At 37.0% G+C, this 54,003-nt stretch overlaps 1 protein-coding gene and 3 long non-coding RNA genes across 4 annotated transcripts; 3 read left to right on the forward strand and 1 right to left on the reverse strand.

The window, feature by feature from the left end:
• Positions 1-7,551: 7,551 nt before the first annotated feature.
• LOC121243269 (pentatricopeptide repeat-containing protein At2g26790, mitochondrial-like) lies at positions 7,552-11,560 on the forward strand. The gene is given in 3 exon segments (XM_041141366.1): positions 7,552-8,893; positions 8,896-10,617; positions 10,876-11,560. Coding segments are annotated over 2 exon segments (2,481 nt in total). The 5' UTR covers positions 7,552-8,088; the 3' UTR covers positions 10,572-10,617; positions 10,876-11,560.
• Positions 11,561-14,601: 3,041 nt separating this feature from the next.
• LOC121243270 lies at positions 14,602-16,519 on the forward strand. Its single transcript, XR_005936091.1, has 2 exons — positions 14,602-14,877; positions 15,862-16,519. It is a non-coding gene; the product is annotated as an uncharacterized LOC121243270 (long non-coding RNA).
• Positions 16,520-16,679: 160 nt separating this feature from the next.
• On the reverse strand, positions 16,680-17,699 carry LOC121243271. Its single transcript, XR_005936092.1, has 2 exons — positions 17,516-17,699; positions 16,680-17,059 (listed from the first exon to the last, which is right to left on the reverse strand). It is a non-coding gene; the product is annotated as an uncharacterized LOC121243271 (long non-coding RNA).
• A 19,409-nt stretch (positions 17,700-37,108) lies between these two features.
• On the forward strand, positions 37,109-41,236 carry LOC121243272. Its single transcript, XR_005936093.1, has 3 exons — positions 37,109-37,121; positions 37,221-37,225; positions 41,010-41,236. It is a non-coding gene; the product is annotated as an uncharacterized LOC121243272 (long non-coding RNA).
• Positions 41,237-54,003: the final 12,767 nt, after the last annotated feature.

Genomic DNA, 54,003 nt, shown 5'->3' on the forward strand with positions numbered 1-54,003 from the left:
TACAAAATCGCTATTACAATGGTAAATCCAGACCAATAAGAAGAAAACACAGTACTATTAGGGTCTTAAATACATCGAGGGGAATGAGAATAAAGTTCATATAATCCTAAACCACATATGAGGATACCCCAATTCAGAGATCAAAGATCCTGAGAACTGAGTACAATGGAAAGAACAAATCCTTTGGTGGTCGTAAAAAATGTAATATTTACTTTATTTGAGAGTTTTTTCATTCCTATGGTGTAAGTGCATTCATCCTGTAATGATTGAGAAGATAAGTTTTTTTTTTTTTTAAATACTCTTAATGAAAGTTTGTAACTCTTATGAGTAGGGTGTCAGAGTTATAGAAGCACCATTGACAAATTTCACCTATGTGATTGTGGGAGTTGGGCTGCTCTATATGAGAATTGGGCTTATTTTCAAATACACTCATGAAACCGAGAATAGCACAAGGTCGTAACATGCTGGCTAATAAAGCTCATGTCAACACTTGGACTGTTTTGCGTGGGCAGTAATTTTTTATTTCCCTTTAGAAGTTATGGTTCAAGTCTAAGACTACTATTAACTCTGGAGTAAAAATTATTGTTTTAGTAAGTAAGGGTTCAATGCAAAGCATACGTTCATAATGCATAATAATCATTATTTCTCTGGAAGTATTTCTCTTATTTTTTTTATCATTAAAAAGTAGTGGAGGAATGTTGGTACTTTTTAATAGATTGTATTTGTTAGTAAGATTTTTTTTATATGATGGTTGCATTCCTTCAAATCTTTTTTTGCTGAGGAAGGATTACACGGAATCATTTTCTTCCGTTGATGAAGGTTTATTCATTTATTTTCGAAATCCAAAATTTCAAAGTGAATAACCGACTAACAAAAAAATCTTCAACATTTGCTTTTAACGGTTATGGAGAAAGCTGACTGTTTGTATCTTTTTTGATTCCTAGAGTCTAGGAGGAGGAGAGCACATGGGATCTAAAAAATTAAACTAACGTATAGTGTTGATGTCGAGTTTCACAGCCCAAGTAACTCCGTGATGGGCCTATCTGTTCTTGTGAATATGGAGAAATGAGAGCTCGAGGTGGTGAGAAATATCTCCGATGCCTAAGTCAGCTTGAGTTCTCAATTTATGATTTAACGGAGCTCAAAGGAAAGTGCTTAGAGAGTTTTTTGTCCCCTCGATGGGGGTATATATCAGTGGTGGGGGTAGTCCCTTGACTAGCCGATTGTGGTGATGTTGCTCTTTACTCAAGTTGTGCCTTCCTCCAACGTTCTACCATGCGACAAGCCATCCATACCTGATTGTGGCGATTGCTGATAGTCCAAGGTTCATGTTGTGGCATGTCCGTCCCCGTCCTTCATTAAAGGCAGTGTCTGGCGTGCCCACCTTCCAGGTCTGTCCAGCCATCGATGCCTAGGGATTAGGATTGTCCCTGACTCTGTTCGTGATGTGCTTAATTTTTATACAAGTTTTGTCATACTTTTACTCCTAATTTTATGCTAGTTAGTGTTTAATTTTCTTATTTATTTTGTTTAGGAATAAATAAATTGAAGGAATCATGGGAATTGAGGAGGAAACTTTCCTTTTCGAATGAACAAAAATTCCTTTCATCAAGAGAATAAAAAACTTTTCTTTCTCGAATTTTTTGAAATACCCTTTAGTATTTAGAGCATACCTTTGCCAGAGAACTCCACTAAGGGCGATCTTAGTATTTTCGGAAAGCTAAGAGAAAACACTACAACTTTTATGTTGAAGACTTTCCCAAAAAATGAACATCTTAATAGAAAAATTTGAGCATCAAGTTAGAGGTCCAAAGCCTATTTTAGAGTCATGTTTTGGGAAACAAGTGAGAGGTGGTTTTAAGGAGAAGAAAAAACATAATTGGAAAAAAAATAGAGAAATTTGGAGGACAACCAGAGCCTTGTGAAAATGAGTTTTCACCATTGGAGAGGAATTCGAAACTTGGAAAAAGAAGAAGAAGATGAAGGCAAAATTTGAGTTTGTTGATGATTGAGATTCTTGATCTACATATAGTTTCATTCTTAACTCTTTCATCTAGTTTCATTCTTAACTCTTTCATCTAATTTTTGTACAATTTTCATTATGAATTTCAGAGTTATTATGGTTTGTATTGATTATATTATGAGCTAATTTCTGTTGTTAAGGCTATGATGTAGCCTCTACATAACAATTCCAAATCTTATTTCTATGTGATCATAATTTTATCATTCCTTTTGAGTATACATCATTGAGTTTAATACTTTCAATTATCTAGTTAATAGTTGAGTATTTTTTGTACATGTTAATTCGAGAGATGTGCATGTAGTTTAGTTTCGTATGATGTATGCCAGGAATTGAACGAAAGACAGGAATGTGTCAACGTGATTTATGTAGCTTTTATGTGAAATATTATTAGCCTTAATGTACTCAAATGCTTTCAAATTCACATAGACATATCGCGGATTATCATATGTTGGGTAATTTTAATTCTACTCGAGAGAGGGTCTTGAAAGTTAGAATATTTCGCCATCAAATAAGATGATAATTGATTGATTGTATGGTTAGGATTTGGGATTGGATTGGTTAGGTGAGTCGGATGCCTTAGTGTTTGGTCAATTCTTCATTTTTTGATTTAATTTAATTTGTTTTTATTTTTTAAATTCAAAATCTACAACTTTTCTTGATTTTCAAATAATTTAGAATTAGAACAATTTTAATAGTTAATAGATAAATAGTCATCGTGGGTTCAACATCATTCTTTATCACTATATTATTTGTTACGATTTCATGCACTTACGAAATGAAAAATGCTTAATACAGTCGTCTGCCTCAAGCGCCATGTAAACGGCTGCTGAGTTGGCAAAAAACAAAACGTTGTGTTTTATTTTTGCCAACTTTTCATTTGTCCCGCTACAAGACCCCTCCCTCTCCTCCATCCCAAATCACGCTGCAAGACTTTCCCTCTCTCTCCTTAGACCCACGCTGCAAGATGGCAAGACCCTTCCTGTGGTGGGGCAAGGCGCGATGGGGCTGGGCTGGATGAACCGTGGTGGCGCGGCTGAAGTTGGTTGAGGGCGTGCGGCTGGACACTGGTTAAGAGAGGAAGAGAGGGTGATGAGCGAGAGAGTGAGCAGAGAAAAGAAGTAAGCTGAGAGAGGGACTCACCGAGAGGAGTAGTGACGGGCTGGGGTGGCTTGGGGTGTTCGGCGATGATCTCTGTGAAGGTGGTAGTGGCCTGGAGGAGCTGGCTGTTTGCGGAGGAGTCGTACCAAACGAAAGAGCTGGGCTCTGCTTTCCAGGGTCAAAACAGAGATATTTCGGTGATGTGGTTCTTTGTCGGGTGGGGTGGAGGTGCAGTGGCGCGGGTCATGCACGTGGTGGTTGGCTACGGGTGCTATGGGGGTGGCGGTGGTTCACGACTGGGCAGCTTGCGAAGGGAAGAGCTGTGCTCTATTTTGGGTGCAGGAAAACAGAGTATTCCAAGGCATTAGGGATGAAGACGAGCTGAGGTGCGACGGCAGCCGGGGAAAACAAAGCCGTGCTTGCTATGTGGCAGCCAGGTTCTTCAGTGACTGCAGATCTAGAGAGGAACAAGGAACTAGGGAAATGACGATCTGGCAGCAAAAGAAATCGAAAGAAGATAATCACATTAACAGCGCACTTAATTTGCTCCCCTTCCCATTCCCAATCTCTGTTTTTGGAACAGCTTCCAAGAGTTTTGAACAAGTAAATTTGATGGAAATGAAAATAAACTACAGTCACTACATATGGGTTTGCAAACTGAGGGAAGGAGAGAGGAGATATCCTTGGGTTCACTGTAGATTGGTTTGCGAACTACGGGAGGGAGAGAGGAGATATAATTCGTTTCACTGCATATTGGTTTGGGAGAGTTGCTCAGGTATTGAAATTGGAACTTTTTTGAAGTGATTCAGTGAAACAAAACAGTAGTAAAACGCTGCCTTTTTTTTATTTTTTATTTCACTAACATGCCACGTCAGAGGCCGATTGCACGGCGACTCCCACCAACGACTGTACGTAGCAGTTCTGCTTGCGAAATTTCACAACAGTGCGTATGGGTTGTCAGCCAGTAGAAGTGTCAGCCCTCCTGACTCAAGTCCACATTTCACGTGTGCTACTTTGATACTTCTTTCTCGGCTTCCTGGGCTAATCTCGCCCTTCTTGGCCTGGCCCTGCCTATCCTATTCTTCCATACTGATTTCTTCATACTGGGTTGTCTTTAGACCCATCAATGCCTCGTGGTTTGGGCCCGTGTGGTTTGGCCCGACACTGAGAACGACCTCCCTCACATGTATAGTATTTTGAAAACAAAAAGTGGCTTTAAGAGATAGCGTGTTGAGGTGTACGTAGGATAAGAAAAAAGTTAGAAGTTGTTTTTGTCTATGGTGAGAAGTTTTACAAAAGAAAATAAGGTAGTGTTTAGAGATTATTGAGAATTTTCCAAACAAAAGAGAGGTGTTATTTTCAGAGGAGCTTTGTCTCAATCATTTGTGCAAAATTAGTTCAAGCTATATGACGATTAGTTGGACTATTATATCTTAGATGAGACAAGTCAAGAGGAGGTCTGCTACACCCGTTCTCATTTGAAACTTTACATATAGAAGACAACTTGAATCTTTTTAAAAAAAGCGAGATTTTCGTGCCTCAATCCAAGCTGATTTCGATTGAATTTTTTTATTTCATTATAATTTTTATTTTTATTTTTCTACTGTGTATTTCCTAACACAACACATATATTTTGAGTTTAGAATTAGGGATTTGCATTTCACACGGAAGGGGAAAAGAATGGGATGGGAGAAAATAAATCATTAAATTACAAGTTTTTCCCTTACTTTTCAAAACTTTTAAGAAAATGCCATTCATATAGAATTTGGACCCAAATCCAACCAGAATGGACAGGAAAAATCAAAATGGCTGGAATTTAATCTAAAATGAATAATCCAAATAAGGCTTGGTTTAGATAGAAAGATACTTCCATCTTATTTTATTTTATTTTATCTCATTCTATCTCATCTCAATATCTAGATATTACAAACACAAACACTTTTTAATTTTGAATATTCAACCTTTTTTTTTTTATCTAATTATTACCTAATTATTACAACTTTTTTAAATTTTCAAACAAAACACAAAAAACAATCAAATCTTTTTAAATCTCAAAACAAAAATAATATTAAAAAAAATATTCTAACAATATCTAATTTAACTTTCAACTTTTATTTTAACTCATCTCATCTCATCTGCAAAAACAAACGAGGCCTACCATCGACAATGGTCTAGTCAAAGCCAAAGCCAAAATTTGCCTAAAACTACATGTTTTACCTAAAGCCAAAATTGTTCAACACATAACCCCACATTAGATTATTCATATATTAGACAAAATATTAATATAATATTAGTTTTTAAATAATAATATTTTAATTTTTTTTTCATATTTTGTAACTACACTATCCATATGTTAATTAATAATTAGAGATAACAATATTAATAATCATGCACAAAATCAGTTAATTAATATTATTATTGACAATGTTAATTAGTAATTGGAGATAGCAATATTTTGAAATAAAATATGTGTTTTGACTATGAACAGTGTCTAATCCAAGATGGAGAAAAGTTTGGATTTACAGTAGCTCATATGTGGAGCTCCCAAATTTTGCCTATTCGAATGTAAGGGTTTCATTAATATAAAGCCAAAATTCTTGGATGCACTGGCTTAGCCAAATGTCAGTGTTCTAAGGAAGTAGGACTGTAACAGGCATTAAGTGGCCGACACCACCAAAATCTCCCTCTACCAGCATTGAGTGGCTCATCTCCTTTACCACTCTTAGATCCTCATTTTCTATTTCCTCCATCATCTCTCTCTCTCTCCCCTCCACCACGCTTGGTGAGATTCGGCCTCAGATCAACCAGTCATTCCCCACTCCTCAACCATACCATCTGGACCAAGATTGACTACTCTCTGCCCCTTAGCTTCGTCATGAGATCGAGCAAAAGCCAAAAGCTCGTTGGCCATAAGCGATATATTAGCAGAGCCCAAACATAGAAAGAAAAATGAGGCCATCATACAAATGAGCATACCAAAATAAATCCTTCTTTTCTTTCACTAATAACTCTTCAATCGAAATGTCAGCAAAGTCAACAATTTGTGATTTCCATCATCTCACTAGATTTGGCCTTCAACTCCATAGAAGCACTAAATTTAGGCATCTTATTAAATAAAAAGAACGTTAAAAACATCAACATAATCTACCACAATGGGTGTGACGAAAGTCATTACAAACTTCATCTGGTTTGGAGACAATTAAGAGAAAAGTTTGAGAATTTTCGGCATGCAAAGAAAATGTTATTTCTGTGAAAAAATTAAGGCATTCGAAATGAAGTTAGATAAAAAAGACAGTGAAGGGGAACAAAACGCAGCTAAAATCTCCTTTTGCCCAAAACGCATCTAGAACGCCATGGTTCATTAATCAATGTGTTGGTAACGTTGGGTCGTGCGCAAGGAGTTTGCAAATGGTGCTGCAGTCCTTTTCTTTATAACATAATTAAAACATTTTTCTTAATTTGTTCATCTTAACATCGGTCGAACTGTTTTTCTCCAATCAACAGCCTTCTAATAGGTGACTTCCACTTAGACAACTCACCAACATCACCATGTGCCCCAACCTCATAGTATTACATAGACTTCTCTCTCTCCATTCTTTCCCCATGGACTCAGCTCAAAATCAATTCCATTCTCTCCCACGGAACCATCTCTGCCACAACGACCGCCCTTATTGCCACGACAACGGCCCCTCTCCCTGTTGTCGCACGAGGAATGCCCCCCCTCTCCATTCTCTCCCATGAAACCCATACAACGGCCCTCTCCATTTTAGAGTTTTTTCGTATACAACCATTGGTCATGTTCTTCAGGTTTTAACGACCATTAGTTTTGGCTAATATTTTCTTTTCTAGCCCATGACTTGTATTTTGAAAATCAGAGGTTAATTTTGTTTTTTTCCTGCTGGAGTTCGAATCGGTTTGTGTTGGCTTCAGTTTTGTTTGGTTGCTAAGAAAATATTGGAAGCAATAAGGGCGTCGCTGAAATGTGCATGATTTCGATTTTTCTATTCTTTTCTTCTTGAGTTTTCTTGGCAACCAAGTAGAGATGAGTTTCATTATGATTTTGAATGGATTGTGGGTTGATTTTTGAGAGAGGAGATGGAGATGATCGATGGAGACGGAGGAAATCAGCGACAATGGGCGACGGTGGGGATGATGGGTGATGGAGATGCTTGGTGATGCTGACAGGAGAAGACGAAAGGACTGAGAACATGAAATGTGAGAGGTTTGGGGTCATACAGATGAATAATCTAGTGTGATGCACTTTATTGACTTAATGTGAAATAAGTGATGTGTCAAAATTTAATTGGGGGCTATTTATGGGTCAATAGCAACCGACCGCTTCAAAGCAGTTCTGTTTCTTAATTAATTGCACATACACCCGACCAAACGGTCCAAACCAACCTAATTGGATCGGGCGGGTTGGGACATGAATCCGAAATGGTGGGGTTTTACCGTTTTATACCGAGAGGCTCTGCTACACGGTAGGGTTTTAGGCTTTTAGCAATTAAACATTGCCTCTTGGAAGATTTCTTGCAAGGCGCCAGCCGAGAATAAATTGGCAATGGACGCTGAAAGCAGCTGGAAATCGACACCGCCATCGTAGCCCTGGACGGGTTGAAACTGAATAATGCTTCGATTGAGAGGCGGCCCCGAGCAGCAAGTTTGCTGTGCCGGAACCGGCGAGCTTGTTTTACACGCTATTTTTTTGAACCGGGTTTGAGGGCGTATGCTATACCTTTGTGAACTGTGGCTTCCTAACTGGGTCTGATCGGAAGAAGAAGATAAACGGGAAGAAATGAAGTTAAGCGAAATTTGGTGGGAGAGGTAGGCAAAGAAGGACTCTCAGGCTCCAAAGAAAGACGGACTGGGACCAAATTGCAAACAAGGAACAGGATGGGTTTTAAGAAGAGCTTCGAAACGTAAGCTATTCGTTCTTTCTGCTCCGATGAGTCTTTTTCTATATCTCCATGTGGTTTCTTTCGTCAGTTCGAGTATTTAGTTTACCCAGAAAATTCATTTATGCTACTTGTAATCATATTCGTTTCAAGTCAATCTCTCCGGTGCTTGCCCTCTTGAACTCCACCGAGCCCTCAGATTTATCCACGGATGATGAATATTCTTATGCGACCTCTTCTTCTCCCGCTTCTACTGTCACGTGCATGTCTGGCTATATCCCGAACAGCACAAATCTGGCTGAGTTGGACTCGTCGAGGGTTGTTCATATTTTGAATACGCTAAGAAGGGATCCCAATTCTGCAATGTCCTTCTTTTACCAGTTAAAGGAACAAGGCTTTCTACATGATGTCTCCACGTATGCAGCTCTTGTTGGGATCTTATGCTGTTGGAGGTTGTATAGGGAGTTGGATGCTGTCTTTTTGGAGCTCATCGTTAAGGGGAACTTGCGATTTGAAATTCCCCATTTGTTTGAAACACTTGCATTGGAGGGGCTCCAGGCCAATGAGACATTGGTTAGAGCATACAATGTGCTGGTTAAATCGTATGTTAGTATTGGTATGTTCGATGAGGCAATTGATATTTTGTTCAAAACAAAGAGGCGTGGGGTTGTTCCCCATATCTTCACCTGTAATTTTCTCATGAATCGGTTAGTTCATCATGAGAAAATGGACATGGCTATAGCCATTTACAAGCAGCTTAAGAGGTTAGGTCTGAGCCCTAATGATTACACCTATGCAATCATGATTAAAGCACTATGCAAGAAGGGTGATTTAGAAGAAGCTGTCCATGCATTTCAGGAGATGGAGGAAGCTGGGGTGACCCCAATGCTTTTGCATATACAGCATATATTGAAGGGCTTTGCACCCACCGGAGGTCAGACTTGGGATATCAAGTACTCCAAGCATGGAAAGAGGCAAATGCCCCTATTGATGCATATGCTTATAGTGCTGTCATTCGTGGGTTCTGTGGTGAGATGAGATTGGATGAAGCAGAGAATGTCTTTCTTGACATGGAAAAACAAGGGGTGGTCCCTGATACACAATGCTATCATGCATTGATCCATGGATACTGCAAGGGTTGGAATCCGCTAAAGGCTTTGGCTCTCCACAATGATATGGTATCAAAGGGTCTAAAAAGTAACTGCGTAATTGTTAGCTTGATTCTTCAATGCTTGTGTGACATGGATATGCTTCTTGAAACAGTGGATCTATTCAATGAATTCAAGGGGTCTGGGATTTTTCTTGATGAGGTTTCATACAATATTGGGGTGGATGCCTTGTGCAAACAGGGGAAAGTGGATGAAGCCATAGATCTGCTTGAAGACATGAAAAGTCAGCATATGGTATTAGATATTATGCACTATACAACCTTGATTAAAGGCTACTGCTTCCAAGGAAAATTTCTTGATGCTATGAATCTATTTGAAGAAATGAAGGAAAAGGGTTTCAAGCCTGACATTGTTGTTTATAATGTACTTGCTGATGGGTTTTCAAGAAATGGCCTTGCATCTGAGGCACTTGAATTTTTGGTTTATATGGAGTCACAGGGTTTAAAGCCAAACTCGATTACACACAACATCATTATTGAAGGTTTATGTATAGGAGGAAAGGTGAAGGAAGCTGAGGAATTTCTGAGCAGCTTAAAGGATAAGAGTGTGGATAACTATTCTGCTATTGTTAGTGGGTACTGTGAAGCCAACTGTACAAGCAAGGCCTATAAACTTTTTGTTAAGCTAACAAAGCAAGGAGTTCTGATTAGAAAAGGCTCTTGCTTTAAACTACTCAGTAACCTTTGTTCTGAAGGTGATAATGATGAAGCTCTTGCATTGCTTGAGACAATGTCGTCGTTGAATGTAGAACCTAGCAAAATAATGTACAGTAAAGTCATAGCTGCACTTTGTCAGGCTGGAGATATGAAAAAGGCCCGGTGGTTTTTCAATATTCTAGTCGAAAGGGGGTTAACTCCTGATGTCATTTCCTACACAATGATGATACATGGGTACTGCAAACTGAACTACCTACAGGAAGCCTGTGATCTCTTCCAGGATATGAAGGCAAGGGGGATTAGACCTGATGTTATCACATACACAGTTTTGCTTGATGCTCATTCCAAAATAAGAAGGGTTTGTTCTCGTCTAGACATGAGGGAAAATAAGGAAATGAAAATTGATGCTTCAGCCATTTGGACAGAAATGGAGGATAAGGGTATAAGACCCGATGTCATTTGTTACACTGTTTTAATTGACGGACACTGCAAGACAGACAGCCTTCAGGATGCTGTTGCCCTCTTTGATGAAATGATCGATAGAGGATTAGAACCTGATACAGTGACTTACACAGCTCTTTTATCTGGCTCTTGTAATATGGGAGATGTGGATAGGGCTGTGACCCTTTTTAATGAGATGTCTTCTAAGGGAATACTGCCTGATACCCAAACCATCTCGGTTCTTCACCGTGGTATTATAAAAGCCAAGAAAGTGCAATTTTGCAAATAAGCATTCTGTCGGCAATAAGTGTTTGGATGAACCCAAAATCAATGAGGTAGTTCAGTCAAGCATTTAAAAGAATGAATATAAAAAATGATGCTATTTCTTTTCTTTTTTTTCATTTTATATAGTGACTTAAAAAAAATGATCTATATACAGTGACTTAAAAAATAAGCATTCTGTCGGCAAAAGTAATGCTATTTCATTACTTATAAAAAAAAAAAAAGTGATGCTATTTCTTGATTTTCAATTATTTACACAGTGAACACATTTTGTTGTATTGTTCTATTGAAGGTGGCTCTTAATTTTTCAGGCAGAGAAGAAGGAAGCTGTTTAGTAGGCCACTTGGAAGTCAAGTCATTGCAGGTATCAAACAGATGTGTACATGAGCATAAATGGAATTGCCAGAAGGGTGATTTACTTGGGAGATAAATTATTGGTAGATTGAGGTTTTGAAACTTCATGTGTGTTCTATAAAATCTAAATTAAAACTTACTTCATTAGAGAATTCCTTGTGGAAGGATGGACATGTATGTACCCAGATCAAATAGATATGGGGGATGAAGATTGAGATCATAAAAGGGATGATGGGGTTAAAAATAGACACTGAAAGCTGAGAAAGGGTGAGGTGGCAAAAGTGTTGCCTGTGCATTTTGAAAATTAATTAATGGATGATGTGAAGTCGACTAACTTTTGACATTAACTTATACATATTTCATCATCCATTAGCTTTTCACTTGTTACTTGTTGCTACTTTGATATGTATGTTTTCTAATGGTTAATGCTTCAGTTTTTGTCACACATCATTGATTTTGTATAACTTGCGCTTGAAAAAATGATTTTATAAAAAGGTGAGCTTTTGATCACGTGAATTGGGACTTCCTTTTCTACATGCTTGGGAAATGTGGTTTTGGGGAAAGGTGGTGTTTGTTTTCTACTGTCGATTCTCAGTGTTGGTTAATGTAACCTTGCTGGTTTTTTCCATAGCTCACGTGGTTTGAGACAAGGGAACCCTTTGTTATGGCGACATTGGGTCAGATGGTGGGGGCTGCCCTTTTTTTTGGGGAGGGGGGAGGGTTCTTTCATGTTTCTCTGTTGGTGCTATTAATGATTACACTTTCGCATCTTATTTTTGCAAATGACACAACTCATTTTTTTGTGATGCGGATTGTGGTCAGATTAAGCCTCAAGGGCTGTATTATTATGTTTTGAAGCTATATGGGCCTCAAGGTGAATCTTGGAAAGTCGGAGATGGTTCTGGTGGGGGTGGTGCGTAACATCAATAGTTTGCCAAGTTTGTTGGGCTGTAAAATTGTTTCTTTACCTTTGAAATATTTGGGCCTTCCGTTGAGGGCGCCATTTAAGGCTAGTGTTATTTGGGATGGGGTTGTGGAGAAAGTTGAGATAGGGCTGGCTGGTTGGCTAGTGTTATTTGGGATGGGGTTGTGGAGAAAGTTGAGACAAGGTTGGCTGGTTGGAAGCGGCTATATTTTTATCTAAAGGGGGCACACTTATTCTTATCGAGAGTACTCTTTCCAATCTCCCCACTTACTTTCTATCGTTGTTTCCATTGCTTGCAAGGGTGGCCAACCGGATTGAGAAGTTTTTCGTTCTTTTTTATGGGATGGTATGGGAGAGGAAACTAAATTCCATCTTGTTATTTGGAATAAAGTTTGTTCTCCTATTTCTGTTGGAGGGTTGGGGGTTCGTAATTTGAAGATCTTTAATAAAACTTTATTGGGGAAGTGGCTATTGACATATCAATCGGAAGGAGAGTCGCTTTGGAGGGAGGTCATTGATCAAAAGTATGGAAGTACTTGGGGGGGTTGGTGTTCTAATGAAGTTCGGGAGGTTTATGGTGTGGGTCTTTGGAAGTTCATTCGAAAGGGCTGAGAGGAGTTTTTAGTCATGTTAGTTATGATATTGGAGAGCGATCTAGGATCCGTTTCTGGTTTGACATTTCGAGCCCTCAATAGTGTGTTTTCGGCTATCATTCGATTGGCTTCGGATCGGTTTGCTGCTGTATCTGACTTGCTTTGTCGTTCTAATGGCTCGATTTAGTGGGATATTTGCTTAACTAGAGCTGTTCAGGATTGAGAGATTGATGAAGTTCCAACTTTCTTCAGCTTTTTATACTCTTTGAGGCTTAGTGGTAATGATGAGGATAGGATGTTGTGGAAGTCCAAGGATCGTAAAAAGCTCACTGTTCGCTCGTACTATAAGCTGTTGACTTTTCAGACTTTTCAGAATAGTCCTCATTTTCCTTGGAAATGTATTTGGAGGTCTCACATGCCTTCCAAAGTTGTTTTTTTCATTTGGATTACCTCTCTTAGGAAAATTTTGATGTTGGATAATTTAAGGAAGCGGGGTATTATATTTATGGATTGGTGTTTCATGTGTGAAAAGAATGGAGAAACCGTGGATCATTTACTCTTGTATTGTGAGGTGGCAAGGCCTTTGTGGGAAGGCATTTTTGTAGATCGGCTTGGCTTGGGTGATGCCTTTGAGAGTGGTTGATCTTCTTGCGTGTTGGAATGGGTTCCATGGTTGTTCTCAAGTGGATTTGAATGGAAAGGATTGTGCGGTGTTTTAATGACAATGAGTGTACTTTGGAGCAACTCGGAATTCCTTTGTGTGGTATTTGTTGTTTTGTTTTCTGCTTTAGTGATTAACCAAGTTTCTGTTCATGATTTTCTAGTGTCGCTTTCTGTTCCCTAGAATTTATTTAGGTGCTTTTTGTTGTATACTTCTTGTGTACATGGGCTTCACCTATTGTCTCGGACCAAGATTGCAGGCATCTGCTTAGTCATGATCGTGCAGCCACTTAGGCAGTTTCCTCCCCGAAAAGGCTCAAGTCAGCCTACGCCCGAAACTTCCAACCCCTCTTGGCCACACGCCTTGGTGTATTGACACTAGCGCCTTGCCCACTCTCGGAGGAAAGTCACACACACACATAAGCACAAAGGCACACAAGAGAATATGGGAATGAATTCCACTATACAAGAATTGTATGCAAGGTGTTTGTACAAAGCTCTCACCCAAGCACACCCAAGCTTGCTCACCCTTTCAAGACTCTCTTGAAAGTACTCTCACTCTATCCCTCTTAGACAAGATGAGATATGAGATGCCTCACAAATGAGACCCCTTCCCCTTTTATAGCCAACCACCTCCTCAATAGACAGTGGAGATCAATTTGATCCAATGACTCACATGAATTCTCTAGGCCCTTCCAGAGAAGTCCACCAATATTCTAGAACCTGTAAAATATTCTAGAGCATCTCTACACCATTTTAGAGACTCCACTCTCTAGAACTCTCTTAAGAACACCAGAACACTAGCTTTCTGGAGCCTTCCGCCACACTCTAGATTTCTCTAGGGTCACCTAGAACATTCACCCTCCAGATTATTCTGGAGTCTTCTAGTACCCTGTGGATCCCACTAGAGTCTTCTATAATGCTCTAGGGTTGCACCCTTGGGCATGCCACAAGCCTCAGCCACTTGGGTTGTGACATTATACATTCGTTTCTAATTAAATTACTTCTTACTTATAACAAAATTGGTGAGCTGTATCTTGATTGCCCGAGCACTGTTGTTTGTCTCTCTTTTCTCCCATTAATCACTCTACCAAGTACCAATTGCTTGAAATAATTGCAGCATTTTCAGGATTTTGTTTCTATTGGCTTTTGCACTTGGTGATGTTTTGTGATAAAGCTTTCAGGTTTGAACTGGATATGTTCTGTGAACAAAATAACCAAGCATGTAGAAGAATGGTTGGAAAATATCAACAATAATACTATCAAGCTGACGTTCCAATTTGTATTGAAGACTTACTTCACAGGCAGCCTGATTTATGGGTAATGAAATTTCAGGACATATATCATGAGATGCAACCTCGTTCTTCAGATGCTTTATTATTATTTTTTTCTGATGTAATTTTTCTTTCTGGTTTGTTCTAGCAGCTTAAAGACTCACTGCCATTGAAAGTTTTTATGGTGACCTTGGGCTTGATTTGGTAGATTTTAGGGAAGAATGTGCTCTTGCTTTGCCTGTTTTAAAGCAGAAACAAGAACAGTAAGCGAGGTGTCATTCTGATTTTAATGTTAGTGGGCTGGGATTTATTCTACTGACTCTCACAGATTACTTGAAAAGATATTCAGCTTGAAAGGTAATATTTTTTCCTCACATCTTGGTATCTTGACATATTCTAAGCTCATACAGCATTACAACTCTTGGTATGTTGCAGGCTCATGATATATTACGAGAACACTAATGGTAATACCTACTACCGAGGCGCATATGCAAGTAGAAACTCTTGGTATGTTTTAGGTTCATTTTTTCAGTAATTACCTTCATCCCTTTCTCTGGTAAAGGGCCATTGCTTCTGTTTTGCTTGCCCTCCCTTGTTTGGACCAGAATGTGTGCATAGGACGTGCAAAACTGGGTTAGTGCGTGATGCCTGATATGATAATGTGGATGTTAAGTATTTATTTTTTGAGATTGAAACAGATTTGATAATGTGGAAATGGAAAGGGACATATTTAGGCTCCGTTTGGATGTTGAGTTAGGTTGCATTTGGTTGCAAGACTCAGTTGAGTTCAGTCTAATTTTAAGCTGAGTCTAACATCCAAACACCCAACTTTCAAATTACTAAACTTATCTTAACTCAAAATCTCCTTACATGTGAGACCCATAACTTTTTTCAATTTCCCATGAAAAATATTAAACTCATCTTAATTTTTAAACACACTTTAAATTCTGTTTAGATGGCTCCACATAACTCTCTCCACTACTCAACTCACTACTATTCATAAAGAACTGAGCTCAGCTCAACATCCAAACGCAGCCTTAGTCTGATCTGATTTGATCTGATCTTATCTCATTTCGACATCCAAACACCACTCAAACACAAATATTTCTCAATTTCAAATCTCAACTTTTTTTTTATCTAATCATTGCCTAGTCATTACAATTTTGCCAAACTTTCAAGCAAAATAATAAAAAAAAAAAATCAACTTTTTCAAATTTTAAGACAAAAATAATATTAAAAATTTATATTCTAATAATATTTTAACTTTATAATATTTTTATTCAACTTTTTCTCTCATTTCTCAAAATCTCATAAAACACATTAAATCAAATAATTTTACTACTATTCACAAGTTTTTCATCATATCTTATCTCAATATCCAAACGAGGCCTAGTAGTTTGTTTTATTATATTCAAGACAAACTGAATCAGACAGTTACCGTGGAACATCCTGATTTAACATAATATCGAGTTTCCATTGTATATTTTACAGCCTTGCCTGCGCAGATGGAAGAAGTTATAAGTGCAGAGACAACCACAGGCGTCTTGATTCTTGCTATTGCTTTCAGAAATAGGCAGTCACCAATTCGGACAATTTTCATATTTGGAATATGAGCACCCCGATCCAGATATCCATGGCGATCAATATGAACTCAAAAGGTCGAGAAGTTGTCCAGATGATCAGTTGCAGCCAGAGATGAAAATATCAATTAGGCAGGATGATGTTGCAATGGGGCACCATAATTTCAAGATATCGAGTTCCATATCCTGCTACAAATATTCAAGATGTAGAGCCCAGACCGTATCAAATGATGGAAAGGAAGTTGCAGCTAAGCTATGGCCGATTCATCTAGAGCAATATTTTGATTTCTTCTGGGCCGAATGACAGGAATTTGCCATCTCAGTTCAATAACCTGTACACTTGATCATCGTATTCTGTTTCTCTCTAAATTCCAGGCCATTCTAGCTGATCCTGGCTTAGAATGTGTTCGCTAGCATTACCATATACTTTTTGAATCAGGATGGTAATCCCGTAATTTTGATGCAGTTCACGTCTTTGTAAATGTTCTTTAATTCTTATGAAAAGTTCGTAATTCCGAACATTTCTAACTCTAATATATATTATTTTATCTCCTTGGTTTCTTCTCAAACCATAAGATACTACTACTTTTTCCTTTCTTTCATATTCAATTTATCGTTCATATCCTTCAAACAAAAAAAAAAAAAAAATCTATGTTTCATATGGTTATCAGCAGTTTACGGCTCTCTCTCTCTCTCTCTCTCTCTCTCTACACCCGTGATGTCTTTTTACTGGCACTTCTCCACAGTAATATCACTACGTTTTTCTATTTTTCTGAATTGTATTTATCATCAAGGACGGGATATCAAAATCAGTTCCATTAGGGTCCAAAATATGGAACTACTAGTGTTAGGAGGTCGTTCAGTGCGCGTTACAGAAAGAGGTAGGAAGGTGGTTAAGGAAACTATATTGGGTAACTTCACTGAAGTTGTGAAGGCACTTGTGGATTGCACTTTGTCTCAAGAAAGAGAGCTGTCGAAACTCTCGTGCCAGTAGTCGTGTTTTTATCTCTCAAAGGGGGCTCAAATGGAGATGGTGGGAGAAGAAACCTCTTTGTCATCTAGGAAGAAATAGAAGGGATGGTAGAGCGTAGTCATGGAGCTTCGAGAGACTTGTAGGATTATGGAGCCTATCAGACCAAAGGGTTTCGACGGTGTAGGCATCCCTAACCAGAAAACATCGTTGGTTGCTGCAGAGAGAAGGTCATACAAGAATGTGGTGCTGTCTATATCCCCTGTTTTCGGTGACCAAAACAAAAGATTGTTGAGACATCCAAAACCTTACTCTCGCCGCGCTATTGTTACACGACGGTGAGAAGGACCATGGGAGATCGGGCTAAAGGAAGGGCGTGAGGTTGCAATGCATTAAGGTATCGTTTGGATTCGAAGATGAGTTGAGATGAGTTGTGAATAGTAGTGAGATTTGTGAGTTAAAGTTGATGAATAATAATAAATAGTACTGAGATGAGTTGAGATGAGTTAAAATGAGTTGAGATGACTTGCAAATACAAACTGGGCCGACGAAATGAGTTTTGGTGAAGTGTGTCCGACGAAAACCCTAGAAGAACTAAGTAAGGAAATGGGCTCAGATGGTCCTTAACTAAATAAAGATGGATTCGGGCTTCAGACAGCAGGAGAGCGTGGGCTAAGGACCAGGATGCAGCTGCGGGCTGGACTCATTCGCAGTACTTGTTTTTACTTTATGTAATAGTTTAATGGCTCGTGGGCTTTCAGTTAAGAAGGGTACTTTCATTAGTATAAGAGGCCTGTATCTGCTAGAGTCCTCGATCCTCCCTTCGCTGCCATGGTTGAAGGCACATGGTTTACCCAGTTGCAGGAAGGGTTTCATTCCTCAAGAAGACGACTGAAGCTCACATGAAACAAATAGAATCTCAATTTACTTCAATCGGTGTGGAGATGCAAGCTATGAGACGCCAAATGGAGTCTATGATGCACCAACTATCTTCAATGGCTTTAGATCTGCACAATGTAAATAACCAGAAGTCAAAAGGACCTAGCAACAATGGCAATTCCAGTAATACTGACTAGATGGTACTTCACACAGGTGAGAACCACCCTAGAGCAGTACGTTTGGATTTCCCTACATTTCATGGTGGTGACTCTCATGGCTAGTTGTATAAGGTGAGCCAATTCTTTTCCTTCCATAATACACCACCTCGGCACCATCTGAGACTTGCTTCCTTTTATATGGAGGGCCAAAGCCCTAGTCTAGTTTCGGGACCTTGATGAATCTAGTGTGTTAACTTCGTGGGATGAGTTTGTAAAGGCTTTGTTAATTAGGTTTGGGCTTAGTAGTTATGATAACCCCATGAAACAATTGACTAGGCTCAGACAAGTGGGGACAATAGAAGAGTATAAGGCTCACTTTGAGGCCTTATCTAATAGGTCCATTAAGGCCTTGATGGGCTTTTTGGGCCTCATAGGCTTTATCCCAGAGTTGTAAGGGGTTATGGTGCTATGCCTATTTATATCCTTGTGTTTAAAATACTTTATTCCTTTGATCAATTGTAATCAATTTCAATTGCTTGGATATCCATGATTTTCTTGTATCATTGGATACTTATGCTTAATATCTTTTGTATGTCTCTTGCACTTTAGCTATTCCTATTTATATCCTCAATAAAATCCTTGTTTTACTGATAAAAAAAATGTTTCATATGGTTAGAGACTAAGATATTTTAATTTAATCATTTTAATTTCTTCTCAAATTTTAGATTTTCTTTTTCAGTGAATTGATGTAATATGCTTGAACCCCAAAATTATAACGGTCATTCTTGTCAATCTTTTTTATCATTGCCCAAGTATTTATATACGAGTATGTTCTTCTTAAAAAAATCACAATAATGAAAAGTATGTCATAGAAACAAACTAATATATAATATAATGAATATTAACACGAGAATGATTGTCACAATATCTTCTCACACATAATCATAAATTATTGTTTTTATTGTATGAAGTAACTATCAATATATATGTTATATATTCTAGCCAATGTAAGTTGGCTTTCAAATAAACTCTAATATTAAACTTTTTCGGTCTTTTAGTTTGAACTTTGGTCATTTTAATCTTTCTATTAATATATCATTAAAGTCTGCTAAATATTCCATATAGCTCAATTCATGGAATAACGCATATAAAATAAATTCAAAATTTTTAAAGAGAAATTCTATTTGCCGTCATGAGTGGGGGACTACGTGTGCAATCTCATCGATAAATGTAGGTAAAAGTGAAAAAATCATCATTTTAAAAATGATATTATTGTAATTTTAATTTTTTTTAAACATAATTGTATGGGTTTGCATGAGCAGTCCCCAAATGGGGACTGTATGTAGACTAACTTATTTTTAAAAGTCCATTTTTAAAAGAGTTGTGCTACATACAGTCATTTTTGCATACTCTTTGTGTACTCTACTGATGTGATTGGCTAAAGCAGTTATTATATATTAAAAAAAGTGACGCAACCAATCATATTAGTGGAGTGCATAAGGAATATGCAAAAGTGATTGCACATAGAGTTTTTGTTTTAAAAAAGAAAATTTATGAACCTAAGTATAGACATATACATAAGCATGTGTGTATATGCATATGTGTGCGTGTGTGTGTAATGGTCATCTCGGAACAGTATATCGTCATATATCAAGATTAAAATATTTCGTTCGAATGTCCAAACTAAAATTGTCATCAAAACTAAATTCAAAACTTTGGTATAAAGATTGAACCACGTTCCAAGTAGTATACCAAACAAAGTTTTGAATTTCGTATCATACCAGCCGGTACGGCCAATATTTACTGTATCAGGATAGTGACCGGTACAGTAGAGGTATGTGTTTCATATCGGGTCAAATACCGATCGTACCGGTGTGTTTCGGTCAATACCGGCCGGTTTTCAATGTACCAGCTGAAATTATTATTTTTTTTTGTAATTAATGTAAAAATTATGAATTTTTCATAATTTTCACTCCAATTCTCATATTTGAAGATTGTTTTCTTAAATTTTTTTAATCCTCTTTTCTCGAGAACTGCAAATCAAATCCCTACTTCCCTTTTCGTGATAAAGATCATGAGTAATTATTTTTTTAAATAGTTGGATTGAGAACTTAGAAGTATTATTGAGTTTTATACATATGTATTTTAATTTTTTAAGACTTGCATTGATGTTATTTTGAAATATAATTTATACATATATAATTAATTTATTATATATAGACTATCCCGAAACGGTATCCGAAACGATACCGGTATCGAAATATTTCATTCCAGTGCCTTAATCGAAATGACCACCAACACGGTATTTAAAACTTTGATACGAAGATGTTGGAATTGCTGTTAAGTGGAGTTGGTAGCGGCTAGAATTCTATTCAAAGTTGGGCTGGAAGCCGATAAAAGAGCTGCTGGTAAAGAGGTTGAAACTCAGATTCAGAACCAGGCAAGGGCAGTGGACGGGGAACCACTGCCTTGAGTTCTATTGGCAATTTATAGAGCTTTTGGCAATAGTTTTCAGTTGCTGCCATATCCCTCATCTTTTGTAATCTAGTGTTATCTAAGATGTGACCAGAGCTTTGTTATGTATACATAATCCATTGCTGACTCAACAAAATCTTAATCTTCTAAAGGGAGTGAAAGTAAGCAGTATCACTACATACTAATATAGTGAGTTCATTGCCTATGGATAGAGGTAGGGGTGCGCAGTGGGGCCTCAACCCAGCTTCCCCGCCCCGCCCCTGTGTGGCAGGGCGGATTACCCCGTTCGCACCCAAGGCGGGGGCGGGATAGGGTGACCCTCGCCCCGTCCCTATAATTATATATATATATAAATAACACGTCGTTTCATGCTTGATTTTTTTTTTACTTAATAACAAACAACGAAATGATGCCGTTTTGTCAATGGAAAAACGACGTGATTTCGTTATTTGTTTAGATCCCCTCGGGAGCTCAGTACCCTACCCAGTTGAATCTCTCTCTCTCTCTCTCTCTCTCTCTAAGTCTCGCTCGGTTGCTCCCTCTCTGCATCTCCGTCGCCATCACCATAGCCTTCCGTGACTCCGTTTTCATCTCCGTTGCCGAAGGTAAGAAACCCTAAATTAAGGTTTTTGATTTATATTTTATGGAATGAAGATTGGAGGAAGGATGGAGTTTAATTGAAGATGGAGGATGGGATTTTGTGAACTGTGCGCTGTGGAGACTTGATTGTGCATGTGGTTTGAATCGTTGATGATTGATGAACGATGTGTGACTGTGTGTGAATCTGTCCGTGTGTTTTTTATTTTTTTTTTGGTTTGTATTATGTAATGTGTGTGAATTTTGATCATTGATGAGTTGATTTGTGGCTAATTAATTCGGATTGGCTAGGACTAGGTGACTAAATGATAGAGTTTATCCTATCATTATATTTGTATTTTTGGATGAATGTAAAATAATTATTGACTTTATCTACAACAACATTGAGTTTATCTAGAAATCATAGAGGTTGTTTAAATAGGTCAATTATGAGTAAATCACATCCATTAGGATCTGCACTTATCCAGAACAGAAGATAAAGCTTAAATCAGAAGGTGTAGTGAAGAGTTATCGCGAAATGTCAGCAATCTGTCAGGAGACCTTCTTGCGGCATGCTTGATCCGTTAGCAGAATTCTACCTCAACTGGGACTCTTTTCCAGACTCTATAATTAAAGGGATTCAGTTTAATAATCGTTTAAGGAGTTTTAGCCAAGAATTATTGAGAGCATATTCTGAGTGCTTGAGAGTGAAAATTCACTTGAGAATTTTCAGCTTAGTTTTCATCTCTCCTTGAGTGTGATTGTGCTCCAAAGTTTGGAGGATCGTTGGTTAGATTTCAGCCACTGGAGTTCTAGGAGAAAATACAATATTTGAAGATCGCCAGAGGTTCTGTCTACTGCTGCAGTAGAAGACAAATGGATCATTTGTCTGGTCAGGTAAGAGAGTCAATACAAAGGTTTTGTAATTGAGAACTTATTTGTAATTTGATTTTCAAATAATAAAATTGTCTTTTCTGGGTTTGGCTGCCCCATAGGGTTTTATCTTTGAAGAGTTCTTCAAAGGGTTTCCATTTGTTACCAATCGTTGTCTTATGCAAAATTATTTATTTACTCCAAGTATTTTGATTGATTAAATAATTACAAGATTGAGAACTAACCAAGTTGTCCAAGTGAATTACTACACAATCTTGTGACTATACAGGCGTACATTGGGAATTTCAATTGGCATCAGAGTGTGATTCACTCACATGAGTGTGATCCGTGCCCCTATTGAATATGTCATCATTGGCTGCCCCGCCGCACTTCAATGGTGAAAATTATGCATATTGGAAAGTATGCATGAGAGCCTTTCTCAAATCGTTGGATGAACGAGTATGGTACTCCGTTGAACAAGGATGGACTAAACCCGAAACAAATATTGAAGCTTGGATCAGAGATGAGTCTAACAATTGTTGTTGGAATAGCAAGGGACTAAATGTTATCTTTATGGCTGTATCTCCAGAAGAATTTAAGAGAATCTCAATGTGCGAGATTGCGAAAGAAGCATGGGACATCCTGAAGGTTACACATGAGGGAACAAAAACTATGAAAAATTCTAAACTACAATTGTTAACCTCAAAATTTGAAGAGATTAGGATGCTGGAAGATGAGAATTTTAATGATTTTTATGCTAAGCTAAATGATATTGTGAATTCCATATTTAATCTCGGTGAAAAGGTCAAAGACTCAAGAGTTGTATGGAAGATTTTGAGGTCGCTACTAGAAAGATTTTGGCCTAAAGTGACTGCTATTGAGGAAAGTAAAGATTTGGATGCAATAAGGGTTAAAGAGCTGGTTGGTTCTCTACAAACGTATGAATCCACACTTCCTCAAGCAAAGAAAGGTAAGTCTATGGCTTTAAAAAGTGTAAAAGTAAGTCGTGAGGATTTTTTTGATGAAGAAAATTTGAACGATGAGGATATAGCTCTCATTGCAAGAAAGTTCAGAAAATTTATGTTTAATAAAAGGACTAGTGGTAACCAAAGATGAAGAAAAGAATTTTCTGATAAGAAAAATGAGTCTGAAACTTGGAATAAAAATAAAGCTGAGAAAAATGATAAAGTGAAGTGTCATGAATGTTCTGGTTATGGTCATATAAGAATTGAAAGTCCAAATTTCAAGAAAAGTAAAGGAAAAATATTGAATGTCACACTTGGTGACAGTTTAGATTCTGAAAGTTCAAATTCATCATCAGATGACGAAAAATCTTTTATGGTTTTTTCTACTATTGTGAATAATTTTCTTGAAATTACATTAGCAAAATGTGAAAGTGAAAGTGATGACAGTGATTCAGATATAGCACTTGTTGATGCTGACTAAGAACTAAGTGTTCATGAAGCATATAATGATGTATGTGAAGAAGTGGTCAAACTAAAGAAACACAACAAGAAGGTGTACAATAAACTTAGTGATATGGAGAATGAGAAAAATAACCTTTCTGAGGCATTGAAAATTTTTAATGTTGAAATATCAAGATTAAATGATCAAAAGGCTGCACTAGAAAAAGAATTGGAAAGTTTTCAGGAGTGCAAGAAAAAAACTGCTACATAGAAATTAAAAGAAATGTTGAGTTTTCAGAAGGTAAGTAATGATAGAAGTGGCCTGGGATATATGATTTTCAAAGGGAAAGAAAACCAAGTCTTATCATCCGCTGCAACTACATCCAAAGGTATTGTTTTTGTTAAAGGAAGTCAAGAAATAAATGTTCAAAATCATGCTTTAACCAAGTCAGTTTATTCAAAAAATTTGCATGGAAATTCAGCTACAAAAATGATGAAAGGTAAGTATGAAGGTAAATTTATCCCTATTTGTCATAATTGTGGAGTTGCTGGCCATATAAAGGTCACATTGTTTTAACTTATATCAAGTGCAGAAAATTGAAGGTGAAAGGAATTCAAAAAGGAAAGGGAAGAGTCTAGAGAATCAAGTTGATGATATGAGTCAAAAAATCAACTTCAAAAGCCTCAAGCTTGGTGAACTAGCATAGTTCTACTTTCAAAATAAAGAAAAGATTATGCAAAACAGTGCAAATGAAAATAACAAGCCAAAACTTAAGACAAAGTGGGTGATTAAGGAAGATGCTATGTGTTTTGTGGCTCGCACATTACTTAAATCAATGGAAGACTCTCTTTGGTACCTGGACAGTGGGTGTTCGAAACACATGTCTGGAGATAAAACATTATTCAAGAAGATTGAAGCAACCTATGGAGGCAACGTGACCTTTGGAGATGGTAGCAAGGTAGTTATAGAAGGGAAATGGAGTGTTGAAATACCTAGATTACCTATTCTACAAAATGTTTTATTTGTTAATGGTCTTAAAGCTAATTTACTCAGCATTAGTCAGTTTTGTGATGATAATCTTTCTGTGCGGTTTTCAAAAAATGAATGCAATATTTATAATCAAGCCGGAGAATGGATCTTAAAGGGCACAAGAACCTCAGACAATTGCTATGGAGTCTCTCCAGTATCAAAGTTGAACTGCCATAAAGTCTTACTTGATGAAGCTGAGTTGTGGCATCAACGCCTAGGGCACATTAATTTTAAAGATCTATCAAAGATATCAAAAAGAGAAGCTGTAGATGGACTGTCCAAGGCCATTAAAGCCAAGAAAATAATCTGTGGAGCATGCCAAAAAGGAAAGCAAACTAGAGCTCAACACAAGAAAGTTTCTCATATTCTTACATCTCGGCCAATTGAGTTATTGCATATGGACTTGATGGGTCCAACACAAACTAAGAGCCTAGGTGGAAAGAAGTACATCATAGTGAGAGAAAAATCTAAAGCTTGTGAACTTGCAAAGAAGCGATTCAAGAAACTACAAATAGAAAAAGAAGTTTCTATCTCTAGAATACGTAGTGATTATGGTAGAGAATTTGAGAATACTAATTTCACTTCTTTTTGTGATGAACAGGGCATATATCAGGAATATTCTGCACTATCACTCCACAACAAAATGGAGTGGTGGAAAGGAAAAATCGAGCGATTCAAGAAATGGCTCGAACCATGTTAAGCAACAAGAAGATGACACTACATTTTTTGGGAGAAGCTGTAAATACAACAAATGATATTCTAAATCGAGTAGTCCCAAGGCCATGCACCAAACATACTCTTTATGGTTTGTGGAAAAATAAAAAACCTACGGTAAAGTACTTTAGAGTCTTTGGTAGCAAATGTTATATTTTAAGAGATCGAGAAAACATTCATAAATTTGAAAGCAAGAGTGATGAAGGAGTGTTTCTTGGTTATTCTTCAAATAGTAAGGCCTATAGAGTTTACAACTTATGCACAAAATCTGTTATGGAATCAATTAATGTAGTTGTGGATGATAGTTCAACCGAGACTACGATGAGAGAAATTGAGAATATGAAGGAATTGGTGCAAGCTAGTAAAGATAACTCACAAGTGCAAAATGAAGAAGATCACATAGAGAAAGCACCAGAAAATTCAGAAGTGAAAGAACCCTCTTCAAGGGTTATTCAAAATCATCCAAAGGAAAATATTCTTGGTGAGCTAGACGAAGGTATGAGACTTAGAAAAAGAGTACTAAATCAGATTTCCTTATGTGTGTTATTTGTCACAGGTTGAACCCAAGAAAGTTGATGAAGCATTGAATGATGAAAGTTGGGTCAACGCCATGCATGAAGAACTCCATCAATTCACTATAAATGATGTATGAGAGTTAGTTCCTAGACTAGAAAATTACAACATTATTGAAACTAAGTGGATTTTCAAGAACAAGTCCGATGAGCATGGTACTATTGTGAGAAATAAAGCAAGGTTGGTTGCACAAGGATACACACAAGTAGAGGGGATCGATTTTGATGAAACATTTGCCCCTGTGGCTCGTCTGGAAGCTGTCCGCATTTTCCTTGCATTTGCTTGTCAACTAGACTTCAAATTATATCAAATGGATGTCAAGAGTGCCTTTCTAAATGGTCTACTACAATAAGAGGTATATGTTGAACAACGTAAATGGTTTATTTATCACCTCTATCCTGTATATGTTTACAGGTTAAAGAAGGCTCTTTATGGACTAAAACAAGCACCTCGTGTTTGGTATGAAAGATTGACAGCTTATTTACTTGGTCATGGATTTATTAGAGGACAAGCCGATAGAACTTTCTTCATAAGAAGATCAGGTAAACAACTTTTAATTGCTCAAATATATGTTGATGATATCGTATTTGGAGCAACACTTAAGTCTCTTGCTTATGACTTTGCTGATGAAATGAAATCTGAATTTGAAATGAGTATGATTGGTGAGTTAAATCTTTTCTTGGGTATACAAGTAAAACAATGTAAAGAATGTATTTTTATCTCAAAATCAAAGTATGCTAGAGACCTTGTTAAGAAGTTTGGAATGGAAGGAAAAACCAATGCTTGTACTCCCATGAGCACATTAGTAAAAATCAGCAATGATCCTACAGGTAAAAATATTGATCCTACTCTTTACAGAAGCATGATAGGAAGTCTATTATAGATTACTGCAAGTAGACCCGATATATCCTTTAGTGTTGGTGTGTGTGCTAGATTTCAAGCTAATCCTAAAGAATCTCATCTTATAGCAGTAAAAAGAATAATAAAATATCTTAATGCAACTGTTGATTATGAGATATGGTATTGTAAAGACACTAATTTAACACTTGTTGGTTATTCGGATACTGATTGGACTGGGAATGCTGATGATAGGAAGAGTACTACTAGTGGGTGTTTTTATACAGGAGGGAATCTTGTTGTTTGGGTGAAGCCGAATATATAGCTGCAGGGAGTTGCTATACACAACTTTTGTGGATGAAAAAAGTGTTTGAAGATTATGGTTTGTCTCAAGATACTATGACAATTTATTATGATAATTCTAGTGCAATAAGTATTTCAAAAAATCCTGTTCGGCACTCAAGAACCAAGCACATTGACATTAGACATCATTTCATTAGAGACTTGGTCGAGTCTAAAATAGTATCTTTGGAACATGTGCCTACTGAACATCAACTGGTTGACTTGTTTACTAAACCTTTAGATGGTCTGAGGTTTGAATTTTTAAGGAAAGCAATTGGTATGTGTGATATTAAGTGAGAGATTTTGCATATCATTAGTCTAGGACATACATGTTATTTTTCTTTTTCTTTTTTTAATTTATGTTTCTATTTTCAGTTTTCTTAAAAAAAAAAAAAAAAAAGAGAGAGAGAGAAAATATAATATAAAAATTTTTTGGTTTGTTTTTGGGAAGTGCATGCTTGATTGTCAAAGTTTTGAGCACATGTGTTCTCACAAAATAAATTTCTGAATTTATGCATCTCTCTACTTTGTGTAGTTCACTTTGGGCATACTAACCCTATGGGTCATTTTGACAAAGTTCATTTACAAAGCACAATGAGAAACTTATATGCATGCAACTTATTCTTAAAAAGTTATATAGATTAATTGAGATTGTCATCATAGAGGGAGTTAATGCCTTAAATTGGCTAATACTAGTTGAACCTAGTATAAAAATAAAGAGATATTTCCTTGCTAAACACAAATAATTGATCCATATAGAAAAAATCGGTGTTACATCATTGCGAAAAAAGACAAACACGATACATGGATCTATTCCTTAAATATTCTTATAGAAAGAACTGTGGCTCAAAACATTGTGGAAAACGGTGAGCAGAAAAAATGGACATGAAAGGGGTTGTCCAAAATAGTGTTTGGAGAAAATTCTAATGTATCTAGGCCCAAACACAAACTTTGACTTTTAAGGTGAGTGACATACTCTTGGGAGCATCTATAAGAAGAGAACGCTCATGAATAATATTCTAAAAAATATATTGAAAAGAAAAAAGAAGTCAAAAGTTACTGCTATATATAAGTTTACTCAATCACACACTCACATGAACTTTGGCATTGATGATATTATGAGGTGTGAACATCCATAGTGATTGTTGCAAATAAGAGGATGTACTCCATTGAATTTATTTTGTGAATGACACTATGTTAATTGAACTAAGATGCATATGCACATATTATTATTTTAATGAATTCAATGGATAATCCAATGTGGGGCTATGGATAGAGAGGTTTCAAATTTATGGAAAATACGTATTGTTTTATTAAATAATTGTTTAAGAATATTTTCAAGTTGAAGTGGTTGTCGGTTCATCATGCAAGAGAAAAGAATAAAGGCTGGTCACACGCATTCGTTGGTACAGCTGACAAAAACCTTAAAAAAATAGAAGTTTCTTAGCAACTCCCTTAAAAGGGGTGAAGCCGCTGCCATCTTGTAATGAAGTCGCTGCCGTCTTGTATTAATAATGGAAGTTGCTACGGTGTCCCATGCATTTGTCCCCCATCCCCATCGCCTTGTATTAATAATGGACACACTAGACCGCTTCCTTCTATTCTTTTCTCGACATTCCGTGGGTTTGTAGCTTGTGGTTATAAAACACGCTTTAATAATATAATTTTATATTTATAAGTAAGACTGTTTATTTATGTCAGGTTTTTTTTTGTTCGATTTGAAACCTCTAGAACGGGTTTGTCCTAAGCCAAAAACCAAAACATCCAATCCGACCTTACCAGGGCGGAGTGTGGTTATAGAAGCTGAGTTATGGGTTTAAAATCTAGTACCCGATTTTGGTTTTAAAAAGTTAATTTAGTATCAACACCATGTCGTTTTAGGTTGAGGATTAAAACCGCATCTTGTTAAAGGTTTTAGAATAGTGTGCAAAATTGCATGGCCCTGTATGACTTGACAGACAAACATGATCTTATTGAATCTTTCATTTTTTCTTTTTCCCAGAACAGTTTAAGCCATAAACTAGTGGCATTGGACAAGCTGAAATTGCAGTTCTAATAGTAACAAATTAACAATATATGATGATTCAAGTCCCATAAGCTAAAGCAGTAAAAGGCAGCATTGCCCTAATTAAGGACATTTGAATGTTAGCTGGCAACATTAACAATTATTGGTGCTGGATGGACTTCGGATGTGCAACCAGCTTGGGTTGAGAAATTTTGTAGTGGAGTCGGATTCAAGCATTGTTGTGGGTTGGTTTGTTTTAGGATTTTGCAATTATTGGTATCTTTGGAATTTTTAGGAGGAGGCTCAAAGCCTTGTTAGTGCTCTTAATGTTCAGTTTAAGCATGTCTTTAGAGAGGTAAATATGGTAGCGGAGTTTTTGGCGAAGCATGGGGCGGAGGGGGGGTAATATGGAGTTTTTAGGTGAAGACATTGGTCCGGGAAGGCTTAGGGGGATTTTACGTACGGATAGATTAGACATTCCTTACATTAGACGTTAGTTTTTGTTTGGATGCATCTTTTATCTTTGATTCTTTGTTGTAGATATGGTTTTCCTCTACTTTAAGTGAAGGTTTTAATAAATTGAGGTGTTGCCCTCCTTTTTTTTTTTAATAATAATAACAATAATAATAATAATTATAACAACAAAAACAAAAACAACAACAATAATAATAAAAATAAAAAATAAAATAATAATAACAGTAACAACAACAACAACAACAACAACAACAACAACAATAATAATAACAATAACAATAATAATAATAACAACAACAACAATAATAACAATAATAATAATAATAATAATAATAATAATAATAATAATAAGATCTTTGTGTACACCATCGCTTGACAATGGGTTAGGAGTGGTAATATGTGACACGATAAAAGCGGATTTAGATTTAGCCTTAAAAGGTTGGGGTCAAAACGGATTGACCCATTAAGACACAACTACTTAATGGGTCACTAGTTAAGAAAGTTGAATTTATGTTTATACCATTTGATAAAGTGTTAAAGTTGCATGATTAAGTTGCTTAAGTGAATAAATTGTTTAATCAAAAATGAATTAAGCACTTAATTTGTAACTCCCCATTCCCGTAGGCTAGGGAGTGTCACGTGCATACGTGATTGAAGCCAGATAAGAGACTTGCATAATTTTTCCATAATAAAATATTGTTTATTCCAAAAGAAAACTTAAGTCAAACCATTGTCTCAACATAATCATATCCACATTTCCACTAACTGAAGTAGGAAAGGAAGTCACACAATAAGTTACTGAGTTCATAGTTTGCTCCTTCTAGGCCTAGCAAGCCTGCTCGTACTGATCATCAGCACTTGGGTGATGAAAGATATGAAATAAAATTAAAATGAGTCGAAGACTCAATAAGAAATCTATTGCAACGTAAACATAATAAGCATAAGGTTTTCATAAAATTTTCATGGTGAGAGTTTAAAATCATGACTGATCATATTGATGCTTATGCTATACATGACTTGTCTTAATTTATCTGAATTAATTGACTAATCTAATTTAACTGACTGATTGATTTATCTGAACTGACTGAATTAACTGATCTGACTAATTTATCTGTCCTGACTGATTTAACTGTTCTAACTGATTTAACTGGCCGACACACTTAACCCTGTGTGCAAGGTTGTATACCGGCTCCACATCCTGCTGCAACGAGGGGAGCCATTGAGAAGTATTCTGGCATACTACGGTGGACCACGCTTGAGTCTGTGGCTTGCACTCCCACCCTGATCTAAACTGAATGACTATCTTATTAACTGATATGAATAAACTTAACTGATTAAACTAATCTGATCTTATCTTGCACTTTGACTTAAGATAGCTTGTGTCTTATACGACATGAGATGCATGATATACATACTGATATAAAATAATTGTAACTTTTTGAATCTGAACATGATGCTGAATGACATGGTCATGTGCTGTGCTTGGCGACATGCTTGCATATGACATGAGTGGTACATAAATAGTGGATGTCAATGAACTGGCTTGAATAATAGTTACATATAAGTTGCACTGTGATGATCATAATTTATGATCAAATTACTTACCTCGCTGTACTACTATCTGAATCTCACTTCATAGCTTGTCACCTATACAAAGAATTAACGACACTAAATCTGTCTAGGAAAACGTGTCCTACTATCACACTTAATTAGATTCATATCGTATAAAATAATCAAATAAATATTCTGTTTATCACAAAAATCAATGAATACTGATATTTTAAATTATTCAAAATACTAATAGCATATTCTTACTTTCAAAATATTAGTTAGTATAATACTTAGTATAATACTTAAGAGATATATTTAATTCTATTAAAAATAAGTCATGAAAACCTCAATTCTTAAAATAGGTTTCCTTTCTTATAATTAACATAATTATTTAGCAAGAAATCTAATAAATATTAATGTCATTTAAATATTCTTAACATATTTCTTTATTTTCAATCTACGACTTTAATAGCATAATTATATAAAATCTATTGAAATAAACAGTAGAAATTCTCTTCATATGATAGACATAAAGATTAAACACTTGCTATTTACTATTGAACTTTAAATACTAATATGATATCTAATCTTTCAAAATATAATTTAACAATATATATATTTGTATCTAAAATAATTGGTGGAAACATTTGATTAATAAAATAGACTAAATCATATTAATTAATACATAATAATATTATTCAAAACTCATAACATATTTCTTAATTGTTCTATTTAAAGTATAAGATAATGATTTTATTAAAAACCAACTAAATAGACAAAGAGGAATATTAACTAAAATAATAGGCTCAATAGTATACTTTAAAACACATTTCAAATTCCTTAAACTCAACTTGAAATATTAAGCCCAATTCAACTTCAAATAAAATGACGTAATAGTCTCCATAATTAGCATATACTTAAGTGTAAGTTTATAAATGTAATTATTCTTTAAACAATCCTTCAAGATACTAGATTAAAAAGGGTATAAATGTAATTATAGTATTAGTGGAGGGGCTTTTTGGGAAAGGCTGAAAATAAAACACACATAAAGGGAAACAACTTACGGCAAGACTAGTCAAACTTGTAGTTGCTTATACTTTTCAGTAAAATAAAATAAAATGCATTAACAGATGAAAGCATAATCTACTGGAGAAGGAAAGACCATGAGATGCTCACTGGAAGAGGGAGAAGGAGGCTGAGGCGATGGTGGCTCAGGGGTGGCTAGAAGCTACAGCAGTTTTCGTGCGACGTGGAGGTTGTACTACACTGAAGCTTTGCGGCTTGGGTAGCGTCTCTATTTGCAGGAGGGATAAACACATATATATATATATGTATGTATGTATGTATGTATGTATGTATGTATGTGATTGAGAACCAAAAAGAAACCTAGGGAGGGGGAGATGTCCATGTGTAGGAGTGGAGTAGTGGGTTGGCAATTTGGACTCGGCTGTTACATAATTATGCAATAGATTATAGTACTTGGTTGAATTGATAATTCCTGATATTTTGCACTTAAAAAGATTCATAATGTTGTTGGTTGTAACAAGGATACACTTAACGTTCCCTGGTTTGGATTCAAAACTCACCTCAACTAATCTCAACTAATCTCAACTCATCTCATCTTAACTCATCTCATCTCATCATTACAGTTTTCTCAAATTTCCACACAAAATATAATGAACAATTGAACTTTTTTAAATCCAAAAACAGTAATAATATTAATAAATAATATTCTAATAATATTTTATTCAACTCATTTAAAACCATCTCAACTCATCTCTGAATCCAAACGAACATTTAAGACTGTACATTTAAACCGCACAACCGAACCGACCCGATCTTTTCAAATTATTCAACCCGAGTTACCTGGGCCTCGTTCGGTGTGGTTCAGTGCTGTGATACCCCGTATTTTAATGTATTTTTAATTGAATGATTATTTTTGTTAATTTAAAAATTTATTCTCTTGTTTTAAATTTGTCAGATTTTTAGTTGGTTTTTTTTTTATGATTTTTTAATTTGTGAAAATTAATATGATATGTTTCCTTAATATTAATTATTGTTATCCATTCAAATTTATCTTTATTTTAAATTAATTTATTGTTGGGTTTAATTATATTATTTTAATTTAATCACTACGTTTAAATTATTTTGTTTGACTTGCTGTTTCGAAATCTTTTTCGTTTGATCTTTTGTGTGAACCAAGATGTGAGAATTGGACGTCATTTCTTTCCCTCATTTTTTCTTTTTCCCTTTTTCTTTTGTTCTCTTTTTCTTTTTCCCCCCATTTCTTTTTCTCCTCTCTCTTCTCTCCCGCGCGCGAGGCCTCCCATATTCTGTTAGTGCGTCGTTCCCCACCTTGTGCCACCGTGCGCCGCTCGTGTCCGTCACTTTCCCTACCATTTGCTTCCCCTCTGGCCGGCGACCTCACCCTCCGATTTTCAGCCCCTCTCGCGCTGCCATTCTCCTCCACGCACGGCATCAAGCCGCAGCCTTCTTTGTGTTCCAGGACCGCCGTCGCACCACCTCCGGCCACCATCTCTTCACCACATCATCCTTGACCTCCCAGCAACCTAACCCATCCATTCCCAGCTCCGATCCGCCACCGGTGAAGCCTCACCATCCGCATTTCCATTTTGGGCTTTTTGGACTTCAACTGCCCTTTACGCCGCCACCCACGGCCAACCACCAACACTACCATTAGTTTCACCGACATTCTTAAGCCCTTCCCTAGTAATCCGAGTCTTAGTTTGTCCCTGTTCAAAAATAAGTTTTTGAGACCCACGGCCTAGTGCATTTTGCACTGTTCCGTTGCTGTGTTGCCACCTCTTGCACCTCTGTGATCCTTCGAAAAGTATGTTATAGCGTTGTAAGTATTTTCCCAAATAACTTTTGAGATTTAAATATATTTTTGCTCTAATACATATTTACTGTGAATTGGTTGGTTATGCCGGACTGAGTCCGAGGAGTAAGGGGGTCGGTTGGATTGGATGATGGAGTTGTTTGTATGATTGGTTTATGATGTGAGATTTGTTGGTTGTTTCGGGTTTAAATATTGGTGTTTTGAGTTTGATGTTGGTTATAGTGGATATTGATGATTTTAGAAAGTGATGATATATTTTTGGATTATGAGGGTTTTAAGTTTTGAGGAATTAAAATAGATTATTTTAGAAGCTTAGGCTTAAATATCGAACTACGTGATTGATTGAAAACTTACGAAAATTACGTGATTATTTTTATAGGTGACGATTTATAGTCGACTCGACATTTGTTAGGAAAATTCTGAAAAGCTAAGTCGTCCAGGTAAGCGGGGTTCCTATGCTAGAATTTGCATAAAAATAAAATGATCTGAAGTTGATTTTGGAAAATATGCATGTCTTGTTATGAAGAGAAATTTTGGAAACGACCTTAGGTATTTGTTCTGCATTACTCATGAGATTTTGTTTAAGAATAAATTACTTTTCTGGCATGACTGGTGTAGACATGAACTCATTTTCTGGCATTTTATTTCTGAACTGTGCAAAAGAGAGCGACTATGAAATTTTGTGCGTAAATTATATTTTTATGATCTGATTCTGTTCTGTTTTGAAGATGTTCTGTACTTTGATATGATGTGATTTCTGAAAACTTTTGGCATGACATTCTGAATCGGGATGTGGTTTGTGGATGGTGATCTATTTGACCTACCACGGGTGCTAATAGTGGCTTCTGTTTGGGTTGGTATCAACTATTCTATTTCTGGTGCACTCACTTCAGAAACAAAGTGGTTTTTCTGGTGATCTTTCCTGTGTGCACACTCGGGGCTCCGAGAATGAATAAGGGGAAGATTCACATTCTGTTTTTGCTCGGTTAGCTACCGGGGTTTGCACAACCCTACCACGAGGGTTAAACATGGCCTCTGATGTGATATGATGTTTTGGTATGATGGTGGTTAGTTATGCTATGCCAAAAGACTTTGGATAAGAATATTTTTGAACTTTCGCTCTAATATTTTTGATAACATGTTCTTAATCTGCATTCTGAAAATAAAAAGTGTTTTGTTCTGCATTCTGAAATCTGTAAATGCTCATATTTGCATACTAATATATGTTCTCTGCTTACTGAATTGTTTGTATACTAGTATATGTTCTCAGCTGAGGATCGGGACTATGAAGAATTGGGTGAGATGACTTAAGAATAGTGGATTAAGAATAGAAAGCTTTCGATGAGTATTGATGATTTTGATAATTATATTGTTGAACTATGAGTTTAAGTGACATGTAGAGAAGTTGGTAATTTTTGGGGTTATTGTATTGAGGATTTTTTTTATATGAGTATGTATGGTTAATTAAATTTGAAGTGTTTACGTTTGATTTGGAGCTTTTGGAAGTATATTAGCAAGTTGGAGTTGATTATCAGGTAACATGAGTTAACTCTCCGGACCCTCGGGGATGGAGCGTTACAGGTGCCCTTGGCAGTGGTCCGGTGCTGATAAACGGTGTCGGTGCGTACGTCCATGGTGGTGAATGGAAAGTAAGTGCAGAGAAATAAAAGAGATTGAACACATGGGTTTACGTGGTTCGGCATGATAACGACGTCCATGGGCATTTGGGGAGAAGAAATTCACTATAATATTCTTGTTTACAATCTCTCATGGTCTCTCATTCCTTACAGTACAATGGTAGCTTCGGATACATTTATTGGAGAAAATTCAGCTCCTTGTCTGGAGGTTAAAGGAGAAAGAAGAAGAGAAAGAAGAAGAACTGAAGAAGAAGAAGATTCCTGTAAGTCGTCTTGACCCCTTATTTATCTGATTGCCCTTTCCCGCGTGCGCCTCCTACAGTGGTAAGGCCAAGCCTTTGCGTGTTTGACCCCTTGACAACCCCATGCTTCCTGACAGCCCCATGCCCCTGACACTTCTTCCCCCCCCCCCCCCCCCCTTTTCTGTCCCCTAGCTCCTAATCTAGGTGGGCTGGGCCTGGCCTTTGGGCCCTGGTGTTTTCACCCCCCTCACAGTACCCTCGATTATTAAGGGAAACTTGTCCAAAAAGGACCTTGAGAATCTTTAAGGTAAAATATGCAATCAAACTGGTCTGCCCGAGTACGTAGGGAAACAAGTTCTAGGGGTTGGTCCTTATTCACCTGTTCCTCGTGCTAACCAGTAAAGATTTTTGAGCTTGTATTTAGGTGGGAGATGGGCTCGACCGCGTAATGTGCTAGTGAGTGGCTCGTCTAAGGTGGGAGATGGGCTCGACCACGTAGAGTGCAAGCACGTAGCTTGCCTAAGGCGAGTCTAGGGACTCGGCTTAGTTGGACGGGGGGTTGGCGAGTCTAGAGACTTAGCCTTACCCCACAGCGAGTCTAGGGACCTGACTTCGTGGAGAGTCTATGAACTTGGCTTTGTTGGACGGGGGGTCGGTGAGTCTAGGGACTTGGCCTTACCTCGGAGTGAGTCTAGGGACCCGATTTCGTGGCCATTCTAGGGACTCTGCTTTGTTGGATAGGGGGTCAGCGAGTCTAGGGACATGGTCTTACCCTGCAGCGAGTCTAGGGACCCGATTTCGTGACGAGTCTAGGGGCTCGACTTTGTTAAATGAAGGTGCTCATCCGTGCCAAATCGTTCCACTGGAGGACGGGGCCACATGACTTGTGTTCCACACTACATGAAGTAATTTTGTTAGTACTCACGAGTCCGTAACCCATGCTTGCTACGCCACGCCACAGTATAGAGTCACGACTCACGGGTACCTTTGTAACCCTCGCAGCGGCGTAGTCTCGGTCTAGAGCTTTCTCTGTCTCAGACTCTCGTGGTGGCCCAAGCCATCGACGTCCTCCTCACACAGAGGTACATAGCTCTTCGCGGCGTCCTAGGCCATTGGTCTCCCCTCTACTCTTCTTCTAGAGATCTTCAATCAGCTCAAAGTCTCAACCTAGGGATCTTCACACAAAGGTAACACCGTTACAGATTCGCCCACCCTTGGCAACTTGCATAGTCACATTTTTTTGTTTATAGCCAATTAAGTTGGAAAATATATATATATATATATATACACACACACACACACAATCAAGTTTAATTTAGCATGTGAACCCCTAGGGCTAGCTGTAGAATCACAAGAGAAAGCACAAGGGAATTAGACAAATTAAACTAAGAAACAAAAGAGACATGAGTCCTTGCAGAAATTCCCAGCTTGATTATGCTCCACTGTCAAGTTTGATTATGCATGTTGAGTTGTTAGGCTTCTCATGTGTGTGCGTGTGTATATTGATCAGCCTTTTGATCTGTAAATTAAAACTCTATTTATTGTATTTGAGGCCAAATACAATCCCATGTGTACGTGCGCGTGTCTATGTTAATCAGTTTTTGATCTCTCTGAGAAAACTCTCGCATATTACTTATTAGTGGAAAAAAGTGAGAATAATACAAGCAGCAAATGTAACTTAATTATTTCAGTGTGCCAGACATCATGAGTAGTGGAGGATTAGCTAACTACCCATTTGATTTTGCTTATTTATTTGAAATGAATTCTGAACTATCATGCATGGGTAGAGCCAAAATCATATATATATATATATATATATATATAATATTAAGGTCCCACGAAACTGATCTTTAAGCCCAAATTAAGTTTCTGAGGGTCTAATTAACCCATACAATGCATGCATACCTCATATATATTAGTTAACGAAAATATGGAGATAATAACAAGTCAATAGCTAAGAAAAATGTTTAAGAAGTCTTTCAAGTGTCCTAGTCCTAATTAATCTGTTTAAGTTCACGATTTTCAGTCCAACACTTAGATATATAGTAATCACCACCACTAATTAATGAATTTTTGAGATTAACAACGTACAATATGTTCTGTTAGTGTTTATTGATGCATGCATTGATTTGATCTTTTATTCTTCATCCTGCCATTTCATTTGTCTTTTTTAAGTGGCATACATTTTATAGTTTCATAGACAACCTTGTTTGTTGTTAACATTGTTAACATATGTTCTTATTGTTTGTTGTCAGATGAGTGAGGCAGCAGGCGAAAATGACGATTTGATTGACTTCGACATGCTGGACTCGGAAAGGGTTGAGACAGGATGTCCCCGCTAGATGGAATTCTACTTTTCTTATCCTTGAGAGTACTATTTTCTATCGTTGTGCCTTTAGCCATTTGGAGTTGACTGATTCCAATTTTAAGCATTGTCCATCAACATCTAAGTGGGAAAAAATGGAGAAGATTAACAGTTTATTGGGAGTTTTTATGATGCCACTTGTGACTTTTCTAGAACCAAATAACCTGCAGCCAATTTGTACTTTCCATGTTTTGATTTATTTGACATAAAGGAGCACTCTGAGAGTGAAGATGACTACATGAAAAAAATGTCTTGTCAAATGCTTGCTAAGTTTGAGAAATATTAGTCTGAGTTCAATGTGTTGTTGGCTATAGCAGTTATATTGGATCCTCGATACAAGCTTCATTTTGTTGACTTTTATTATAAGAAGCTTTATGGAAATGGTTCCCTAGAGTATTTTTATTATTTGGATTGTAATTTTAGACTTGTAGTTCGTTTTTTATTTTTTATAGATATTGTTTATATTTTAATATTGATATAAAATCAATTAGGTCAAACGAGTTGAAATGGGTCTATTCAACCCATTAACGTAAATGGGTTTGGTCAGGTCAATCTATTTCATATTCACTAACGGGTCAATATAGGTCATGTCAACCCGTTATGTTAATGGGTCGTGTTAGGGTTTGAAATTTTGACACGATAGCCTTAACAGATCTTGTTCGGGTTGACCCATATAATATAATGTACGTCTTGATGCGACAGGAACATGATCCGTTGACACGATTTGTGAGTTCACATGTCTCTGTGGCCTCCATTTTTTGCCTCTGTTCCATTCTTTTATATATTATGTCAATAATAAAACATAAAAATTTTAATATGGAATTGTAACATTGTTGCAGCAAGTCACCAAAATCATCATTTTAAATATTTTATATTATTTATTCTAGTGTGTTTAATGGTCTTTATTACTGAATAACAGATGAAAGAATATACTTTGAGTTGTAATGTTTGTACAATTCAAGGGGTTGGTGGTGACTCTTCTTCTCTTTCTGTGAAAATGGAGGAGTTTGAGAGTTTTCCAACCGCTTTATCCACACATATACAAAACCCTACCCATTTTGTCTCACTTTTATTCAAGAAATCCAAAAAACCATCTAGCAATCAGTCATGGTATGGAAACATTTTACTAAAATGAAACCTATTGACCATGATAATATGAAAGCCCAGCGCAATAATTGCGCTAAGCTATTCAATTGTCACTACAAGAAACAATTCATCCATGATGCGCCACCTCCATAATGAATGTGAAACTTCTCCTCTTAAAATTAAAAGAGTTCAAAAAAGTCAAACATTTAATGTTAAGAGGGATGTAAAGAGAAGTATATGTAGTCCACAAGAACTTCTGAGCTATAATGCAAAACAACTTAAGGTGCCCACCACTAAATTATTTATTATGTTTGAATTGCTTTTGTGCCACGATACAATAGTAATGATAATGAAGTTTTGGTTAAAAACTTATAGAGGGCACGAGTTGATGGATAGGATAGAGACTAAGGGAGGCCAAGCACTACTTCTACAAAGATTGGTAATGAATCAACACTGCCTCCACGTAGATTTGATGCCATGTTAGACAAATACCTTGAGGAGCAGGGTTTTATGGAGTTTAGATTGACGCTAGAGAGGTATTTGTCTGAGGGGTGTGTTAAAAACTCACCTGATTTTGATATTTTAGATTGGTGAAAGGTTAATGCCACCAATTATTCCTGTCTTTGCTGAGGTAGCACGTGATGTGTTAGCCACCCTTATTTCCACTATTGCATCGGAGTCCACATTTTGTATTGGAGGACGTATCTTGGATCCTTTTAGGAGTTCATTGTTTTAGTCTTCATTTGCACTGGCCAAAACAGGCAAATGATCAAATCAGTCGACATCTATGAGTTGGATGAATGTGTATAGTCGATTGACCATGAACATAAATTTATATATAAATTACTTGAAACTTTAAAATCTTGTTTATATTAATTTATTATCTATTTAGCTTAGTTTTAATATTTATTTTAGATGATGGTCCAGCTTATCTTCAACGTGAGCTAAAAGCACTTTCCCAAAAGGTTGCCTTAAACAGCAAGGTAATTGGCTCAACTATACCTTCAATTTATTTTCTTTCAAATTTTTAGAATTTGTTTGGTTTGTGCCATTACTATGGATTGTAGTTGGAAATATGGGCTGATGCTGTGAAGGATTATGAGATCTTAAAGAGGGAACTGCCTGACGACAATGAAGTTGTAGAATCATTCTTCCATGCTCAAGTTGCATTGAAGAAATCTCGTGGGGAAGAAGTCCATAATATGAAGTTTGGGGGTGAAGTGGAAGAGGTATCAAGTCCATAATAAGGTTTTTGAAATGGCAGGAGTGTCCCTTGTTGTCCACTTCAAAGCTACCTCTGATTTGCAAAGCAGGCAATGAGAGTATCCTCGGGTTAGCTAGCTAATCACCTTGCTCCATCCAGGAAAAGAAAAATCCAAATAATACTTCAGGATGCTAATGGAATCGTTAAACCATCAAGATATCTTTTTGAAATGGCAGTTGATTTCAGCTCTCTCTATGTGTTTCTGTTTCTGGGAAAGTCAGCAACTGTGGTCATGAATTGAATGAATTTATTCCTTAGGACAGGAGTGCCAGTGGGAAGTACTACACAAAGGAAGGGAAGTTTTTTGGAGCACAGTTCTTCAGTTTGATTAACATGATATTCAATGGGATGGTAGAGACAGTTTTCAGGCTTCCTCTGTTCTATAAACAACGAGATTTCTTGTTCTATCCTACATTATTGGCTTTTGGCTTACCCATTTGGGTCTTCATGATCCCTCTATCGTTCATGGAATCAGTAATATCAGGTACATACATAGTTGTTATGACGTTCTCTTTAATTGAGTTTGAGATATTGTACAGTGAAAGCAATGCTACTTGTACAATATTGATTATGTATCTGTAAAGGACGTGTTTCACACTACGAACTATGTGAATAATCTGTGACAATAAAGAGGTGGCACTGGCTGTCCTGGGAATACTTCGATGCTTAAGTCAGTAACACAGTATGAGAATAAGTATATATAAAGATCAAGTCAAGTGTTTGTTACCTCTACATGTTTGAGTTATATTCTCTCTCTCTCTCTCTCTCTCTCTCTAAAAACCAGACCGTCTCTCTAGAAACTCTCTTGTCCGAATCTAGCTGGGGGGAAGGGGAGCTTTGGCTCCTTCTTCCTCTTCCTCTCCTCTCTCTCCTCGCCAGCCCTTTGTCTCCGATGGATTTGTTTGTTTTTTTTTTTTGGTTTTTTCAGGTTTTTGGCCGAATAAAGGAGGGTAGCCGTTTCGAGATTCTCCGGTGACCATAATCCGACACACACACTACCGGGAGAAGCATCACTCGCCGATCTTGTCGTCGACCGGATTGGGTGCCATTCGGAGCAATGCGTTGCACCGACGCGCGATTTTAAAGGAAACACATGGGACACTCAACCACCACGATTCATCTTCTGTCGACGCCATGCGCGATAGCTCAGGGCCTAGTGATTCCGACAACTTCTTGACCAACCGAACGGCTCCTTCCTAGTGTGGCACGTACACATGCCACCGCTGCCTTCCCTTTAGTTTTTCCCGATTCTATTTGTTGATGTTGTTTGGTGGATGTTGTCTGTATTTTTGACTATATGTCGGTATGTTTTGTTGGTATTTATTTGTTGGTTTTATTTGTAGGAAAATAAAGTGAAATAGGCTATTGAACTTATGTCCATAGTAGTGTTGGTTCCTCCCTCCTCCGGTTAGGAGGATGGGTGTAGTGTTTACTTCTCCTCCTTTGGGGGATGGAGTTTGAATGCATGTTGGTTCTACCTCTGTTTTATACAGAGATTGATACTCTCTCTGTTGAGAGTTTTTTAAGTTCAGACAATGTCGTCGCAAAGATATTTGTGTATGGGGAGCTTACAATATGAATTTAGTTTGGCTTGTAATTTGAGTCACAGATGTAACTTCCTTATGGAATGAAATGATGTCTATTTCCTATAAAAAAAAAAAAAAGTGCTTGTTACCTCTCATAGGTTATTTATAGACGGATATAGAAGTGACATATCCTTCATGATCCCTTTTGAACCGGGGAGGATATCTCCTGCTTTGTAGGAGTTATCTTCCCCAAGATGATTACATCTAAATGTACGTTAGATCTCCAACTTTTCAGGAATTATCTGTCACGTGAATATAATTATGGGCCCTTCGGTCGTGGCCCTCTTAGCCCTCAACTACAACTTTTGGACATGCTTCTTAGTCGTGGGCTTGGCCAACTAGGGGGGATCCATATATCCCCTCCACTATCATTACCTAATTGGCAGATTTTTCTTGTAGGTGAAGCATTTTTCTTCCTCTGTTTTTGGTTGTTTCCTTTTAACAATTGATGTTTAGGGAGACACGACTCCATTCATGCTTATAAACTGGCAGTCTTCTTTTAAAAAAATTGTTTGGCTTTAAAAAAAAAAAACTTATAAAATAAATTTGTAAAATGAAATATTCTAAAACTATTTTTATTATAAAATAAATCTCATTCTTACTTCAAGCCACGTTAATTAGTAATTATATTGTTATAGAATCAATTTGTACATCTAACATTTCTTTTAATAATAATAATAAAAAAACTACTTTATATAGTCATTATCATGTAACTTAACCAATTAGACCAAAATTCTAATAGGTGGCATGAAGCAATCCAACCTATTTTTCAGACAATTGGAGTTTGTACAGAAAATTAATGAAATAAAATAAAGATTCAACTCATTTAATAGAAAAAACCTGGAAATATAATAAAAAAAATCTTTAATCGGACAAAAATCTGCTACATTAACATTTTCATCCTAAATAAAATAGACTTATTCATACATAATAAAATACACACATTTTATTTTATTTTTTTGATGGAAGACACATTTTATTTGTCAGCTATTGATAGTAGTGAAAATCATGATAAAATTTAAAATTTAAATAAAAAAATAATTTTAAAAATAAAATTATAAATACACGTAATGCCGCTCTTTTTTATTTGACGGTGGCTGCTGACCACCAAAGATCTTGTGGCCAGCTGTTGGGATCTTGTCTCCGACTACTACTGGGTAGTAGTCGAATTAATAAGATCTATTTTGGTCGTCGGACAATGTTAGGGTGCATTCTAAATATGCATATCAGTGTAAATAGTTTTTCTTCTTTTTTTTAAAGTATTTTTTAAATATTTTTAACCGTTAAAAAAAAATAATTATAAATTTATTTATACTCACTTTCTTAACTATTAAAACAATTTAAAACATTAAAATATATGAATAGACACATTTTAAAAATTATACTAATATTTTCCTTAGTTGTCTCTCAAAGTGGCGACCGCACCTTTGAGTAGGCCCTGTGCAGAAAAGGCTCTGGGCCGATCCGTCAGCAAGACCCGCTATTGGTCCCCCGACAAAAAGTCAGGTTCGTCGGGTCAAGTGGAACAACTGGTTGGCTACGTATTATATCGGTCAAAATCGATTGGTAAGGTCAACTCATAGACCTTGGGCATCCTTGGTTCACTCACTCAAACTTCATCTTTGGACTGCAGTATTACTGTACCAGTGCAGTTGTACTTCATCACTCAAACGTCATTGTACTTTAATCCATAATTTTTTTGATAAGGTTAATGTGTATTTAGCAGTCATTGCTTGCTTGTCATGTCTTTATACGTTAATATTAAATTTATTTTATTTATTTAATCGGTGCAGTTCTCATAGTGATTGGTGCCAGCTTGCAATTCTCATAATTATGAAGATAATAGTTTTATATTATTGCAGATGGAATTCATTAATTAATTTGAAAATTGGAGTGTGTCTCCCATCAATCTCATCGGACCCGTTTACCGAGTAGAATTAATTAAGGCAGTAGTAGCAGCGACATCATTGTGATCGGAGGGTGGGGAGTAGTCTGTGTCAGAGTCAAATCAACGGCTTCGTGAGCCCGTCCATCAACAAGTCGATGACCCCTGAAAGCTACACATATGGCCTCTAAATAACTAAGCTAAAACCTTTGTTTGTTTTTATAAATTCAGTAGTGTCATACGGGTTAGACCCGATTTTGTTTTGAAGGGTTGGTTCGGTTCGGGTTGGACCCTTAAATGGAGTTTTCCGGGTCGGGCACATATTTGATACTTTGAACTCGGGTTGCAGGCCTACCTTTGAGTGACTCCTCTAAAAATAATTAGTATTAGCAACTCAAAAGTTTATGTTCGTATCTTTGCATTTTAAAACTTTTTTATAAATCTAATTCAGCGTTGCTTAATTTATGATCAAATAGATAGGATGATGATGACGTGGTGGCTAATTGGAGGGCGTCAAACTCTGCAGAAGTTATAGCCTACTACCAGAATAACATTGAGTTTGATTTCAATAAGAATAAGTTTTTCTTTGGATACAGAAACAATTTCATCTCATCTCATCATTATAATTTTCTTAAATTTTAACAAAATATAATAAACAATTCAACTTTTTCAATCTCAAAACAATAATAATATTAAAAAAATAATATTCTAACAATATTTTATTCAATTTTCAACTTTCATCTAAAATTTCTTTTTTTTTAAAAGAAATTAAGAATATAAAAAAAACAAATAAAAAAAATAAAAAAGATTTTATAACTTACAGGTAGCAATGCTACACCCTCGGTGGGTAGGCCTATAAATGAACTAATATGTTCGATAGCCCGCTTGGTACTTGTCCAGTTAAACTCAAATTGAATTCTACTTGTGAAAAAAAATAGCTCGTCCATGAAAGCAGATACCCGATGTGAGGGGAAGGGGATGGCTACGATCAAAACAGGGGATGAGAAGGGGATGGCTATGGTTGAAACATGTAGTTCTGGAGCGGGAGCATAATGGGTCCTGAGGTGATGCTCACTTTCTTTGTGTTTTTGTCCACAAAGGTCTATGTGTTCCCTCTCTTTTCTTTTCTGCTTGCAGGTGGAACGAGAATGTGTGTTTACACTTCAAAGGGTGGCGCTGTGATATTGAGGAGCGGCAATAAGAAATTAGCTATAGGACATGTTGCCTTATAGTTGTTTCATAAAAGCTCTGAAGAAACCCTTGCTGATTGGAACTCAATAATTTCTGAGTACTAAAAGTGGGAGGATGAAGCTGAAACAGTTGAAGATATTATAGAGACAGATTCTAATTACCTTACGGTTTATAAGATGAAACTTAAGGTTGAACTCACAGCAAATGTGGAGAAACATGAATTTGTTTTTGGTGCAGTCATGAATGAGGAGGTCTCAAACAATGAGGTGTATCGTGAAACAGTGGAGCCCATAGTCTACATAATTTTTCAACGTACAAAAGCTACTTGCTTTGCATATGTGCAAACAACAAGTGGAAAAACTTATACAATGGAGTCGTTACCCCTCAAAGCATCACGTGATATCTTGAGGTTAATGCATCATTCTTACCGGAATCAAGGCTCTAAGTTGTTTGGTGAAGACCAATTAGGGTCGCTTTTGGGCCTTTTGATAGAGGAAGGAAAAGAACTCATGTGGGAATAAATTGTAATGGCCAAGGTGTTATGGAACTTCTAAATAACCCATCATATTAGGTGCAAGTGGTATCACCTCAGATTCAGGAGTTTAACAATCGGGAAAGTATTGAAAAATCTCTTTCTCTAACAAGCGAAGAATGGCACATGGCTACTCTATTAGTGGAGAGGTCTTGCATTGACTTACAGAGCCAACTTTCTGTGAATGGTTTTAGTAACATACCAACATTAGATGTTAAGTATCTGTTAGCTGATAACTTTAGAGCAAAAGTGTGGAGTGCGGGTAATCTGTCTTTTGCTCTGTGGGATGCTCGCACTAGGGAGTTATTGAAAGTCTTCAATATGTATGGTCAGATTTAGAACTAAGTGGACTCTTCATCATTTCAGGATTTTTCAATTGAATATGCCTCAAATTCGAAGAAGGAAAATGTTGGGTTCCTTTGGTTTCTTTCAGCGGTCATGTAATGCTAAAATTGGGGCAACAGATGCTGTTTGTCGAATAGCTACAAAGGGGGCCTTTGGAGAGGACAATCGAAGAACTGAAGCACGGTGTTGACTTTAGATGGGATGATTTGAACTGGGTGTACAAGTGGCCTACTTGTGCAATGGGATGGAAATGGAAATTGTATACAAGAGTACATTTGGTCCACCCTTTTGCTGTTCAATGTTTATGTACATTTGGTCCATGGTAATCCCTGGGGTTTGGGGCTATGCAACCCTAGGTCTAAGGTTCAAATCCCCTTGGGTGCAAACAATCTTTAGGGGCCATCGGACTGGGGGGTTTCCTCCTTGAATTACCTGAGGTGAATTTGCAGAAAACTTCTTGTCGAGGGCTCGTGCACCCGCGGGATTAGTTGGGACGTTGTTCCTGGACACCTGGTGCCAATAAAAAAACCTTTTTGGACCAGCAAAGATTGTTGATTACTTTAATGGAGTTTTCAGTGCGCCACACTTCACTGCATACAATTTTTCAAGCAGTTACCTATGATATAAGACAAGAGGCACATGCACCAGTGGCAGTTCTCTTCTATGGTGGATTGGATTCAATGATACTTGTAGCATTATTGGATGAATGCCTAGATCCCAACTATGAGATTGAACTGCTTAATGTGAGCTTTGATGGTTAGTTTGCTCCTGATAGAATTTCTACCAAGGCAGGAGTAAAAGAGTTGAGAAGAATTGCACCATCGAGAAGGTGGAATCTGGTGGACATTGATGCTGATTTATCAAAATCAGACCTTGAAACAAAGCATCTTATGTTGCTAATAAATCCTGCCAATGCGTACATGGATCTCAATATAGGAATAGCTTTATGTTGGCCACTAGAGGTAGTGGTTGGGTGATGACATGTTTCTTAAGGCTTTGGAAAGCTCCCTATGCCAGCTTATTAAAGAGGATATTAGTGCTCTAAACCTTGAGGACAAGCTTCTTTAACTGAAGGAGATTGTTATGAACCTTATGCGATGCAGTGCCCTTTTTTTTTTTTTTTTGAATTGGGAAGTCTCTCATCCATATGATGATGTTCGATGCTATGCTGTGTCATTTTATTTTTATTAAAGCTTTGCGTTTTGCTGTTAGAAGAGTGGTTACTTATTTGTACATGCATATAAATAAAGCATAAGGAAAGGAGGGATTATTCTGGAATCTTGAAGGAATTTGTTTCTCTTTTTATGGAGGTCTAGGGTTCATCGAAATATCCCTTGTATTAGTTAATCGATATTAAAACTAACGTGTCAGGGAAAATCTTTGGCTCTGCTAGGGTTTTCTCTCTACGCGTCGAATGGCTGCCTTGGAGCCCCTTTTGGGCTCTTCGGCCACGGCTGGGAGGCTACGCTCCTTTGTAGAGATGGTTTCTCAATCCCCTTCTCTGCTACTAGAGGTGGAGATCCTGACTCGTCCACCAAAGATTATTGATGGGGAGATTCGCATCATGTTTTTTAGGGAGGAAATGGAAAAATCGGCTCAGCCTTTTCGATTGTCTCTAGTGATGAAATTTCTGCGACAGAGACCATCTCTAAACATGATTCGCTCTTTCATCAAAGGCCGATGGGGTCTGGATAAGCAACCGGTGGTATCTGGCATGAGAACACCACGTAATGTTTTTGTGAGGTTTTCCAATGAACCTGATTATTTAAAAGCATTTTCCCATGAGGTTTGCGATGTTGAGAGGTCTCCCTATCGGATTTTCAACTGGAGTACTGATTTCTCATTGGAGAAAGAGCCTTGCATGGTTCCTGTTTGGGTGTTTCTTCCAGGTCTGCCTCCAAACCTGTATCATGAATGTTTTCTTCATAACTTGATGATGCCGATTGGTCGATATCTTAGAAGGGATAATAGTACGAGATGTGCCACACGCACATATGGTGCTAAGGTATGTGTGGAGATGGATGCTGCTTAGATCCCAATTCCAGGATTCTGGACTAGTGACCACCGATTACCTTTTAGTCGTTATCAGGAAGTATCGTATGAGAACTTGCCGGCATTTTGTAAAAATTGTCAATTGCGGGGCATAATTCTAAAATGTGTGAAAATGCTAAAAGTAAAAAGTTGAAAGATGGCCAAAGTAAGAAGAAGTGGGTTCAAAACAATTCTATGAAAGAGGGAGGCGTGAAAGAGACAGGAGCAAGTTTAATTCCGGAAGGAATTTCTAATGAAACAAAGGAAAGGGAGTGGGGCTGTAGTGACAGAAATGGTGTTAGGAATGATGCCCAAATACAACATGAAGCCGCTTCGATTGAGAACAAGGAGTCGATACTAGTAATTGTTGAGGAGCTTGGGGAGATGTCTCAGGAGAAAGTCTCAAGTGTGCCCCTGTTTTCTAATGGTCTAGTATAGGAGGAAAATACTGATGTGGTTAATACAAGTCCTGTGAGGGTTGTGGAAATGCATTTCCAGGAGGATGCTCTTGATCATCTGGAGGTGATACATGCTAAAAATTGCTTTGAGGATGAGGAGTTAGATGAGGAGAATGCTAGTGACAAGACTGGTTTTTTGGATGGTGAAATGGCTATTGCGGTAGCTCATTTACAGAAGGTGCCAGAGTCATTATCGAACATGGAAGAAGGTGAGTATTAAACTAAGGAGTTCCAAAAGGGCTAAAAGCAAACCCTCAAAATTGAACTTATAATTAAGCCTATTTTCTTCTAGAACATTAGGGGTCTTGGTACCTCCAGGAAAAGGCTTGGAAAATTAGTGCGGATGTATAAACCAGGGATTGTTGTGGTAGCTGAACCTTTTCTTAATGCTAGTCATATGTGTCATTTACAAATGAAAATGCAAATGATGGGTAGTGTTTCGAATGAAGCAAATGGTGGGAAGCTTTGGATTTTCTAGGTGGGAGGTGTAAAAGTTAATGTGTTGAAGACATGCTCTCAATCGTTGACAGTTAGAGTATAGGAAAGTAATGACTATTGCATTATGTCTTTTATTTATGCAAAATGTCAATATTTACATAGAAGAATCCTGTGGGACAATTTCGCAGTATAAATCCAGGGATGGATCCTTGGATGGTTGTTGGGGATTTTAATATTATTCAAAATGATGAGGAGCGTAAAGGAGGTCGACCTCGACATGCAGTGGCAATGGTTGATTATAATTCTTTCATAGAGGATTCTGGCTTAGTGGAAATGAATCATACTAGAAATAGTCTGTCATGGTGTAATGGACAACATGGTCTCTCAAGAAGTTGGGCTAGATTGGATAGAGTTTTGATAAACACCCCTTTGTTGCTAAGGTGTTCTGCTACCTCTATGAAATACCTTTCTAGATTATCATCTGATCATTCTCCCATGATTGCATGGTTGGAAAGTGATAGCTCTAAATATGGTTATTCCAGTTTCAAATATCAGAAGATGTGGGAGACTCATGCAGAATCCCGGGAATGTGTTCTCCGTTCTTGGTTTGTGGAGAGTGGTGGAGTTGGTATGGTACGGCTTGTTCAAAAATTGAAAGCTCTTAAATGTGTCTTAAGGGCTTGGAATAAAAGTGTTTTTGGTTTGACTACAAAGAATATAAAGGTCCTGGAGGATCGGGTTTTGGCTCTGGAAGAAAGACTACAGGAACGGTTTAATGAGGAGGTTGATCTTGACTTGATGGTTACTAAACTGGAATTGGATACATGGGTACAAAGAGAGGAAACTCGTCTGGCAAAACAAGCGAAGCAAAGTTGGCTAAAATCAAGTGAGGCTAATGTCTCATTTTCCAGTGCTCTGAATTAAAAAAAAATCTAAGGTTGTAACGGAGATGAGGCTTAGTGATGGGCGCTGGCTAAAAAATTCGGATGAAGTTCATGAGGGGGCGGTGCAGTATTTTAAGGAGTTTTTGGGTTCTAATCACATTTGTAGTCTTCCGAATTTATCAAGCTTGGTTGATCCACTGATTACCGAGTGGGATAATAAGAAGATTATGGAGCTTCCTTCGATCCAAGAGGTGAAAGATGCAGTGTTTTCTATTCCATCGGATAGTAGTCTGAGGCCGGATGGTTTCAGATCCAGTTTTTATAAATTCTGTTAGGAGTTTATTTCCGTGTAGGTGGTGGAGGCGGTGCATGATTTTTTTCGAGGTAATCCTTTACCGATATTTTTTTCAGCTACTTCTCTTGTACTTACTCCGAAGATCGATAACCCGAAGAGTTTTGACAAGTTCCGCCCTATTAGCTTGTGTTTAGTATTTTACAAGATTTGTACTAAGATTTTAGTGGCTGGTATTTCGCCTTTGCTTTCTTGGTTCATTTCCCCGGAACAAGGCCTGTTTATTCCTGGGAGAAGCATTTTTGATAATATAAGTTTGACGCACACATTACCTTCATAGGCCAGCTCGGGGTGGTATTGTTCTCCTAAAAATTGATATGCCTAAGGCCTACGATAGCATTGAGTGGGGCTTTTTGCTACATGTGTTATGTGCCTTTGGATTTTCTATGGAGTTTGTGGTTTGATCAGAAGTTGTGTGTCTTCTCCTTGGTTTTCGGTAACTATGAATTGGGTTTCCGAGGATTTTTCAAAGGTGAGCGAGGGCTTGGACAAGGAGATCCCATCTCCCCATACCTTTTCATAGTGGTGGAGGACATTTTTTCTAGATTGTTGAAGGAAAAATTTCAGCAAGGTTTTGATAAGACCTTTTCATCATCATAGAGATGCCCCTCTTATCTCTCACCTGTTATATGCGAACGATATTGCCATTTTTGCTAATGGCAATAAATCTTCATTAAAAAATATCTCGGAGTTTTTAGTAGGGGTGTAACCGGTCTGGTTAGGTCTGGTTTTGGACAAAACTTAGGACCGAACCGGTATGTACCGGTTTTGCATTTTTCAAAACCGATTAAGCACCAGTTACCCTCCTAAACCGGTACTTCCGGTTTTACCGGTTTCAGGTCCGGTCCGATCTGATTTTCTGGTTTTTTTAAAATGTAAATTTGACAGTTTGTCATCTATCAGTGCATATAAATTACTATATGATTCTTAATTGATTTTGGTAATTTTGAGCCACATTTAAAGATGTTTTAGTTCTCGTTACCTATTCAAACTTAGAGATGATTTTGTTTATATAGATAGTGATTATGGTGAAAATTGTTACAATGTTGTTCAATCAATACAATAATTTCCTGGGCACTACTAAATAATCAAGAAGTGATCATGTACCATGTTTGAAATATTTGTGAATTGGATGCCATTTAATTGTAATTTACTACATATTGACAATATATATATATATATATAAACAGATGCAATATCCCAGATGCAATTATCCCATTTTCTTAAAGTTATAAACCCAATCATAAAACCCTAATAACACAAACTCAATCACAAAACCCTAATAACACAGACACAATCACAAACACAATCACAAAAATCCTAAATTTCGGATTCAAAAAACCTAATAAAACAAATACCATCTACGGTTCTAGCATATTTCAAAGTAATTTAAAAAACACAAAAATAAATTACCGTGGGTCCGTGAGGAATCGAAGAGAGGGTGAGGTGAGGTCGAGGGTTTGTGCATGGTAGGCTGCGGTTCTGCGGCTAAGTTATGTGCAACGGCCGGTGAGGGGACAGAGACGAGAGAGTGAGGTAGAGAGACGAGAGAGTGAGACAGAGAGTCTGAGAGACGGGCGTTGTCTGCAGAGAGAACTTCGACGAAGTCACGGAGGCGTTGGAGGAGCTGGAGGGGAGGGGGATGCAAGGGAGGGAGGGCTAGGGTTTTCGCCTTTCGGGGGAGTGGGGGGAAGTGAAAGTGAAAACTGAAAACTAAGGGGGGAGGGGGTGAAGTGACGAAAACTCGTTGAAACGGCGCTGTTTGGATTGAAATTGGACCCAAACGGCGCCGTTTCAACATACGGTTTATTTTTAAAAAAAAACCGAGCTGCGAGAAACGGCCTCAGTTTCAAAATTCTCCCCCCTAGACTTAAACGGCGCCGTTTAGGTCCTGTTTTATACCAAACGGCACCGTTTTGTGTTTGGCAGATGAGGTTTAGTGTTATTCTTTTATCTTTTTGGCACATAATTTAATTAAAAAAATTATTTAAATTACTAAAACTAAAATTAAATAAACTCTTCAATGTGGATTATTTAATTAAGCGATTAAAAAAGTAATTAATTATATTTATATTTATGATGTTAATTGCTAATTACTAAATAAATATAGACTATAACAATATTAATACTGACATCCATATTATATATAGTAGACTTATAGTGAACTTAATACTATTAGTCTATTATACATATATTATGCTATAACTCTAATATATTATAATGATATTAGTATTAGTTGTAGTGATTTAGTATAACTATATTAGTATAACTATAACTATAGTCTATATTAGACTATATAATTGTATTAATATTAGACTATTAGTATAGATATATTTTAGTATTAGTTATAAACTTATAGTGATTTAGTATAACTATATTAGTATAAGTATAACTATAGTCTATATTATATATTAGTATTAGTTATAAACTTATAGTGATTTAGTATAACTATATTAATATAAGTATAACTATAGTCTATATTATATATTAGTATTAGTTATAAACTTATATATTAGTATAACTATATAATATATTAGACTATATATAATATAATTTAATATATTTTTTTATGTTTAAAGCATATGATCAATTAAATTTTCATCTTTAAGATTAAACTTTTATTTTATAAATTATATAACATATCTTATATATAATTATATTAATATATATACAACTTTCACATATAATTATATATTATATATAAAACTTATATATAAAAAATATTTTGTATAATATTAATTTTGTATAAAATTTATATATAAAATATTAATTTATATATATATATTTCTCCAACTGGTCCGGTCCGGTCCGGAAAAGCTTAAAACCGGAACCGGACCGGTTCTGGCCGGTTTCCCTAATACATGAACCGGTCCTGGACCGGACTGATTCAAAACCGAAAAAACCAGTCCAGTCCGGTCTGGACCAGTTTTTTGTTGTAAATTTACACCCCCAGTTTTTAGAGTTGTATGAAAAATGGTCAGGCCAAAAGGTGAGTAAGGAAAAATCATCGATTATTTTTTCTAAGCATATCTCTTATGCTAGATGTCAAATGTTGCTTCGATCTACTGGTTTCTCTGAAAGCTCTTTGCCGTTTAAATACTTGGGAGCTCCCATTTTCTCCATAAGGCTAAAGGGTATCCACTTTAACCATTTTTTGGGGAAGATTAGAGATAGAATGGGAGGATGGCAAGCTAAACTATTGGCAAGTGGAGCGCGGCCTCTCCTATTAAAGCATGTCCTTGGGAGCATGCCTATCCACCTCTTATCTATTTTGCACGTTCCAAAGTCGATTATAAGGACCTTCAACCGGTATTGCAGTAATTTCTTTTGGGGCCTCCATGAGAGGAAGCCGAAAAAGCATTGGAGGGCTTGGGAATGCTTTTTCGGGCTTGGGAGGGGATGTGCCGTCCTGAAAAAGAAGGGGGTAGTGGCTTGAGAAATCTAGAAGACATAAAAAAAATCCTTACATATGAAGTTTGCTTGGAAGCTACTCACGTAAGATAATCTATGGGTTCAGTTTTTCAAATCCAAGTATGTTAAAAACTCCCATATCTCTTTACTTAATCCCTTAGTGGGTATGAGTTTTTGGCGGATGGTAATTCGATGCATTCTGAAAGTTCTTCAGTTTGCAAGATGGCGAGTCAAGGATGGCAATTTATCCTTTTGGAGTGATACTTGGTTGAAGGATGGTCCGCTTTGCAATGACCTCAGTAGTGTTGCTAATCCGTCCCTGAAAATTAAAGAATGCACTTTGGAGGATGGATGGAATTGTGAGCTTATAAATCAGTTGGTTGGTCCTAACCGTTTGGAGGAAATCTTGAAGGTTTTGGGCAGGAGGAAAAATGGAGCTGATGTATTGGTATGGACCCCATCTCCCGACGGGGTTTTTTCCACAAAAAGCGCATGGGATTGTGTTTGGATCAAAATGCCAATTGATGATTGGGCTGTATGGGTATGGCATCCTTCTCTTCCTAAATTCATGGCTACTACTATGTAGAAGGGGCTTCATGGTGCGCTGAGTGTAGATGATCGGG

This window comes from Juglans microcarpa x Juglans regia, chromosome 8D, assembly GCF_004785595.1.
Source record: "Juglans microcarpa x Juglans regia isolate MS1-56 chromosome 8D, Jm3101_v1.0, whole genome shotgun sequence".
Classification (NCBI taxonomy): domain Eukaryota; kingdom Viridiplantae; phylum Streptophyta; class Magnoliopsida; order Fagales; family Juglandaceae; genus Juglans; species Juglans microcarpa x Juglans regia.